General features: G+C 51.9%; 2 protein-coding genes and 1 long non-coding RNA gene across 16 annotated transcripts; 1 reads left to right on the forward strand and 2 right to left on the reverse strand.

Moving 5' to 3' along the window:
* Positions 1–883: 883 nt before the first annotated feature.
* CANT1 (calcium activated nucleotidase 1) lies at positions 884–19,170 on the reverse strand. Of its 11 annotated transcripts, XR_010153386.1 has the most exons (9): positions 18,981–19,099; positions 14,721–14,830; positions 9,281–9,449; positions 7,320–7,458; positions 7,012–7,135; positions 6,164–6,816; positions 4,190–4,393; positions 1,578–3,092; positions 884–1,308 (listed from the first exon to the last, which is right to left on the reverse strand). XR_010153386.1 is itself a non-coding variant. In XM_063799965.1 (8 exons), exons 6-8 carry the CDS (start codon positions 6,792–6,794, stop codon positions 2,722–2,724), a joined length of 1,206 nt encoding a protein of 401 aa, XP_063656035.1. In that variant the 5' UTR covers positions 6,795–6,816; positions 7,012–7,135; positions 7,320–7,458; positions 9,281–9,449; positions 14,721–14,830; positions 18,981–19,157; the 3' UTR covers positions 884–2,721. The 11 variants fall into 11 exon arrangements, 5 of the variants coding, with proteins under 5 accessions (XP_063656035.1, XP_054526185.1, XP_063656034.1 ...); XR_010153385.1 differs by lacking the exon at positions 7,320–7,458 and having other exon boundaries at positions 18,981–19,125; XR_008540190.1 differs by lacking the exon at positions 9,281–9,449 and having other exon boundaries at positions 18,981–19,106.
* Positions 19,171–26,052: 6,882 nt separating this feature from the next.
* On the reverse strand, positions 26,053–37,373 carry LOC104003022 (uncharacterized). The gene is made up of 3 exons (XR_675535.4): positions 36,678–37,373; positions 29,319–29,549; positions 26,053–28,929 (listed from the first exon to the last, which is right to left on the reverse strand). It is a non-coding gene; the product is annotated as an uncharacterized LOC104003022 (long non-coding RNA).
* C1QTNF1 (C1q and TNF related 1) lies at positions 32,104–58,978 on the forward strand. 4 transcript variants are annotated; one of them, XM_016933046.4, is made up of 6 exons: positions 32,199–32,403; positions 33,544–33,802; positions 35,128–35,239; positions 53,129–53,297; positions 55,734–55,873; positions 56,725–58,978. In XM_016933046.4, the coding sequence occupies exons 3-6, from the start codon at positions 35,224–35,226 to the stop codon at positions 57,273–57,275; spliced, it is 876 nt and encodes a 291-aa protein (XP_016788535.2). In that variant the 5' UTR covers positions 32,199–32,403; positions 33,544–33,802; positions 35,128–35,223; the 3' UTR covers positions 57,276–58,978. The 4 variants fall into 4 exon arrangements, with proteins under 4 accessions (XP_016788537.2, XP_016788535.2, XP_016788536.2 ...); XM_016933048.4 differs by lacking the exons at positions 33,544–33,802; positions 35,128–35,239 and having other exon boundaries at positions 32,104–32,403; XM_016933047.4 differs by lacking the exons at positions 32,199–32,403; positions 35,128–35,239 and having other exon boundaries at positions 33,023–33,802.
* Positions 58,979–69,327: the final 10,349 nt, after the last annotated feature.

A 69,327-nucleotide genomic window follows, 5' to 3' on the forward strand; every position in this document is an offset into this window, starting at 1 on the left:
GGCCAGAAGAGACCAGGGGAGGGGACTCAGCCCAGACACTGGGAGTGGCACCAGGGGGCTGCCTTGAGAGGCGAGTGCCAGAGAGAGTCAGGGACTCCCCAGGGGCCATCCCAGAGGGCACTGAGGAGGTTCACTGGGTCTGGGACCCGGAGGAGGCGGGGAAGGAGAGTGGGTCTGAAGGGTAAGGGGTTGATGTGGGTGCAATTGCCCTTTCTGATTCCGCTCTCCCGGTTTTCTGTCCCTCTCTGGCCGCCCCTGTCCTGTCTCTAGTTGAGGTCTTTCTTGGCCAGTGCCTGCCTCCCTGGCGCCTGTGGTTTCAGTGATGGGGATTCTTCCATGCGTCACTTGGAGCGACCTCGTCTGTTCCTGTGGACTCACTGACACACTAAAGTCACCAGCTCAGCCCTGACCTCTCACCTGAGCGCCTCCTTACCAAGTCATCCAGATGGCTCCCCAGGGATGAGCAGCAACAAAACGGGCACGTGGGTGCCCAGCACACGTCAGGTGATGTTCTAAGCCCCTTGCGCGTACCCAGTCACTTACCGTTCACTGCAGCCCCGGGATGAGCTCTGCGATGAGCGTCCTTTTGCAGACGAGGACACTGAAGCACAGGAAAGTTAGGTCATTTGCCTAAGGACATGCAGCTGGATGGGGACAGAGCCAGGACTGGGCTTGCAGTGGCTTCAGACCCCACCTTTCTGACCACAGCGCTCGTGCTCTTGGAGCGCCTTGAGACAGTGGGACAAGGCGGACTGGAGGACGCAGTTTCCAGATGGGATGCCCTGGCGGGTGACTCCCGTGCGCATGCCCAGTATCCTGCGCAGGCGCTCTCGTGGCCAGGCCGCAGCAAACAGTCAGCACAGACCGGGAGACAGAAGACAACTACACTTCCTCAGACGCTTTATTGTTTACAAAACAGATGGATCCCATAGGGAAGGAACACAATCATTATGCTGACAGCAGCGAACAGAGAGGGGAAGAAAAAAGGTGAGCTTTAAAGTAATCGCAAATCACTGCCTATGTGAAGAGGCTGCTTCCGGGCACCTGGGCTGTGACTCAGGTGCTGACATGAATACATCAGCAAGGTCTCAATTCAGCCACAGTCCCAAGTCCCCCAACCTTCCTGATTGCATCTCTATTTTAAATGACCCAGCCTGGACATCAAGGACAATGATCTAGGAGGCGGGTCAAGGAGACAGCCAGGCAAAGTCAGAACAGACTTGGGGCTTCCAGGCTATGCCCGGTGACAGCTGAGCTCTTCAGAAATGCGTCACATTCAGCGTTCACTTCCTTCGCTTCCTCCACTACCTATGACATAGCGGGGGAAAGAGACAACCATGAGAGAGGGGTCACTCCTGGCTGCCCTCCTCGCAGCTGTGCTTGAGTTTCAAAGGGGGAGACGTTTGTGAGGGACCGGCACAGGGACAGCCAGAGCCGGCACCCTCCAGCCCACCGTGGCACCCCTGACGATCGCGGGGTGGGGTAGGAGTGAGGGTGGGGGTCGGGGTGAGGTAGTGCTGTGGGGAGGGCACTGTGAATGATGGAAACGTCCCTTCTCAGCCTGGGTCGTGCCTAACCTGGGTCTCAAATCCCACTCTGCCTTCACCCTGGAGTACACTCCAGCGAAGCCGAGGCCCAGCCAACGCTCGTGAAGTTTCCACGGAGAAGAGCCTGCAAAACTCCCACTGGAAGAGGAGAAATAAAGGCCATGGAAAGAAACCCCAGGGAAGAGACAGGCCTCAGACCTAGGTTCACAGACCCTAGGCAGGGAATAAAAAATTCAAGTCATTCATAGAAGTCTTGAAAGGCATGAGGATTTCTGACAGTTCCTAGAAAAAGGCAACATTTTATCTTTGTATCCATTGGCCAAGAACGCCGAAATGTGACACTTGCTTCACCAACTGCCACTGCTTCCTTACAATCTCCCCCACTGCTGGAGCGGGCTGGGTAACTACAGGACTTTGCTCTGTGTGATAAGATTTGGTGATTCCACTTTATAAGAAAGGAAACTGCTTTAATTAAAGCAGGTTAATAATTAAAACTTCAAAGTGCTGCACGGCCACAGAATTTTCCTGAAGGGAGAAAGCGGTCACTGGCCATACGATGCGGAGATGGTTTTATCTGAGGCCTCAGAACCAACAGATGTGCCTGCGCCCTGGCCTGTGCAGCTGTGGGCAGATGTGTCCCCAGGGGCCTGCCCTCACTCGTGACCATGCAATACCCTGCAACATAAACATTTTCTTTTCCAAGGATCTGCAGGGGTGGACATGATGCTCCAGGCACAGAGTAGGAAGAAAAGGGGGTGACCTGGGATTCCCAGCAAACAGGTCCACCTCATGCTCACTGCGTTCTCAGGGTGAGGCATAGGGCCTGACATATGGTAGGAGCTCTAGGGATATTCACTGAACAGAAGAACATAGGAAAGAAAAGAAACGAGGTCGGATGGAAGAAACGACCCAGCCAGTTCGGCAGGCCTTGAGTCAATGCCTGAAGTGACCGATCTCACCACCAGATGGCAGCATGGAAAGCAGTTCAGACCGCGGCCTCCGTGGGGCCCGGGGGTCCAGTGCCCGCACCCCTATGGGGCCCGGGACTGGGCTCCCTGTCCAGACCTCCAACCCAGGCACAGTTCCAAAAAGAACAAAACAAAACAAAAGTGCACTCCTCTTGTTTTTATAAAAGCTGAGTCCTGATGGCCTTGCTCAGTGTTTCCGTTTTGAGTTAAATGAACTCGATGCCTTCGTATTTCACGCTTCCGATCTTGGTCTCCGGCAACAGGAAGCGCCCGTCCAGCGTGAAGGCCATGATGTAGGAGGCGACTCTGCCGCTGTCCTCCTCGGACTTGAGGGCCACAATGATCTGGTCGTCGGTGTTGGGGATGAACTTGAAGGACGAGAAGCCGTGAGTGGGGACCACCGCCCCGACGTGGCTCACAGCGATGTCGCCGAAGTCAGGGGAGGCGCTCAGCAGCAGGTTGGCGCCCTTGCGCTCGTCGACCTTCTCGCTGTAGCGCTCCTGGCTGGCGCGGCGCGGCAGGAAGAACCAGCGCTGCAGCGTGTCACTCCAGCAGGCAGACTCATGGATGAGGTAGCCTGGGAACCGGGTGACCGCGGGTCAGACACGCATGCGGCCTGGTGTGCCCAGCCCCACACCATCAGGCCGTGCGCAGTAGCAGGCACGGGGCTGCGACCACCAGGGCCCACCAGCTCACAGCAACCCGCCCCTCCCTGCTCTCCAGGCTTCTGGAAGGTTCTGTGTTCTCGGTTATCCCATGCAGGGAACCTGCAGCACCCCCTCCCTTGAAGCCTCCTCCCGTTCCACCGAGAGCTGCCTGTGAGCTGCATCAGGGATTTGGGCTCATCGGAGCCTCCTCAGGGCTGATCCAGAGGAACCCAAGGAAAGGGAACAAACCCCCATTGGACGTGGGGAGGCATCGGCGGGGAGGCTGCCTTGAGGCTGCAAGGAAGAGGAGACAGCGTCTGGGGCCCCAGGTACAGACTCAGTCACTTCCTCCTGAACCTCAGGCACCTAAGGCCTACTCCATCCTGACTAGGGGGAGGCCAAAGTGCTGCCGGCCCTATGTTGGTGTGGAACACCACGGCCCAGCGCCAGGGGTAGGGACAGGGCCTGACCCACCAGTGCAGACAACCGGGCCACAGGCTGGGATGCTAGGAGGCCAGCTGCCAGGGCGAGTGGGGCAGGAAAGAGAAAACAGCTCATTTGCCGCCAGAATCCACTGGCCTGAGGGAAGCCACCATCAGAGGCAACCAAAATCACTAAAATCAAGCAAGAAACGGCCTTGGAGGCTGGGTGTGGTGGCTCGCGCCCGTAATGCCAGCACTTTGGGAGGCCGAGGCAGGTGGATCACCAGATCACCCGAAGTCAGGAGTTCGAGACCATCCTGGGCAACATGGTGAAACCCTGTCTCCACTAAAAATACAATTAGCTGGGCGTGGTGGTGCACACCTGTAGTCCCAGCTACTGGGGAGGCTGAGGCAGAAGAATCGTTTGAACCCAGGAGGTGGAGGTTGCAGTGAGCTGAGATCGTGCCACTGCACTCTAGCCGGGGTGACAGAGCAAGACTATGTCTAAAATAAAAAACGGTTTTGGAGGCAAATGCAGGAGGAAGCAGGTTCCCAGCGACTGGGCTGTGGAAGCCACACTGTGGGCTGGGGCAGGCGTCTCTTACCTGGCGGCCGGATGCCGGCAGCAGCCCGCAGGGCGTTGTAGTTGGACACCCAGTTCTCGTGGTCCACGCTGCCCTTGTAGCCCACCACCTTCACCCACTCCGGGTTCTCGTTCACCACGTCACCCGTAGTGGTCGTCCACTCCTTGCCCAGGCCGCCCACATACAGACGCTCGTCCTTCACTGCCAGCCATTCGGCCTTGAAGCCTGGCCAAGCAGAGTGTCCTTAGGCCCCGCACCCAGCTCCCGCCGCACCCCTGCACCTGGCTCCCACCCGGCCCTGCACCTGTCCTTAGACCCCGCACCTGACTCCCGCCCGGCCCCGCACCTGCCTCCCCTCCGGCCCGCACCTGGCTCCCGCCCAGGGCCGGCCGGCTGCCCTCCCCTCAGCTCCTGAAGGTTCAGTGACCACTCTCAAGTCTCCTCTGATCCCCAACTCCCCGCTCCTCAAGCTGTAACCCCAACCTTAGGATTATCCTTAAAGACTAGAAAAGCTGAAAAGTGACAGCACTCTGAAGGGGCATGTGTGTCCCAGGGGAGTGCGGGTGCTGCCCTCGGCCACACCTGAGGTCTCACCGAGCATCACTCTAACTCCAGTGGCCGGAGAGGGCCTTGGTGCTGGGGCTCCCAGTCTTCCTTTCAGTGGATTTGTTCAGAAGCTGTTTTTGCTTTTTTTAAACTGATTTATTTAAAATAAGCCTAACTTTGAAGGCTGCCACAGTTCAGCCTGTGTGGGAGCCTGTGTTCTACTGTGTATTCTTATCATCCCTACACCCTGGTGTTCTAACTTCTGTTTGCTTTCCCCAAATTTTGCCAGCTTCTTGCCCCTGAGAGCTGGAGCTGTGCCCTCTGAACTGCCCGAGACTGTAGTAGTTTCTCTGCAGGGCCCTGGAGGGACCTGCGGTCTCCTGGGCTGCTTGTGCGATGAGACATTCTCCACGCCAGGGTCTTCCATCCCTCCCGGATGACCTGAGTACAGCCCAACCCCAGAGCTCCCTGTACCCCGCTTTCCTCCCTATCCAAGGGAAGGACAGAACTACACTAGGGTTGCCTAAAACCCTGACAAGTGCGAGGCAGGAAGTAGGCGACCAACGCCTCAGTTGATACCTCAGGTGAGGTCCGTCCCCTGCCCAGCCCTGGGCGAACACTGAAGATTTTATCACCGGGTGTGGGGAGGGCCTGGCCGGCCATGAACTGTGTGGGCCGTTGTTTAGTGCAGTTCCTCCTTGACCTCAGAAAGCCTGCGGTGGCATTTAGCTTTCTAGAAGGTGGGGATCCACCGCCAGCTCAGACAAACGCAGCTCAGAGGAGCTGGCAGCTCCTCTGCCAGCGTCCTTGGCGCCTCCCCAGCTCCTCTCTGGAGGAAGACACTGGCCACCGTGCCTCCCCAAAGCCTGTCCCTGCCCTGTGGAAGCAGCACCTCCTTTCTGGTGAACAAAAAGGCTGGCATCAGGCTCCACTCCAGGGGGGTTGGCACAGCTCACACACGCCCTCCCCCTGCTGGGGTTCAGGGAGAGGAGGGCTGGGCAGCAGTTTACCCTTCAGTAACATGAAACCAAAGTCTGGGTTTTGAGTGAGAACCATCTGTCCCCATGGCTTTCAGGGCAAGGCTCCTGGTAGGCACGTCCTAGCGTGGTCTTGAGAACCTTTGAAGGTGTAAAAAGGGCGTGTTCCCAGAGGCTCTGAGAGCAGCAGCGGATACAGCCGAAAACATCTTGGAGAGATTCCCCACGTCTCCCGCAGGCCTCTAGCAATAAGCTCTTCCTCCTAGAAACTGCGCAGTGTGAATTGACAGTAGGCTATGCTCCTGGCTAAGGGTAAGGGGGCCGCAGGTCAGAGCAAGAGGGAGACGTGCTCCCTCACCACATCCCTGGCTTCTAGGCGTGTGAATTCTTTACCATGTGCCTGTGTTTGCCAGCCAGGCCCTGAGCTCCCACTCCCCACCCACACCTCCATAAAACCTCAGGGTCCAGTTACCTTTCTCCACGGTGCCGTCGCCGTCGGACAGAATCACCCAGGGCACGGCTTTGCTGCCTTCGATCTGGTAGACGACCCCCGTCCGGTCATCCACGGAGTAGAGTTTCCCATTGAAAACAATCAGGTCAGACAGCTCCATGCCTCTCCCCTTCTCCGCCAGGTGGGACTCCAGGACCCCATGGTCTTTGTCCCATTCCACGGCCACCTTGTCCCCACTGTCTGACAGGGTCAGGTAGCCCTTTTTCAGGTAACTGAACCAGGTGTTTTCCTCTTGGGCCCTTGACTCTGTGTCCAGGTCTGCGATAACTGCGATTCGGTACCGAATCCCAGCCGGTGTCCTTTGTGGGGGAGACAGGGGGTAGGTGTCATTGTACCAGTTGGCGGGCGCCTGGCTGAGCCTCCAGTTGTGTGCATTGTGGGTGGGGGGCCTGCCGGGGGCCGGGCGGTGGGAGCAGAGCAGCCAGAGGATGGCGGCACCCACAAAGAACGTCAGGATCACCTTCCAGCGGGGGCGGAAGCGGGGGTCCGCGGCCTTGGTCATGGACGCCAGCACAGGAAGGCCCCCCACACTGATCCGGAGGGAGTGCATAGACTCATTCCATTCCGGGTGCTCAGACAGCTGCACGGGCATCAGCGTGACAGACAGGCGGGACCTGCACAGCCAGGGAGGGAGGAGAGGAGTCAGCGCCTCCGCAAGCCCAGTCACATCTTAGTTCCGAAAGCTGCAGGCGCTGCAGGCTGACTTTTCCAGAAGAAACAGTATTTCACTACTCTGTGGCCATTCTTACTCCCTTGGCTTAATGAATTCCCGACTCTAGATTCCCGACTCTAGCAGTATCTTTGCTTACTTTCATTCGGCAAGACGTGAAGTCTTTCCACAGCAAAATTACTCCATCTCTCCTGTCCCAGCTGGCAACGTGGGAAGCTGAGTGAGGAAGGAAGTTCCATGCAGGCTGGTGCTCTGTGGTCCCTCTAAAGAGAGAAGCGCAGGAGAGTCAGGTGGGAGGGGAAGGCTGACGGGGTGAAGTGGGATAGGATCATAGACAGGGTACAGGTCTGTATTTTACTCAAATGCCACCTCATCCAGGAAGCCCTCCCTGACTGCCCTGCTGCAGACATCACCCTCCGTCCCTGGGTCCTTGGCCCTTGTCCCCACCTGACGTTAGAGTATTGTATACAGTTATCGGTTTGTTTGTTTCTGTCTCCACCTCTGTATCCTGGCTCCTAGAACAGTGCCTGGCCTGGAGCAGACAGATGTGCAGTAAAGGAGTCTCCACTTCCTCTGGGTTAGGCTCCTGCAGCATTGGAATACCAAACACATCCAAACCAAATAAAAACACTCCTTCTTTTTCGTATCTGTTGTTGTTTTTGGCAGTGTCTGTCCCCTGGCGCCTTTCTATTAATGCAAATGACTGCAGGGACCAGAGTCTGGGCCGCCCCGACTGCCTGGAGGCCAGCGTGTCTGTGCCTTGGCGCCAAAGAACTGCTCGGCTCACTGCGGGGCCTGGCTCGGCCGCAGGCCTCTCCCAGCTCACCCTCCACCCCAGGCGTGGCTCTGTGGCAGAGCCCCAGGGTCAGGGTGCTGGTGGCGGCCAGGAACTGCAGCCCTTCACTGCTGCCGCCAAGCCCACTTCCCGGGCATACAGCATGATGGCTCAGTGCAGCCATGGGGCACCAGGCCCACGTCTGCACCGCCTTGGTGAGAGCTGCCTGTCTCTGGACAGCCGCCAAGTGCCACAGTGGGGCGTGGGGATACGGCTCCCGGTGCTCCGATCGAGAACACTGGCCCTGGGCAGAGGTTCCATATCTCTGCCCTCCAACTATAACTCAGTGAATCCTGGCCTGAGAAGCTTCCCTGGCTGGGTCCTCCTTGAGAAAACAACAAAGCAGCAAACATGTGCCTTTACGGGCAGACACTGTCCTCCCTGCCAGGGCGCCTGGGAAGGGCTTGGGGACTCCAGTGGCTCCGTGCAATTCTGGACCCCAAATATGTGGACCATGAGGCCCTGGTGCACGGCAGCCAGCAACAGACACCCCCACAAGAGACACCCCCTTCTCCACGCTGCAGCCTGCTGGGCTGAGAAGATACAAAAACAGGGTGACAATTCCACATGGAACTTTCGGACAGTCTTAGGTTTTAGCCCCAGGGTGAGGTTCAAGGAGTGAACAAGGCGCATACGTGGAACCTGCTGCTCAGAGTGATCCTCCTAACAGCACAGGGGGGCTGCCAGCAGTTCCTCCAGGCCCGCAGGGAAGACTCCATGCTCCCTTTAAGGGGGAGGCCTCTCAGGACCCCCTGAGGTGGTCACAGGGCTGATCACCGGGGCCTTCCCGGCAGCAGGGCTGGAGTTCCCAGTGCTGGACATCCTCCTCTGACTGCACCCAGGCCCTGCCCCTCCCTGCCCCTTTTCTAGCCCCAAGGCTTCAAAACCCCAGCCAGGCCCAAGAAGTCTCCACTGAGCTCGAATTACTCTATCTTACCTGCTATGCCAATCCCGCCTACATTTCTTTTTTTGTTTTTCTGAGATAGGGCCTCGCTCTGTTGCCCAGGCAACAGTGATCACGCTCACTGCAGCCTCAACCTCTGAGGCTCAAGCGATCCTCCCACCTCAGCCTCCCAAGTAGCTGGGACTACAGGCGTGTGCCACCACGCACAGCAAATTTTTTTTTTTTTTTTTTTTTTTTTTGGAGACAGAGTTTTCCTCTTATTGCCTAGGCTGGAGTGCAATGGCACGATCTCGGCTCACTGCAACCTCCGCCTCCCGGGTTCAAGTGATTCTCCTGCCTCAGATTCCCTAGTAGCTGGGATTACAGGCATGCACCACCACGCCCATCTAATTTTGTATTTTTAGTAGAGATGCGTTTTCTCCATGTTGGTCAGGCTGGTCTTGAACTCCTGACCTCAGGTGATCCACCTGCCTTGGCCTCCCAAAGTGCCAGGATTACAGGCGTGAGCCAACACACCTGGGGCACAGCTAATTTTTAATTTTTTTTATAGAGATGAGGCCTCATTATATTGTCCAGGCTGGTCTTGAACTCCTGGGCTCAAGTGATCCTCCTGCCTCAGCCTCCCAAAGTGCTGGGATCACAGGTGCGAGCACCCGCACCCCCCCTTACCTGCATTTCTGACATGCGTCTTAGACATTTCAAGACACGAGTCCTGTGCAGCTTTTCCCTCAAGCCTACTTGCTCCTCGTCTCCCCTTGGGAAGGGTAGTGGTGACCGGTGGCCACCGTGTCCACAGTGGTCTGGTTCAAGCTCTCAGGATCCTGGGAGATGTGCTTTTCTGTGTGAATATACACTTCGATAAAAACATAAGGCACTGCCACCACGAAAAACCTGACTGGCCTCATCCTCCGTTTTCCTTCCTCAGCATTGACTCCGTGGACAGGTTCTGTCCTCTTCCACGGCCCTTCCTCACCATGCCATGCCGGCTGCCTCCCTCCACCCCTCCTGCCTCTCCGCCCCTGACACTCCCATACCCCCCGCCATGAAGTTGCCCTGCCAGCTGCCCCCCACCAACATCCCCTGACACTCCCTCGCCACCTGCCATGAAGTAGCATCCATCAGATGGCACACTCCCAGCTTCAGCGGCTTCCTCAGGTCCTGGGGTGAACCCACTCTGCTCCCGCTCAGCCCTCACACTGTACCATCTCCTCTGCCTGCTGGCTGGCTACGTAGGCCTCCTTCTGTCCCCTGACCACACTGGCCCTAGCAGAGCCTGCAGTTCCCCCTGCCTGGAACAGTCGGGCCTGCTCTTCGCACCAGTAGCTCGCTCTCTCCTACGGGGCATCAGCTCCCTGGGAAGACTTGCCCACTCGCCCTCCCTCCCATGCCGCTCCGGCTCTCCCACCGTCCCTGCCTGGCTAGGTGATTATTTCTGCTCCTGGGGCAGGGATCTGGCCACTGTCACAGCCCCAGCACCTGACGCACTGCCAGGCAGGGAGCAGACAGTCTGCACGCATTGGCTGAAGGGAAAGAGATGCCAGGTGAGCCATTAGCCACTTCTTCAACAGCCCCTCTGCACTCTACCGGGGGCCCCACCTTAGGCATATTATGAACCCACAACCTGGATCAAGCACCCCAAAGATCGAGCTGCTCAGCTGCCACATCTGAGCTGCAGGCCCGGGAAGACGGTGCTTGCCAGCATAGAACAACGGTGCCTGCATAGACTGCTGTCAGACATCGTGAGATGTCGTCGTCACCAGCCCCTGGAACCCCCATGTTCTTCCCTGTTCAACTCCCTCAGCACTCCGGAGAGCCACTGTCCTCACCTTCACCATTCCTGTCAAATCTCCGGCCCACTTCTCCCAGGAGACCACTCTGTGGCCAACTTCAGCAGCCGAGGCCCCTGGGTGGGGCCCACACCTGCCACTCAGGTCAGTCCCCCCAGCCGCCGGGCACCTGCTCTTCTGGTTCCTCCCTTCCATCCACAGGCTGCCCCAAGTCGCCCACCTTGTCACCATTTTACCTCCAGACCCCACACTCCCACAGACACTCAATTGCTGCTGAATAAATGGCGAATCTGTTAATGAAGGAAAACCCTTCCCTGAGTCCCCGGCACCTCTGTCCCTTCCCACCCCTGCCCAGGCCCCCTCGCCCACCATGGTACAAGAGCACCCACACCTACACCCTCTCCTTCCCTCTGGCTAATCCTCAGAAGCAGCCACCTGAAGCCTTCACCAGTGGCAAACCCAGTGAGCACATTGTCTGTGTCCCTCCTCGAGGCAGGGGGGCACTCTCTGTGGGCCTCCGCCCAGGCAGGTCTTCTCGGCCCCCAGTGCTGGCAGCCCACTGACCTCTCCCAGGGCCTGCCCTCTAAGGTGAAGACCCCCACGCCTTTCTAGCCTGACCCAGTCTCTGAGCCTCCTCATCCGATACCCACAGGCACCGCAAACCAGGTCCTCCTCAGGAACTCCCTGTCCTGGCAGTGCCGGCCCTCAGGAGCCATCCCAGGAAGCAATTCGTCCTAACCCTCCTCCCTCCCCAGCCCCACGTGTCCCACCCAGCTTGAGACTCGCCTCCCTTCTCCCCATCCACACAGCCTCGGCTCCAGTTCCATCTCACCCTGATGACTCTCAGAGTCTTGGTCTAATGATCTAGACCAAGCTTGTCCAACATGTGGTCCAACACAAATTCATAAACTTTCTTAAAACATGATGAGATGAGATTTTTTGTTAAGCTCATCAGCTATCAATGGATTTTATGTGTGGCCCAAGACAATTCTTCTTCCAATGTGGCCCAGGGAAGCCAAAAGATTGGACACCCCTGATATAGACCATCTGGGCTCAGCCAAGGGACTTCCCTTGGCCTCAGTTTACTTCCCGGAGCCATGCTGACGGGGTTAGAGAACTGTGCACAGGGGCTGACTGCTACTGCTTCTCACTCACTCTACAAGTACCCTCTCGCCTGCTGGGAGGGTTGCAAACTACCACCCGTGGGCCAAATGCAGTCTCCCGCCTAGTGTGTAGATGCGGCCTGTGTGGCCTGGTATGTGGTTGCAGCTTGGTGTGTAGACTCTGCCTGGTGTGTAGACGCGGCCTGCGTAGACGCGGCCTGCTGTGTAGTCGCGTCCTGGTGTGTAGATGTGGCTGATTAAAGCCAGCTAGGACTCCTCCCTGGCATGCTGAGTCTGGCTGCACCACTGAGTGGTCGCAACAGACTGTGGAGGCTGAAAATACCGACTCCTGTCCGTCGACAGATCCCTGGTCAAGACCATTTCAAATCACCCTCCACAAAACTGACAGAATAATTTTTCCAAAAAGCAAGTCTGGATTCCAAGTCTAGTAGATCCCAATGGCTTCCATCTGAAGGACAAACGTCTCAGCCTGCAGAGAAAGCCTCAGTGGGTTTTTCCCCCTGCACTCCCGGGAGCAGGACCTCTCCCAGGTCGCTGTGCAACACTGCACGCCTTCCTATTCCAGACTCCTGGCGTCTACACCGTGGCACACGCTCCCTACCCGGGAGGCTCATGTCCTCTGACCACATGGAACCAGAGGTGTCTGAGTCCCGGCGTCTCTGCCCCTCTGGGGAATCAGTGTGACGGAGGCAGGGGCCTTTCCTCCAGGAGCTCAGCACAGTTGGGGAGACAGACTTTGAACAGTCCCGTGTGGTCAGTGTTACCTCGAGGTCATGCTGATTCCCCAGAGCTAACAGAGGGGCAGAGACGCCAGGGACTCAGCCACCTTTGGTTAAACAAGGGACTGCTTCTAGTGACAAGAGAACTCTGTGTACCTTCTAGAAAATTCCTTTAACTTCAGCACCAGAACACCCTCCCTTGGGCTTCATCTCTCCTTCAGGACCCCAAGGAATTATTTTATTTTGCAAAAAAATTTCAAATCAGATGCCTTTGCCACAGCCCATGCTGGTGTGTGAGCTACCACTGGCTGCCGGGGTGCCTGGCTGCCGGCGCCTGCTGCAGGCAAGAGTTTGCACGTTCTTTAAAAAGTTGGGTTCTTTTTCGGGGGTGGGGGGTGGGGGGGCTCTTTTGTTTGTTGCCAGCCAGAAACAACAGAAATGAACCGGCGAGGGTAAGACACAAGATGGACAAAGTCCTTTCCAGAAGGGGCTCGTGTGAGGCTTCTCCCTACACCCCTCAAAGCTTAAGCAGTTTAAATGCTCGCTTTATTGTGAAAAGATTTACAAACCCAGTGCCTGCAGAGTAATGGTTTGATTTTAGATAATCAGCAACAAGAGGACTCAGGAACTACAGCAAAGTCATGGGTTCTGTGGCCAGCCAGGCTCTCCTGTTCAGTGGGGCTGCAAACCAGCTATCTCCCAGGCTCAGGGGCCTACAGGGACAGGACCCCTGCTGCTGCCTGGAGAGCACTCACAGGAGCACTCACAGGAGGAATAACCACCTGCAAGGCTCGCAAGGCACCATGGAGGCATCTGTCCATCCCACAGGACACTCCCAGAGCGCAGGGGAGCCACCAGTGAGGGAGCTGGGAGTTAGGGAGCGGGGAGTTAGGGAGTAGGGAGTTGGGGGGGAGTTAGGGAGGGGGGAATTGGGGAGGGGAGTTAGGAAGAGGGGAGTTAGTGAGGGGGGAGTTAGTGAGGGGGGAGTTAGGGGAGAGGGGGCTTAGGGAGGGGGGAGTTAGGGAGGGGAGTCAGGGAGAGGGGAGTTAGGGAGAGGGGAGTTAGGGAGAGGGGAGTTAGTGAGTGGGGAGTTAGGGAGGGGGGAGTTAGGGAGAGGGGGCTTAGGGAGGGGGGAGTTAGGGAGGGGAGTTAGGGAGGGGAGTTAGGGAGGGGAGTTAGGGAGAGGGGAGTTAGGGAGAGGAGTTGGGGGGGGAGTTAGGGAGGGGAGTTAGGGAGAGGGGGGTTAGGGAGAGGGGAGTTAGGGAGAGGGAGGTTAGGGAGGGGAGTTAGGGAGAGGAGAGTTAGGGAGAGGGGAGCTAGGGAGAGGACAGTTAGGGAGAGGAGTTAGGGAGGGGGGAGTTAGGGAGGGGAGTTAGGGAGAGGGGAGTTAGGGAGAGGGGAGTTAGGGAGAGGAGGTTAGGGAGAGGGGAGTTAGGGAGAGGGAGGTTAGGGAGGGGAGTTAGGGAGGGGGGTTAGGGAGAGGAGGTTAGGGAGGGGAGATAGGGAGAGGGGAGTTAGGGAGAGGGGAGTTAGGGAGAGGAGTTAGGGAGAGGGGAGTTAGGGAGACGAGTTAGGGAGAGGGGGGGTTAGGGAGAGGGGGGTTAGGGAGAGGGGAGTTAGGCAGAGGGGGGTTAGGGAGAGGGGGGTTAGGGAGAGGGGGGTTAGGGAGAGGGGGGTTAGGGAGAAGGGAGTTAGGCAGAGGGGAGCTAGGGAGAGGGGGGTTAGGGAGAGGGGAGTTAGGGAAGGGGGAGTTAGGGAAGGGGGAGTTAGGGAGGGGAGTTAGGGAGAGGGGAGTTAGGGAGGGGAGTTAGGGAGAGGGGAGTTAGGGAGGGGGGAGTTAGGGAGAGGAGTTAAGGAGAGGGGAGTTAGGGAGGGGAGTTAGGGAGAGGGGAGTTAGGGAGAGGGGAGCTGGGGGGGAGTTATGGAGCAAGGAGTTAGGGAGGGGGGAGTTAGGGAGATGGGAGTTAGGAAGAGGGGGGTTAGGGAGAGGGGAGTTAGGGAGAGGGGAGCTAGGGAGGGGAGTTAGGGAGGGGAGTTAGGGAGGGGAGTTAGGGAGGGGAGTTAGGGAGACGAGTTAGGGAGAGGGGGGTTAGGGAGAGGGGGGTTAGGGAGAAGGGAGTTAGGGAGAGGGGAGCTAGGGAGAGGGGGGTTAGGGAGGGGGGAGTTAGGGAAGGGGGAGTTAGGGAGGGGAGTTAGGGAGGGGAGTTAGGGAGGGGAGCTAGGGAGAGGGGATTTAGGGAGGGGGGAGTTAGGGAGAGGAGTTAAGGAGAGGAGTTAAGGAGAGGGGAGTTAGGGAAGGGAGTTAGGGAGAGGGGAGTTAGGGAGAAGGGAGTTGGGGGGGGAGTTAGGGAGGTGGGAGTTAAAGAGCGAGGAGTTAGGGAGCGGGGAGTTAGGGAAACTGTGCTTTTCTCTGTGCACACCCAGGAGGCGTCTCCCTGCTGCTGCCCTTTCCCAGGAGAAGGGCTCAGGGGCCACCTACCTCCCGAGGCCATCCCCAGGCCTGCCGCTACACTCTGCGCAAGGCTGTAATGAAGGGAGTGGCGACTCCTTGGACAGCAGACAGCCAAGAGGGTTTGTTTCTCCAGCTTCCTGCAGGAGTGGAATAGGACAGGTGGCAGAACCAGCAGGTTTACTGAGGGCTGCCAGGCTCCTCCCTTTCAGGATCCAGGCAGGGCAGGAAGCCACATCATCCTGTTAAGAGGCCGCCACATCCTAGCCCCCACCTCCTTGGAAGGGACGGGTAGGCAGGTGGCAGGTGCGCCAACCCCTTATCTCTGGAGAAGAGCTACCTTCCTTTCCCTTCCCACACCCAGAGAGCAGGCAGGCAGGCCTCAGAGTGCCCACTGTGTTCACTGCCACAGTAAAGAGCAAACCCCACTGACCTACAGACTCTTCAGCACGGCCAAGGCAGAAGCCAAGGCCTTCACACACTCGTGCTAACAGCGCCTGAGAGAACACGGGTGGCGCATCTCAAAGAAACACTTATTAATGCCTGCTATGGGCCAGACTCCTTGAAAACGTTACCTGATTCCTGCTTCGGCACTTGCAAGGCTAACTATTGTACCTGCAAATTCCACGGCAAATCTCCTCGGGGGTGGGCAGTACAAGGAAACCAGGAAGGAGGAAGGTCACAGGGAGTCTGGTTAGGCCATCCCTCCTCCACAGACAGCACGCTCCTTAAAGGTCAAGCTCAGGATCTGACTGACTTCTGCACCTGTCCCCGCCCCTAGTATCCAGCACACGGCAGGCAGCAGGCACCGTCCTGTGGGATAGAAGCCTCACACGGGCCATGGCTCCATTCTCATGCCTCTTCCAGCTTCTGGAGGCACCCACATTCCCTGCCTGGTGGCCCCTCCTCCCCCTCCAAAGCCCGCCCACTGCACTTCCCCAAGCCTCTTGGCCATCATCTCCCTCTGGCTCTTCTGCTTCCCTCTTCTGTTCTTAAGGACCCTGTGATTACACTGGGCTCCCTGGGAAAATCCAGGATCATCTCACTACTTTAAGGCCGGCTGATCAGCAACCTTAATTCCCCTTTGCCATGTAATGTAACATATTCACAGGCTCAGAAGGTAGGACATGGACACCTCGGGGAGCTGTTCCTCCACCAATCACAGGAGGAAGAGGGGAAAGAGCCTCCAGGTTTTTCCAAGGGCCAGGACCAGTCACTGTCTATGGGGTGGGCGCACAGCTTCAGAACCCTCTACGGTTTGCAGTTACTGCATTGTAAAGAGGCTGTGTCTGCTTAATTTGTATCATCGATGTTACACCTGGAGGAATTTTAGCCAAAAAGCGACCTTCTCAGTTGAAAGGCACATTCCAAATGGCACCACACATCTGGGAAGGTGTCCTTTTCCAGAGTGTGTGAAAATAACGGGATGGGATCATCACCCCATGGACCTGGATCAGGGCTGCCTTCCACACCGCAGCGGCACCCCCATGAGCCCACCTGCTTACTGCCACCTTCTCTCCTCACGCTTTCCTCCGGGCTCGGCTCCTGGGACACAAAGGCCGCATCGCCAGGACTTTCACTCAACCCGGCAACACCCTCAGAGCCATTCTGGGGGGTCCCAGTCTCACCTCTGCCCCACTCCCACATGGTGGCATCACGCACTGTCTTAAGTCTTAAGCAAGACTTCAACACCTTCTTCACTTCCCATAAAACCATCCCAGAGGAACGCGGGGAGCAGCATCCTGCCTGGGAACCAGGCGCTCCACATGACCACTGCACGCATGACAGAGACGAGCAGGATCCAAAAGAAAAAACAGAACGTCTCCCCAAACAGACTTCTCTACTGCCAGGATGATTTTTTCCTAATTAACCATCTTGATTAAAGTAAAAGGAAAATCAACATGAACATTCTTAAGAATTAATATAAAAGTTTTTAATTCCCTTGATATTGGCATTTCATAAGAGCTTTCCAGGAAATCTCGATAGTTCAGAGTGCACTGAGTGAAAAGAATGAATGCTGTGTGTCCTTGGCATCCCTGGTACCATTCAACAAACAATAGAAAAATGACCTCCTTGTGATAGTACTGACCCATTTCAGGACCTGGACAATAGTTCCAAGTCTCAGATCTTCTGTTTTTGAAAGAGAAAACACTACAGCATTTATACATCTACCTATCTACCTATACGGTTGCCAGAAAGTACCGAGACTCCGAGGACGGGCCATGTGTACTTGGGGGAGCCTGCACAGGCACACACACCTCGAAAGCCACATCCAGGTGGCAGGGTAAAAACACCCACAGGGCCAGGACAACTGCTGCTACCACACCCTGGGTCTCCTCACGTACTCTGCAGCTCAGGAGGGTCCTGCAGACCAGGTGCACAGTGACGGGTGAGTGAAAACGTTCTGGAGTACCAAGAGCTTTTACACCAACACATTTACTAAGCTGCCATGGGCTAGGAAAATATGGTTATAGCCTAAGGGGAAGAAAGGAGACCTCTGGCAATCAGAAGCGTCAAACCTCAGATGTGCCCCTCCAGCGAGGTGTCCCAGGGTCCAGGGGTCCTATCCCGCTGCGAGTGGATGGTTTCCTCTACCACCTTGTGACATGTCATTCTCTTTTGTGATCACGTTAATTTGGACATGAAAAAGTGACACTAGAAGTTGGTCCCCACACTGCTGCGGTGGCCTCATGACAGTGCCTGGACAAATCCATGCTTCACCTGAGTCCTGGCTCAGATGCCGGGGGCTGCCCCGACAGGAAACCCTTGCCACGTCCAGAGGGGAGAGGGTTGGCTCCTTCAGTGTGCCTTTCAGCAGGGGCGTGTGCTAGGATAGAGGGCTCATTGAGGCCAGCAGGGAGGAGCACCTGGGAGGAGCCCCACTGCCGTTCCACAGGCTCCAGCCAGGCTGTCCTGCTGAGAGGCCTGGGGTGGGGCTGCAGGGAGGGTCTGTGGTCCAGGCCTGGAGGGACCTTTCTCAGCAAAGCTCCTCAGAGGGAGAGGGAGGAAGAGCTGGGAGACAGCGGATCCTGAAGGGCTGCGGCACCCGCTTCCTTTTAGGAGCCTTCTACGACCTGACACTTGTTTCAAGTTTGGGCCCTTACACTGGAGAGCTAGCCAGATTCACTTGACACCAAGAGCCTCACATTTCCAAACCTCTGCTTTGTTGAAAATGTGGTAGGAAAGGACATAGGGCATACAACCTCAAGAAGAAAATGAGAAATGGAGCTGGGACACTAAGAGACGGCTTTTCCAGGGGTCACTAAGGGGGAAAGGTGTTTGGGAGAGAGATGTGTCTGCTGATGGAAGAGTGGTCACAGGTGCTCTGTGCCAAGCCTAGGGTACACAGAGGGCAAGGGAAAGACCATTCGGAGGGAGAAGCAAAGGCACCAGGCAACATGGACTGGCAAGGAGGTACCAGTCTCCAAGGATGAGAGAATCCAGACCGGATGGCAGTAGGGGTGTGAGACAGGTATGGTGGGGAGGGCGAATCATTTGCATGCAGGAAGATAAGAGTGAGCTGTGTGCCTGGAGGAAGGCTCCAAATTGGATGAGGGCAGGGAGAGCAAGGACTGGGATGGGGTGGGGAAGGTTGGCCTGTTACAGGTTTGACCAAGTGCCAGTCAGAGGGAGAAAATTCCCTTATCAGTCCAAGGAGACCCTGCATAGACCAGAGGAGGGGTATTTGAAGTCAGAAGGTGGTGGGAGGGGGTCAGAGCAGGGAGGCGTCCCACACTAATCAGAGGGGGATGGTCCCCACACTAACCAGAGGGGGAGGTGCCCCACATGAATCAGAGGGGGGTGGTCCCCACACTAATCAGAGCGGGGAGGTGCCCCACAGTAATCAGAGGGGGATGGTCCCCAAATTAATTAGAAGGGGGGTGTCCCACACTAATCAGAGCGGGGAGGAGTCACATAATCAGAGGGGGGAGGTGCCCACACTAATCAGAGGGGAATGGTCCCCACACTAATTAGAGAGGAGGGGTGCCCACACTAACCAGAGGGTAATGGTCCCCACGCTAGTCCCAGGGATGAGGTGTCCCAAAAGTCAGAGGGGGTGGTGTCCACCGCCTGTCGGAAGAAGGGGACTTTCCCACAGGTCAGAGGGCAGAGTCCCAGCCCAGTCTGCGAGTCAGGGGGCAGAGATCCCGCACGGGTGGGACGGGAAGGGGGCCTGACGGGTCAGGGGGCGGGACGCGGCAGGGTCGGAGGGCGGCGGCAGGCTCCGGGACGGGGGCCCGGGCCCGTGGCTGGGGCAGGGCGCCGGCGGCCGCGGGCGCAGTCACTCACCCGCTGCGGGGCTGGCTCCGGTGCCCGCGATCGGCGGGGCTTGGCTGGGCTTGGCTGGGCTAAGGGCCGGGACGGAGGAAGGCGGCCGACTTCCGCCCCGCGCGCGCTCGCCCCGCCTCTGGGCCCGCGTTCCCGGCAGCCTCTGCTCTGCGGCTGCGCGCGGACGGCGCGAGGGCTGCTGGGAGCTGTGGTTTGTGTTTTTTTGTTTTTTGTTTTTTGTTTTTTGTTTTTTGTTTTTTTGTTTTTTGCGTCCTGCGCCTGCGCGCTGGAGGAGCGGCCGGCTGGCTGCAGGCTGGAGGGGCGCGAGGGGTCCGCACTGGCACATGAGGGCCGTCTTCCACCGCGTTGCGCTGGAACGTGGGCCAAGCAGATCTTTTGGGGTGGGAGGCATTGCGGGGGTGAAGGCTACTGGGGAGGGAAGTTCTCATTCTCCAAGCGAGGGCCCCCTTACATGGGCCTCCCGACCCTCGTAGTCTTGGGAGGCGGAAAAGCGTGGGCCCCTTTCTGCCATCCTCATTCTCAGACAGCCCCTCTCCTTGGCCCTTCAAAACAGCCGCCTCCAGAGTGCTGCTGACCAGTTTCCAAAGCCAGGATCAGGGAGGTCTAAGGCTGTAGTGTCCTGGGGTGGGGACGGTGGGGTGTTTCCCTGCAAAAAATCTGCAATTGACAAACCTGCCAAACAAGGGTCTCTGATTTCTCCTTTCTCCTCCGTAGCCCTAGCCCCCGAGATATTTTAGGGCACTCTGTTAAAAGGCTTCCCCGGCCCCGCCCTCCTCCATCCCAAAGTTCTGAGAAAGGCCTGGTGGCCGTGGAGCCTCTGGCAGGAGAGCTTGGCAGAAGGGTGCACCAGCCCCCTGCCCATCTGCACCTTCAGCTTTCCTGCTTGATACCAGCTACTTCCCCCAGCTCTCTCAAAACCTTCCGTTCAGTAACAGATACACAAGAGGAGGAATTCAAATTATATAAATGGTGCGCAATGAAAAATAAGCCTCCCATTGCCGTTCTGTATTCCCTGCCCAGAGGCGATCACTAGATGTTACATGGTATTCAAACAAGTCATAAACACGTATCTTAAATTACCTTTAACTAAATAGAAATGTGCTAAACACTGTTATGCACTTTTGGTTTTTGATTTTGGAGAGGAGACAAACCTTTCTTGAATTCATTAATGTTTCTTGTCATGCTAAACTGAGTCCCAACCATGTCTCACATAATACTCATTATTGTCAGGCCTCTGAGCCCAAGCTAAGCCATCATATCCCCTGTGACCTGCACATATACATCCAGATGGCCTGAAGCAACTGAAGAACCACAAAAGATGACATTCCACCATTGTGATCTGTTCCTGCCCCACCCTCACTGATCAATTGACCTTATGACAATACACCCTCCCCACCCTTAGGATAATGTACTTGGTGATATTCCCTCACCCTTAAGAAGGTACTTTGTAATATTTTTCCCACCCTTGAGAATGTACTTTGTGAGATCCACCCCCTGCCCACAAAAAATTGCTCCTAACTCCACCACCTATCCCAAACCTATAAGAACTAATGATAATCCCACTACTCTTTGCTGACTCCTTTCTCGGACTCCGCCCACTTGCACCCAGGTGAAATAAACAGTCTTGTTGCTCACACAAAGCCCGTTGGTGGAATCTCTTCACATGGATGCATGTGACAATTATATTTGAATCTTTTATTTTCTAAAAGATCCACATATGCCTTCCAGCTTAAGAAATAACACATTATTCCTGCATCTTTAAAACTCTCCAGGTTCTTCTTCCTGTTCTGTACTCCCTTCTACCCGCAAGAGGTGATAGCCACAATACTGAATGTTGTGTTAATCATTCTGTTGCCTTACTTTATAATTTTAGCACATAGGTATGTATCCCTAAACAATATATTGTTTAATTCTGTCTATTTTAACCTTTATAAAATGAAATAAAACTGTATGCAATGAATGAGAGATCCAGTGGCTCTCTCAGAGGCCTTCGAACCAGAGCAACACCATCTTGAATAAGGGCTGGGTAAATGAGACCTGCTGGGCTGCATTCCCAGGAAATTAGGCATTCTTAGTCACAGGATGAGATAGGAGGTTACAAGATACGGGTCACAGAGACCCTGCTGATGAAACAGGATGCAGTAAAGAAGCTGGTCAAAACCCTCCAAATCCAAGATGGCAATGAAAGTGACCTCTGGCTGTCCTTGCTGCTAATTATACCCTAATTATAATGTATTAGCATGCTGAAAGACACTCCCACCAGCACCATGATGGTTTACAAATGCCATGGCAACGTCAGGAAGTTACCCTAGATGGTCTAACGGGGAAGAACCCTCAGTTCCAAGGAAATCCCCTCCCCTTTCCCAGAAAACTCACGAATAACCCACCCCTTGTTTATCATATAAGCAAGAAATAACCATAAAAATAGCCAACCAGCAGCCCTTGTGGCTGCTGTGCCCATGGAGTAGCCATTCTTTTATTGCTTTACTTTCTTCATAAACTTGCTTTCACTTTACTCTGCGGACTTGCCCCAGATTCTTTCTTGTGGAAAATCCAAGAACCCTCTCTTGGGGCCTGGACTGGAACCCCTTTCTGATAACATCTGGCTGAGAAACCATGAAGGGACAACACTGGAGAGACCTCTGACCCAAGGGAAATAGACTTCAGCACCAGTTGACCAACTTTGGGTACAGGGTGGGGTATTTTATCCAGGGTAATGGATGGAATTGGGTTAGAGGCCCAAATTAGGAGAGTTAGAGTCCCTCCTAAGACACAGGGAGTTAGAGGCCCCTCTTTGTAAAGAACAAGAATGCTTGTTCAAACTTGGGTTGAAGGCTCAACTTCAGAAGGTTAGAGGCCACCCTTAGTAAGAGCCCTCTTGGTTAAAAATGGATTCAGCACTGCAGGATGTTAACCGCCATTCTATTTGGATTAATTTGCCATGCCCTCTTTGCTGATGGCTGTGGGTGACAGGATTAGGCATGTGCAGGATCATGGGACCTGGGGAGCTTTTTTTCCTCCCCCAAAGGGGAAAACTTGGGAGCTGATGGGACTGCTGGAAAAGATCCCTTTTTGACAAGCAGCTGTCTGAACTTATGATTCAGTGTCACTGTGATGGATGGGTCTTTCTCTGGCTTCTGTGAGCTCCTCACCTCTGCAACCCACCACAGGCAACACTCTTCTCCCTTCCCTTTCCTCTCTCTCGTTCTCGCCTTTCCCTTGTCTGTCTTCTCTGTCACTCTGGGTGATGATCTACTCTTCCATCTTGCCCAAAAACCACCTGTTGAAACTCCTGGTTGGCAGTCATTCCGCCCCCACTTTGAATGGATTAAACACTACAGGGGCCAATGGGGGAAGTTTTGAGCCTTGCCAGGTCGATATTGGGTGCTGAGGGGGGTGGCTAGTGTCTGTGTTTTGTCAAGTGCACTTTGTTCTGGCCAGAGTGGAAAATGTTGATTCGATTCCTCCATGCAACTTGTTGTGTATCATCTTGCAAAATTGAGAGGCTTTTCCTATGGTTCCAGGAAATGGAAAAGGGTGATTTTTCCTTTGCGATGTGGCTTGGCCCCCACAGTTATGGTGCTGTGAGCAGGGTCACGAGGGCTGCTTAGGGAAAGGGATCCCAGAAACCTGGCATGCTGGCAAAAGGGTAAGAATTTCTTACCAGTCAGGCCTTTGGTCTCTCTCTCTCTATGCAAACCAGTTGAGTGAATGGTAAAAATCACTGTCTCCTCTGCAAGGTTTTGATGAATGGGAAAAAGGATTTGTGAGGCTAGTCTTAGGCTGTGATGAATCTGGTGTACTTTGTGCTATGAATTTGGCTTTCTGTGTCATTCTGTCATAAAAGGGGTATCATAGGATAGAACGTGGCCCTAGGACCCCTGTAAGCCCACTATTCAAGCTGGCCCAGCAAACTGGTCAGTTGACAACTTTGCTTCAGGTCACTGAAACAAAAACTGGATGAGGATTCCCCCTTGTCTTGTTTTATGTCCTTGGGAGCTTGACTTGTGACCATGTAGGGGTATTTTCTCTTGGTCTGTACCATCCCTGTGAGTCATGTTTTACAACCAAAATATATAAAAGAGCTCTATTTAATTGGCTTAAATAAAAATAAGCACTTAAATAAAATATTTTGCCAGAAAAATTAAAATGCTAATGCCTTTTTGTTCACATGACTTTAGTCATCTTTGGAAAAGCAAGGCAGTTTTAAAGATTATTGGTAAAATAAAAGTGTCTTTGAAATTTAGACATTTGGTCTAAATTAGGCAGGTCAGATACTAGGTTTACTAAACTACTTCTCTGACTTTTGATAATTGTTCAATTTACCTTCTTTGGAGCCATTAGCGTCTATGTAAGGCCTGGGAACATATGAAGTTAGCCATGCACCTAGCTATGCTGGAAGGGGTCAGACCTTATCTGCACTTTTGTCTGGTGCCCCAAGCTCTACACCTGGTACACAAATAAAATCACTTACCAAATTTTTCGCCAAAAATAAAAGTTGCTAAGAGTTAACATTGTACCATATGTAACTGAGGTTACTGGAGGAACACTTTTACATGCACCGTGTGTAAGGAAAGTATAATGTGTGTTTGGTAAAAGATTATAAGAAGGCATGGGAAGGCAGGCTGTTTTTGCCTGGTTTGGAAGTTTAAAGAGTTGTTCTTAGATAGGAGAAAGCAGAAGGTCTAAGCAAGTCGTGGAAGGTTTGTGAAAGTCTAATCTTGTAAAAGCAATTCTCTGTGTTAACATATTGGCTAAAGTTAAAGGAGTATTATTTGGTTTTTCCATAAATTGAACATTGGAATAAAAGCACAACAGGGTTTTCTTAGAGCATTGGTCTACTCTTTAACAAAAAAAATTGTAAAGGGTTATAAAAGCTTTATGAAAATCTTACATTATGGTCAAACTGATTGAAGTTAGGAAAATTTGTCTGTAAAGTTTTACTAGGAATTGAATTTGACATCAATAGTACACTCATGCAAAAATGAAATTTGGCTTTCTCTCTTGAACAAGATTTTCATGTAATATTAAAAGATAATGAAAGATTTTTGTTTACCTTTTAAATAAACTACAGGAGAAAGAAGGGAAAGAAAAGAGACAGATTGTTTGAAGAGCTAAATCTTCCCTCTATCAATGAGTACAGCCTTTTGCCTTTTTTAAATTGTTGAGTTAACATTTTGGCTAAATAAATGACTTACAGTGACCTGGAATTTTATTTTATAATATCAAGTGTTTTAAACTTTTGATATTTGACGAACTTTCCAAAATCAGATTCTACATATGTCTTTTTCTGACCTGATTAATCATTTTAGATGGTAAAAACCCTAAAGTCCAAGAGAGACTTATTTGGCTTATTTGGTATATTAAAATCATACAGGAAGCATTATCAAGTATGAAATGGTGTTTGGCTTTCTTTAGACCATATTTGTATAAATATATTATTGGTATGCATTCTAAAATTATGGGAAATTCCTATAATGACCTAGTGTATGTTATTGGTGACTTAGTGTATGTTATCAGTAATAATTATAATTGTTATGTAAAATTGTATGCTACAGAAGTAACGAAATTTCCTTGTCAATTGCATCTTTGACTGTGGCTATCCTAAGACTTTTTTGTCATTCAGAGACAATTATTGTCTTGTTTTAATCCTCTTCAAAAGAAGGTTTATAACCAGCTATAGGATGCTGACAATTACTCTTAAATGCGAGTGTCTGATAACTTTGGAAAGTGTGCCATTAAAATAGAGAGGAAAAAAAAGCTTCCAAGACTCTTTTGGAAAGCTAATGTGTTCTTAAATATTGAGCAAAACAGAAATTAATTGTATAGACTAATGAAAGACCGAAATAATCTTTTTACGACTTTTTGCATAAAATATTGCTGTTCCTTTCTGTTTTGTTTTCCAAGTCGAGCAAACTTTTTTATTTTTTATTTTTTTTATTTTGAGATGGAGTCTCGCTCTGTCGCCCAGGCTGGAGTGCAGTGGCGCGATCTCGGCTCACTGCAAGCTCCGCCTCCCGGGTTCATGCCATTCTCCTGCCTCAGCCTCCCAAGTAGCTGGGACTACAGGAGCCCGCCACCACACCTGGCTAATTTTTTGTATTTTTAGTAGAGACAGGGTTTCACCGTGTTAGTGAGGATGGTCTTGATCTCCTTACCTCTTGATCTGCCCGCCTCGGCCTCCCAAAGTGCTGGGATTACAGGCGTGAGCCACCGTGCCCGGCCAAACTTTTCTTTTGAACTCTTTACAGCTTTTAACAGTTGAGTAAAATACACTCCTGTAAACAAAATTTGGAACATATTTCTTTCTCTCTACCTGATTTCTCCAAAAATTGAAAACTATTTGTGAGTATTCTTAACTTATGGCTATATATTAATAGTTATTTGCATAAGTGCAGTAAGGATCTGTTTTCTTTTGTAACAGGACACAATTGGAGAAATTGGTTTTTACTAAGGCTTTGAATGGAATGGCGTGCTTTCAAATATAAAAAAAACTGCCTTAAGGAATCAAAGTTGACTTATAGAGCTAATAAAAGGACCTTGGAAAAACTGGCTTTATACCTTGTCTATGCAGTCCCTGTACAGGGTTCCTGCCATGTGGCAAGTAAAGAATGTCACTTTGTGACAGGTTCAGGAGCCCTAAGTTATATTGGGACTTTGAGAGGAGAGAAATTTACCTAACTCATACAGGTATTTGAAGGCATAAACCCATGGCTGGGCAAGGCTTTAAAAAGTCAAGTATAAGATTCCTTATGGAACAAGATTCCATCAAAGCCAATTTTTTGTAAAAAGAGCCTATATGGTGAATAATTATTCTTGCTGCACTTCATGCAAATGATCATGCCAAGTATAATAAGACTAAGGCTTATTTTTCAAACAAATAAGTCCTACCATTATTTGTTTTTAATAAAAATGAGGACTGGAGAGAGAAAAATTATGTTTCAAAAACTATGGTACACCTGTTATTAGATTCTAGTCTCATTCATTTTTTTTTTTTTTCTGCAGTCTAGACTGACCCTGCTTATTTCTGTGAACCAACCAGTGATCTCTGGCCATGGCTCAGAACAAATAATAGGGATGGGTAACATAAGAAATATCTGGATCAGTATTCTAATTCAGGGCACATATTGGAATCTGTTAGCAACCCCATATCAGCTTAGTTCCGACAGTTGCCCAGTTGATGGAATGCCTTATTTAATTTATTTGGGATAAAGTATTAATCCATTCTCACACTGCTATAGAGAAATACCCAAGACTGGGTAATTTATAAAGCAACAAGATTTAATGGCTCACGGTTCTGCAGGCTGTACAGGAAGCATGGCAGCATCTGCTTCTGGGGAGGCCTCAGGGAGCTTTTAGTCATGGCCTAAGGCAAAGGGGGAGAGGCCTCTTACATGACAGGAGCAGGAGAAGGAGAGAGAGCGAGGAGGTACCATACACTTTTAAACAACCAGATCTCACGAGAACTCACCCACTATCATGACCGAGGGTGATGGGGCCAAACCATTCATGAGAAACTGCCCCCGTGATCCAGTCACCTCCCATCAGGCGGTACCTCCAACTTTGGGGACTATAATCGGACATGAGATTTGGTGGGGACATAGATGCAAACCATATCAGATAATTTTACTTATTTTGCTTTACTATTGTGGAATATATTCCTGTTGTACTCGTTGTGTAGGAATGCAGAATAAGCTTACTCACCGTTTTCTTAAATTGAACATTTGCCAGTCTTCCAGATATCACCTTTTGTTGGAACTCAGAGTTATGAATGGCCGTCACTATGCTGATGCTTTCTGACTGAGTTCCTCTCTACCCTGAATACAAAAGACCTTAATAGTTAGATGAGAATATCATTACCCCTATTTAGCCTGAAGAAGCTGCAGAAGGGGAATCTTCCTACCTCTACAACCGTTAGGATTAATAGTCCTCTTGTAAAAAGGAGGGGGGAAATACGTCAGAGGCATTGGAAGCAGAGCAACTTTAACTTTAATAGGGGCTGGGTAAAATGATGCTGAGACCTGCTGGGCCACATTCCTGGGAGGTTAAGGCATTTTAACCTCCTGGGATCTGAGATGAGATAGGAGGTCACAAGATACAGGCCACAATGACCCTGCTCATATAACGGGATGCAGTATAAAGGCTGACCAAAACCTGCCAAAACCAAGATGGCGACAAAAGTGACCTCTAGTTGTCCCAACTGCTCATTATATGCTAATTATAATACATTAGCATGCTAAAAAAAAATCTCCCACCAGCACCGTGGCAGTTTACAAAGGCCATGGGAACGTCTGGAAGTTACCCTGTATGGCCTATGACGGGGAGAAACCCTCAATTACAAGAAATTCTTGCCCCTTTCCCAGAAAGCTCATGAATAATCCACCCCTTGTTTAGCATATGATCAAGACATAACCATAAAAATAGCCAACCAGCAGCCTTTGGGGGTGCTCTGCCTATGGAATAGCCATTTTTCTTTTCTTTTCTTTCTTTCTTTTTTTTTTGGCACAGTGTTGTTCTATTGCCCAGGTTGGAGTGCAATGGCGCAATCTTGGCTCTCTGCAACCTCCATCTCCCACGTTCAAGTGATTCTCATGCCACAGCCTTCTGAGTAGCTGGGATTACAGGCATGCTACTTGAATAGGGGCTGGGTAAAATAAGGCTGAGACCTGCTGGGCTGTATTCCTGGGAGGTTAGGCAGGAATAGGGGTAAATAGGGGTAATTATATTTTTAGTAGAGATGGGGGTTCACCATGTTGGCCAGGGTGGTCTTGAACTGATCTCAGGTGGTCCGCCTGTCTCAGCCTCCCGAAGTGTTGGCATTACAGGCGTGAGCCACTGAGTCCGGCCTCCTTTACTCTCTTGATAAACTTGCTTGTATTTTACTCTGTGGACTTATCCCAAATTCTTTCTTGCTCAAGATCTAAGAACCCTCTCTTGGGGTCTGGTTCGGGACCCTTTCCAGTAACAGCTCCACAGACATCATCAGATGGCTTAATTTTGCCAATCTGATGGTAATCAGTGTCTTCTCCTTGCCTGATTACTGTGAGGTTGTATATCTTTTCTTAACACTTTTTGGCCATTTACGTTTCTTTTTCTGTGGATTCCCCATCATCTTTGTGTGTTTTTAGGAATTGATCCATCCCATCCCCATTGATACACGTGCAATGCCAATTTTGTCATAGATCAAGTTTTCATACACACATGGGTCTTTGTTGGGTGGGCCTTCTATCATGTTGAACTAATATACTTGATCACATCTGTTCCAATACCAGTATCTTCATTATTATGTCTTTATAATAAGCCTTCCTATGATGTAGGACAAGTCCCCTCCTACCTCACCCACCTTCAACCTTCTGGGATTTTGAATGGAATTGCTTGGAATCTATAGCTTAATTGAGCGAGAACTGAGTTTTTTTTTTTTTTTAATGATATTGAGTCTTCTATCTAAGACCACGCTTTGCTTTTCCATTTCTTTGGATTTTCTTTAATGCTTTTCAGTAAGGGTTTGTAATTTTCACTTCACAATATAGCTTGGAGATTGTTCCAGATCACATATAGAGAGCTGTTTATTCTCTAAAGAGCTACACGGTGTTCCACTGTGTGGAATTTATTTTACCAGGCCCCTAATGATGTCCTTTGAGGATATCTGTGCTTTTTTTATACTACAGCAATGCTTCAGAGGATATCCTTGAACTTACTTATTTGAGCACCCTTCTAAGTTTATCTGTAGGAGAAACTCCTAGAAGAAAGATTACGGGGTCAAAGGGTATTTGCATTCTGTGAGCGAACACACCCTCCCTTCCAGAGAGGCTGTACTATAAAATCACTTTCCTTAAGGTCAACAAATACAATCAGGCTTTCATTGGATTTTCATTCTCCTTGTCTTCTTTGCATCCTCAGAGACTTCACCATAGACTCCTTTTGGAAATTCTCTTTAGTTTCTGTGGCTCTGCATAAAGGACAAGACATTCTTTATTGAATCATTCATTCATATGTTGACATGCATTTACTCACTCATTTCATAGTTAAGTGCTTGGAACTGGAGAGTCCACCAGGGGGCCCTCCCATCTTATTTATCAAGTAAAATATTGCCTAGTCGATCAGTATATGCCTGTCTCCATGTAACTGAAAGCATTCATTGCCAAAACAGGAGAGTAAATATTCAGAGGTGAGGAAACTGAGGCACAGGGAAATTAAATGGCTTGATAGAGTTGCAAGGCACACGTGTACATGGCCTCAGGGGAGACTTCTGTGGAAAGGCATGGCTTCCTGGAAGAGGGAACGCCCTTACCCTCCTGGTTTTCTGCAGGTGTGAGGACCATAAAGAAACCTATTCACCTGGTGTGTCCTTGCAGCTGCCAGTCCTGATCTCCACCTGTCCCAAGCTGCTCAGAACGTGGCAGCGCCATCCAGGAGCCACGAGCATGGGCCAGTGGCCAGGGAGGCTGGATCTGTCTGCCAAGTTTCCACTTTTCCATCTTAGCAGCTTCTCCGAAGCTCTGTGGAGACTCTCCCCACTCCCACCCCTTGGCAGTGGGACGTCACCATCGGAGCCGGCCGGTCGCTACCCTTGGGAACAGAATTCAAAGTTTGCAATACCAGTCTCTGCCCTTGTGGGATGACTGGGCAGCCCGACCCAAAATAGCTGGGAAAGGCGGGATGTTAGGGCCGCGGTGGGAAAAATCACAGTGCTGCTAATGACATGCTGTGCTTATCTGGAACCGAGTGTCTTGCAGACTTTAACTGAGGTCACATTGCTTTTTCCAGCAATAAGTAAACAGACCCAGCGAGTGGTGGTGACAGGCCCAGGGAGAGAGAAAGAATTACCAAATCGGGGAGGGCACAGAACGTGCTGCCTTCCCTGCCAGGGGTTCCAGGAAATATTTCTTCCCATTCTAGGATCTACCCTTGACTAAGAATATGGGATGATTTGGGAATATTCAGGAAGCCTTTAGGGGTTTTGACCCAGACACCTTGTGTAGATGTGAGCTCCTAGGGAGTTTTAGGATGGGTTTGTGGGGGCTAAGAGAGAGACCTTGGGGAGGGGACTCAGTCTTTCTGGAAGTTGGCTTTGACTTCTGACCCATAATCTCAGGGCTGATGAAATCCCCCAGGCACAGTGGCTGATTTTTATTTTTGATTTCTGTTGTTGTTGCCCAACAGGAAAGGATTTTGCCAAAGGGAAAACACTCTGCCTCTTGTTGCTTGGGGGCACCTAAGGCTGAGAAGGAAGAAAATCAGCCACTCTACAAGGACATCCCTTGCTTGCCAAAGTTTCCATCTTTCCTACTTAAAATTACAAAGCAGAAGTGAAGTTGATGACAAAGAGCATTAGGAACCTGGCATGCTCTCTATTTTGGATTTTTTTTTTTTCATTTTATTGAGGACTAGCTTGTATTCTCTGGGAGCTGGCCTTGTGAGTCTTTGCCCATTGCCTGCTGCCTTGAGTTGTGAGCCATGATGGTGGCACCTAAGACATGTGCTCAGACCTCAACTCCTATTCTTTGGAAGTTCCCATGCCTCCGAGCCTTGAGTCTCACACAAGATCTTGGGAAACCCCAGGCTCTCTTTGTTACCGTTTGATACCACTCCTCCCTATCCCCAGTTTCTGCTTCAAGGAAAATGAGTAATCCCTTTTCTAATCTCCTCCTTCCCTCCTCTTCCCAAGAGGATGGAAGGAAGATTATACTTGTAATAATGGTAGTTGCAATGAACACTGTGTCTGTTCCACCAACCTTTTTATTAATAATGTGAGAAACTACAGGTTCACAATCACTTCTCCAAAATCCCTGAAATGCAAAAAATCTGAAAACTTAGTTTTTCCCTAAAGTTGGCACACACAAATTTGACAGAACAATGTGGCTTGAACTATCCTGAGACTATGGATGCCTTCATCCCACTGCCGAATATTCATGTGTTTAATGAAGGGGCGCTGCCCAAAGCCCACTGGGTAAGATGCTTTGTGGGATATTTGCGTCTGACTCTGAACATATCTGACCTCCTTGGCTCCAGATAAGAGACCCTGGACCTATCTCTGCTTTGTAGATAAGGAAGCTAAGGCCCACTGAAGTTTGGTAGCATCCCCAGGCTGCCTCAAGGTAGGCCAGAGCCGGGAAAAGACCTCCTAGTAGGATGAGCCAGGTGCAGCTGGAAGAGATGACCAGCCTTCAGCTGTCTTTCTAGAACTTTGCACTATATTGGGCCTCTGAGTTCTGTCTCGGAATTGTGTTAAAGATAACTGTTTTCCAGTTCTTCAACACCAAAGCCATCTTGGATGGGGTAAAGAGAAAGAATAAATATTCCATCATCCACAACTTTTTTTTTTTTTTTTGAGATGGGGGTCTTGCTCTGTTGCCCAGGCTGGAATGCAATGCCATGATTAGGGCTCACTGCAGCCTTGACCTCCTGGGCTCAAGGGATCCTCTCACCTCAGCCTCCTGAGTAGCTGGTATTACAGGTGTGTGCTGCCAAGCCCAGCTAATTGTTTTATATTTTGTAGAGACAAGGTCTCACTATGTTGCCCAGGCTGGTTTTAAACTCCTGGGCTCAAGTGATCCTCCCGCCTCAGCCTCCCAAAGTGCTGGGATTACAGGTGTGAGCCACCACACCCAGCCCATCATCTGCATCTCTTTCTCTTTCGAGCTGTGTGTCCCGCTTTGTGAATTCTGGTATCTGCCCAGGACTTTCCTGAGTCTGAGGCTCCCAGGCAGGGCAACAAGAAGCCTTCTCATTGCACTGAGGGATTTCCTAGCTCGTAAGAGTTCTAGAAAGTCCCAGATTCTCTGAAGTATGGACGAAGGTCTCATAAGGGCAGCAAAAAATGCTGTTGTTTTCTCTGGTATCCCTGCACCAAGGGCTATTTGAGGACAGAGTAACTAAGGAAAGGTCAGTCCGTGTGCTAAGCCTTGCTCCTGGTGACTGGGAAACTTCCTCATGTCACTTACAGGAATGGAGACAAGCTTATCTCTGGCTTTTCCTGTATCAATAAGCAACCAGGGATGTAGGTTTTGCCAAGCCTCAGACACGTATGCCAAGAACACAAGCAACCCCTGATCTTCTAAGCCTAGCGGAGGCTGCATCTCTAGTTAGTTAAGTAGTGTTGACTTCATATCCCCATTGTGTCCTCTGAGTTCCCCCTGGGTGCTGGAGGCCTGGCAGCCTTTCTCCCTGTACTCACAGGAGGGGTTGACGCATGCAGTCAGGGCCTCTGTGGAGTGGCTTTTGGGCGCCTCGCCTGCCCGGAAGCCTCCCCTTCTGTTCTCATCTCCATTTGTCCTCAGCTCTACCTGAGTGCTGGCCTCACCCAGCCTGAGGCAAGGCAGTGGGCATTGTGCTTGCACCCTCTTCTTCCTCTCCTTTTTGATTCTTTTCATCTGTCCAGTTGTTGGTGCAGCGGATGGGAGGACACTCCAGGCAGGGAAAGGTGAGGCCTCTTAGTTTTGCTCTGAATGTCCCAACCAGCATCCCCATTTTCGCATCTCCTGTTTGTCCAGGGACAGACCCTCACAGGAGGGATAACAAAACAAAAAAATCCAGCTGCAACATCGAGGTGAGGGGCAGCTCGGAGAGAACAGGGCGGGGCGGGGTGGGGGGAGAAGCAAAAAAGGGGGAATGCTGTTATCATCAGAGCTGGCTTCTTCTCTGGCCAAATCCTTCCCCTACTAGTGATATGGTAAGTTTCCAGAGCAAGCTGGGCTGACGCAGAGTCTAGGGATGGAGACTGGGTCCCAACCAGGGCCGGCTCTGGAGCAGCCTGGATCAGGGATCAGGATGGGAGGGCAGCCTACGGGGCTTGTTCAGAAAAAATATTTGTGTATGACTGAGAAAATGTCAGGTTTTCATATCAAGGAATGAGAGGCCTGATAGAGACTGAGGAGTGCTTCCAGCCATCCTGGGCTCACCACTGTACTCGTGCTGTTCTCTAGAAAATGGAAACCTTCCCGGCAGGGGCTCCTTCCTAACCTTTAGATCACAGCGCTCTCAAGACTCTGAACAAAACAGTGGACCATCACCTTCCAAGGTGATGCGCGCGCGCACACACACACACACACACACACACACATACAGTTTGGCATTTTGTTATAGGGGGTTCACAGATTCCCCCAAACCTGTCTGAGACCCCGATAATGCACAGGGTGTCTCAGGTCTGCCACTGTTTGGAGACCTGACCCCTCGGGGTTGGCCACAGCGGATCTCGGAGACCTTGGGGCTCATCCCTCTGCTACCAAGTGACTAGGAGCGCTCAGCCTTGCTGGGCACCCCCATCCTGCGGGGGGCATTCTCGTCCGGGGCTCGCAGCCCCTCCGCCTCTGGACGGACCTCCAGACTCACGGAATCTGCCCCAGCCCCACTCTCAGCCTGGCGGGCTCCCCAGGGGGCCGGGAGGAGGCGGCCGCTGGATTTCCCTGAGGCGCGGCGCGGGGCACACACGGTTAATCCTCCGCGGCTGCTGTTTGGACGAAAAGCGCCGGGGGTGTTGGAGGCTCCTCGCTGCTCACATCTGGCTGGGCTTCGCTCCTTGCGCGTCTGTCCCACTTTCTTCCCCTCTTCCTTTACTTTCGAGAAACCGCGCTTCCGCTTCTGGTCGCAGAGACCTCGGAGACCGCGCCGGGGAGACAGAGGAGCTGTGGGTGGGGGGGACCTGTGGCTGCTCGTACCGCCCCCCACCCTCCTCTTCTGCACTGTCGTCCTCCGGAAGACCTTTTCCCCTGCTCTGTTTCCTTCACCGAGTCTGTGCATCGCCCCGGACCTGGCCGGGAGGAGGCTTGGCCGGCGGGAGATGCTCTAAGGGCGGCGCGGGAGGAGCGGCCGGCGGGACGGAGGTAGGTGGCCGGGCCGGGGGACCCAGCGCTGCCCCGCCCCATCCTCGTGGCTTCAGCCTGGTGGCCAGGGCGGGGATGGCAGACACCTGGGCCGGGACGGACGGAGAGCGCCGTGGGAGGGGCCGGGTTGGCGGTGGCGGCGCAGGGGCGGAAAGACCCGGGTTTTCGGGGGCAGCCCTGGCGTCTGGCTCTGGCTCAGCCCCCGCCATAGGCGCCTTTGCGCGGGGGTCATGATGGTCCCGGGTCTCCCTGACTGTGGAGGAGCCGGGCTTTTCTGCACGTGGATACTAACGGGAGGAATTGCACCTTCCCCCTAGTTTTTTGTGGGGTGTTTATCTTGTTTCACTGTTCTCTGGTGCCTTTCTGAGGGTGTGGAAGGAAGAGGAATGGTACTAATGCCCGCGGCTGCACCTGGCGGGGATGCCCTCACCCCACTCCTTATCACTGGGACCACCTGACCGCCGGGTCTGTCCAGTCCTGTCTGTGGCCAACCTGGACCTTCACGGAATAGGAAGCGCTGACTTTGGCCCCCCGCATCTGACAGCCTTGGTGTCCTGGAGGGGGTCCAGCTTGGGCAGGAAAAAACGATGTTGCTTCCCCGGGGCCCTCCTGGGAAGCGAAGCTGCCTGTGCCGCTGGGAGTGGCCCCCCGGCCTGGGGCTGGAGCCTCTGAGCCGCCCTGGGGCTTCTGGACCTCGCAGGTGGACCCACCGCCCACCACCCAGCCCTCCAGGGCTTCTCCACCGGTGCAGGTGTGGTCCCCACTGTTAGCCCGGGCCTCGCGGGGCCAATACCCGGGCCACACTCTTCCAGCCCCAGAAAACCAGATTATCTTCTCTGGACCCTCCGCGTGCTTCAGGCACCCTTGGGCCGACTCATCCCTGCTTGGGAGGGAGGGAGGAAGCCGCCCCCCTCTGTGAGGTGTTCCTGACTCTTCTACCCCACCTAGTTTCTAGGAAAGGAGGCAACATGACGTGCTGGGAGCTTTCTGGTCCTGAGCTTTGAACATGAGAAATGCCGTGAGAAACTGTTTTCTCCACCGCTGGCCACTTCACGGCCCCAGGGGAGCATGTGATGTCCTTACAGGCTGCCCGGCCCCTGCTTTTTATAGTGCAGGAAAGTACACACTCCCTGGCAGGCCGTGCAGCCATGAACAGCCACAGATAGACGCACTTGGCTGTGGTGTGTGCTGCAGGGAGCGGGAGGACATAGGAGGACATGCCCCAGCCTCTCCAGCACCTGCCAACCGGGGAGGAGGGAACCAAGACAGGGAGATGGGAGCCGAGGGCTGAGGACAAGCAGAAGCTTCCCCACCCTCCCTCTTAGACCTGCAGAGCTGGAGAGGCCCCTAGAGTCCACCCAACAACAACAGTGGCAATCATCATCACCATCATCATCATCATCACCATCGTCATCATCATCATGATGTCAGCCACAGGTTTGTGTGTCTGCTTCTCACATGGCAGGCGCTCAACATTATATTAATAATTATAATAATTATTATAATAGTTAATTCTCAACACTTCTATCAAGGGAACTCTCACTTGTGGAAAGAGCAGAGCCGCAAAGCTCAAGAGGCTCACGGCTTGCCTGAGGTCTCAGAGACAGGGATGGAGGACTCAAGACTCCAATCTGTGTCTTTATCCCAAGTGCATCATATGCTTCTCTTTTTTTTTGAGACAGAGTTTCGCTTTTGTCATCCAGGCTGGAGTGCAAGGCCAAATCTCGGCTCACTGCAACCTCCGCCTCCCAGATTCAAGTGATTCTCCTGCCTCAGCCTCCCAAGTAGCTGGATTAGAGGTGTGTACCACCACGCCTGGCTAATTTTGTATTTTTAGTAGAGACTGGGTTTCACCCTGTTGGTCAGGCTGGTCTCAAACTCTTGACCTCAAGTGATCCACCCGCTTCAACCTTCCAAAGTGCTGGGATTACAGGGGTGAGCCACCGCGCCTGGCCTCCGGGGCGTATACTTTTAACCTTCCTATCTGGTGTTGGGAACATGGCACTCAGCTCGCCAAGCTGATGCTGGGAACTTCTCTCTCCCAGCTGCTAACAGAGAATGCCCAGGGGCAGGAAGGACACAGGTCTGCTACCCAGGGACTCTCTACTTCTCCTCCCGCCTCCCTCTCCTCCTCTTGTGTTGCCAAGGGTGGTGTCCCCAGTGAGCTCATTCAGGGAGGCAGGAAGCATGGTGCAGGAAGCCCTAGGTGGGCGCTGTGCGGCTACAGGACACCACTGCCCCTCCCAGGCAGGTGCAGCCAGCTGGCGAGGGACGCCCTCCCAAGTAGGAGCAGAGAAAGACCAAGCTGTCCCAGGAAGGCCATGGGTTCCCTCCTTGTTCCTAGGAAGTGACCCCCCTTTTCAGGGCAACCAGGACAACAGAGTGTTTTTGGAACATGCTCCTTTCTGTTCTTCTTCCTGGTGCCTCCCCCCAGCTGTAATTAGCATGACTCATAAACCAACTATTCTGGCATTGAACTTTGCTCATCAAAACAAAGATGAAAAGAATTTCGTAGATACAGTTGTGCGCAGGGACTGGAGCTTCCCATTTGGGTCTTGTCCTCAGGGGTCCCTGTTCCTGGGGTGGGGGGCTGTGGCTGAGGCTCCAGAACCTTAGGGAAGGGGTGGGGGTGACGGACACCAGGAAGGGCAGGAAGAAGGAGCAGGTTACACCATCCCCTGGACGATCCCACCTCTGCCTGACAATCAGTAGCCTCTAGAGATGTTCAAGTGGGGGCACTCCCTCGTGGGCCACAGGTTGCCATTTCCCCTGTTAACCTGCTGAAATTGGCCTGCTGGTGTCAAATGGCACAAGGCAGCTCTCTGGACAGGACCCTGCCATCTCCCTGACCCCTTCATACAGGGCAAGAACTCACCTGCCCACTTTAGAGAGCAGTCTGGAAGAAACAGCGACGTCAGCTCAGCTCAACAATGTGTTTCCTTCAGGCTCTCTTGGGGCAGCCCAGCAAACCGCTCTCATGAGCCAGGGATCCTTGGGGCCCTGTCCTGGGGTCTATGCTGGGGTCCTTGGCCTGGAAGGGCCAGTCCTGAGCTTAAGCAGGGACGTGCAGGAGCAGGACATGCTCACTCCTTTCCTCCTTCCCGAGCCCCGCAGTGAGATGCTCCAACTGCTGCCGCTGCAGCCTCTAGTTCTCCGGGAGAGGCATGCGGTGTGAGCAGGAAGGGAGGGGCTTCGGAGCCATGTGGGAAGGATCTTTATCTCTGGGTCCTTGTCAAGGTCACGGCTGTGTGACACTTGTGCTGGGGTGATATGAGTGGCTCTTGGCAAATCAGCACCCCTCCAGCTGCCTGTTCTTGCCTACACTTGATTTCCAGAGCTGGGCTTGGCATCTGAATGTGGTTCAAAGGGGGATGGTCTCCAGCAGGGGCACGGGGACCCCCACAGTCCCCACTGTACACCAGGGCACTGCTATCTTGCCTCTGAGGCCCCCTGGATCTAAGCCGTTCTCCAGCTTCAGATGGGGCTGGCACAGACTGCAGGCCCCTCCCCGGGCCCCCATCCTGTCCAGGACGGCCGTCGGGACGGCTGTGGCCGGGCTGGTGTCTGCCCATCTCCCTGGCTCCTGTAGGAATTTTCCTTGACACGAGACAGAGTAGAGCAGGAGACGGCAGGCAGGGAGGCAGGAGTCGAGGGGAGGAGGAGAAGAGGCAGACGGGCAGGCGGGGCATGGGGAAGTCAAGTTCTTGGTGCCCTGTGCTGGGTCAAATGTTGTTCTTGGCCACGGCTAAAGCCACACTTGGTGGAATGCCCCAAACCCTATGCTTTGGGTTGTACCCATCCCCCTCAGCAAGACATCTGGATAACAGCCACCCTCTGCCCCGGGGAGCAGGGAAGCTGCTGGGAAAGCTGCCAGCCCTGGGTGGGTTCGAGGCAGATGTAGGTCAGAAGGCGGGCAGGGCCCCCCGACTCTGCCCACAGGTTCCTGGGGCCAGTCTTCAGAGCTGGGGACAGAGGTGTGTTCAGAAAACGCTTAGACCCATTCTCCTTGTAAAGAATCTAAAGTGAGAGATGGAAGTATCTGGGTGGGTTAGGGGGTGACCACAGGTCTCTTGCGTCTTCTGGCATTCAGGGGAGCCCCCTCCTCCATGAAAGGATATCAATGAGGGCAAGGCCCACGGTCCTGTGGGTCCCCCCCGTGTGGTGCGTGAACTTAGGTTCCTTTGCAACCCAGAGCTCAGGCCTGCTTCTGCCCATTAGAGGGCACTGGTCGGGAGAGAAAAATCATCTGTACCCCAGCACATGGGTCTTTTCCTCCCTTCTTCAGAGCTTGCCAGCATGCTGGTGTCTCTTCACCCTACAAAAGCAGTGCCCTAAAAATGCACATCCGATGGGCCACACTGCCCAAGCCCCTCACATTTTAAGGTGTGTGTGTGTGTGTGTGTGTGTGTGTGTGTGTGCGTGCACGCGCGGATATTCCTGGCGATCCTGTGCCTAAATCCAAAGGAATTAAACTCCGGTGGTGTATTTTAAGATGCTAGCAGGCTGGCACCAGGGATATCTTAGCACATTGCATCAAGGAAGATGGTTACAGGTTTCCCTGTACCCCATACCATACCTGGCATGTAGTGGGCACTCGGTAATCCTCTGTTGAACGATGAATGCAAGGGCTCAGCTGCTGGATACAGTCCTCGAAGCCAAAGGCTGCTGCAGCAGTTCCACCTATAAACAAGTAAGCAAATTGGTGGGCACCGTAACCCTGAGCCCAGCGGGCGGGAACGGTTGCTGCACCATGGCTTGGGAGGAGGAGGAGCCTATGCTCTCTGGCATCTTTCTGGCCACCCCTCGGGGTGAAGTGTAATGTGCTTTGCTGTCGGACACACCTAGGTCTAATCTGAGCTCCAGCACCTCCCCACTGTGGAACCTGGGGCAAGCGGCTCCATCGCTCTGAGGCTGTTTGCGCATTCTAAGGATCAGGTATTCTAAGGGTTAGGCATTCTAAGGATCGAGCTTTCTAAGGATCAAGCTCAGTGGTGTAGGGAAGGCACCATGGCCAGAGCCTGGCTCTCAGTGGTGGCTTTTCAGGGGTAGCGGGGCTTTGTCAGAAGGAATCTCTGATAAACATTGGGCTACTCCTGGGTCCAGAAACATGCTGGCCATTGCACATCACGCACAGGATGGGCTGCAGGACGGGGCTCTGTTTCCTTCTGTTTCACGGCTGCAGGCCACCGGCCCTACTCAGGCAGCCTCCTTCAACAGCAAGGGCCAAAGACGAACAAAGCCCCTCACTGCTAGGAAACGGGTTCTCTCTGGCTCGCCTAATTCCAGCCTGGATGAAATGCCACCCTGCTGGGCTCCCTACCACCTGTGCCGTTCCTGGTCCTAACACATCCCATACCATAGCTGCCAGGGACTCTACTGCCCAAGGGAAGGGGCATCTTGTTCCATTCGTCCCAAGAATCCAGCTCCCTGCCGGGTACGTAGTAGACACTCAATAAACACCTGTTGAACAAATGAGCAAAAGAGCGTGAGACTTCAGCACTAGGTCAACTTGTATTCCCCGTGGTTCCGCTTGAGCCTTAAATGATGCAATATAACAAGCTCTCTTTTCTCCCCATCCTACTCTTCTATGCATCTAGTCGAGTTTCCTGGAATAAACAAAATGCTCCCTTAGTCCCCAGGGTGGGGCTTATTTGTCATTTTTCTAGTGGAAAATAATGTGTACTTACTGTGAAAAAGGACGTGACTGTTACAGGGGAAAGAAACAGAGAGGCCAAAATAAGAAAATCGTAAGCATCTGTATTTTCATCACTGCAGATAATTGCTGTTGGCAGCCCGGTGGGTGGCCTTTGGGTCTTTGTGGTTTTGTGTGTGTGTGTGTGTGTGTGTGTGTATGTGTATGTGTGTGCCTGTATGTGCGTGTGTTTGGGTCTGCATGTTTTCAATCTGCATTTTCAAAACTCATTACTGCTTTACAAACTTTCTCTCTCTTTCTTTTCTTTCTTTCTTTCTTTCTTTCTCTTTTTCTTTCTTTCCTCTCTTTCTCTCTCTCTTTTCCTTCCTTCCTTCCTTTCTTTTTCTTTTCTTTTCTTTTTCTTTTTTGAGACAGAGTCTTGCTATGTTGTCCGGGCTGGAGGGCAGTGGCGTGATCTCAGCTCACTGCAATCTCCATCTCCTGGGTTCAAGCAATTCTCCTGCCTCAGCCTTCCGAGTAGCTGGGATTATAGGCACGCGCCACCACACCCAGCTAATTTTTGTACTTTTTAGTAGAGACGGGGTTTTACCATGTTGGCCAGGATGATATTGAACTCCTGACCTCAAGTGATCCGCCTGCCTCGGCCTCCCAAAGTGCTGGGATTACAGGCGTGAGCTACTGTGCCCGGCCCAAACATCTTTCCATGTCAGTAAATATTCACCTATTTACAGAGACGCCTAACTGGTGCTGCTGGCTGCTCCCCAGTCCCTCCATATTATTTCTTTTCTTTTTTTTTTTTTGAGATGGAGTCTTGCACTGTCGCTCAGGCTGGAGTGCAGTGGCATGATCTTGGCTCACTGGAAGCTCCACCTCCCAGGTTCATGCCATTCTCCTGCCTCAGCCTCCCAAGTAGCTGGGACTACAGGCGTCTGCCACCACGCCTGGCTAATTTTTTGTATTTTTAGTAGAGACAGGGTTTCACCATGTTAGCCAGGATGGTCTCCATCTCCTGACCTTGTGATCTGCCCGCCTCGGCCTCCCAAAGTGATGAGATTACAGGCGTGAGCCACCGTGCCCAGCCCATATTATTTCTTTAAATGTCTTTAGAAAGAACGCGTTTACTGGTCTACCACAATCCCCATCCCTCCCTATTGCTGATTTCACCACTCTCATCAACCACCTTGTTTTTCTAGTTTCCATCATATGGATGGATGCACTGTAAATTTTTTGTTTTTTTTTTTTGAGATGGAGTTTCACTCTGTCACCCAGGCTGGAGTGCAGTGGTGCTATTTTACCTCACTGCATCCTCGCCTCCCAGGTTCAAGCAATTCTCCTGCCTCAGCCTCCCGAGTAGCTGGGATTACAGGCATGTGCCATGCCTGGCTAAATTTTGTATTTTTAGTAGAGACAAAGTTTCACCATGTCGGCCAGGCTGGTCTTGAACTCCTGACCTCAGGTGATCTGCCTGCCTCAGTCTCCCAAAGTGCTGGGATTACAGGCGTGAGCCACTGCACCCAGCCATGTATTTCATTAGACTGTGTTCCCGGACATGTAGGTGGTTTGTAACCTTGGTGAATGGAGGCAGTGGTTTCATCTCTTTGAAGCAATAGACTTTCTGAGTGCAGATAAGAGGAGCGTTTCTAGGGAAGATGGCTACATGGCCACACCAGGAGTCAGCATTCTGGTGACAGTGATGTACCTTGGATCTCTGTGTCCCCAGCTGGAGTTAGAGAGAGATTTGGACAGGCTTGTGGCTGAGGCATGTCATCTTTGGACGATGGCTCTGTACTTGGGATTGATTGAAGGTGAGGAGAGCATTGGAGCCCTGTTGAGAGTTAGACACCGGATGCTGGTGATGCCTGAGAAATGAGATGGGGCTCCCATTTCCCAGGGGCTTGGAGTCTTGGGGACAGGACGAGGAAACCAAGGACTGTAGAACGGTTCGTCCGGATGCTGGGGGAGGGGCACCTACAGCACACCCGGGTCTGGGCAACTTCCTGGAGGAGGTGGCCTCAGGCTGAGCTCTGGAGAATACACGGATGGAGAAGGTGGAGGAGAAACAGGCATCCAGACAGAGGAAAGAGCGGGTGCCAGAGGACGAGACCTCAAGTGTGATCTGTTAGGGACTGAGTAGCTCCAGGGAGCTGGACTGAAAGGGACTCATGCGGGGTGGGGAAGGGCCAGATGGAAACGCTCAGGGCTTACTCCCTCCTTTACTGGCATAGGAAGCCCTTGGAGCCAGGGGTGGCATTCAGATTTGCGTTTTTCAGAGCTGCCTCTGGAAGCAGTGTGGGAGACAGATGGGAGGCAGAAAACCAGCCAGGGCTGGGGAAGAAGTGATGGAGAGGAGAGGAGACCTGCAGGGGGCTGGCGATGGATGAGATGTGGCGGGTGCAAGGAAGGTGGCATCCAAGTGGCTTGCAGGCTTCTGGCCCGGGACCCCGCGTGATGGCATGCATAGCTTTCACCAAGCTGCAAGCCACAGGAGGAGAAGCTAATGTGGTAAGGACAGGGGAGAAGGATATGAGTTAATTGGGGGCTTAAAAGCCTTAGGGCAGAGCAGCCTGGTGCGGTGGCTCACATCTGTAATCCCAGCACTTTAGGAGGCCGAGGCGGGTGGATGGCTTTGAGGTTAGGAGTTCGAGACCAGCCTGACAAACATGGCGAAACCCCGTCTCTACTAAAAATACAAAAATTAGCTGGGCGTGGTGGCAGGCACCTGTAATCCCAGCTACTTCGGAGGCTGAGGCAGGAGAATTGCTTGAACCCGGGAGGCGGAGGTTGCAGTGAGCCAAGATTGTGCCATTGTACTCCTGCCTGGGTGACAAGAGCAAAACTCCGTCTCAAAAAAAAAAAAAAGTCTTAGCGCAGAGCAAAGAGGAGGTGTTCAGCAGATGATTGCATATGTGGGTCTAGACCAGCGCTGCCCAGCAGAACCTTCAGCTGTGGTGCAAGGTGCTAAGAGCTGTGCTGTCTAGTATGGCAGCTGCTAGTCACGTGAGCACTTAAAATGTGGCTCCTTGGCCGAGAACTGGATGTTTCATTTTGTTTAACTGACATAGCTCCATGTGGCTCGTAGCCACTGTACTGACTTAAACATTTGCAAGCCCAGGTCTCAGCAGCCAGGTCAGTGGTGGGGACATGGAATGGGGCATTGTCAGCTGAAGATGTGGTGTGGACCAGGACAGGCAGAAAGAGGTCAGGCACGGTGGCTTCACGCTGATAATCCTACCCGCTTTGGGAGGCCAAGGCTGGAGGATTGCTTGAGACCAGCCTGGGAAACATAGTGAGACCCTGTCTCTAAAAAAAAATTGTTTTTTTTAATTAGCTGGGTGTGGTGGCATGTGCTTGTAGTTCCAGCTACCCAGGAGGCTGAGATGGGAGGATCACTTGGGTCCAAGGGTTTGAAGCTGCAGTGAGCCATGACTGTACCACTGCACTCCAGCCTGGGTGACAGAAGGAGACCCTGTCTCCTAAATAAATAAATAAATAAATAAATGTAGAATTAGGAGCAAGAGGAGCTGAGAGCTGAGGAACAGCCTGGGAGAGCACCTGTCTTTGGGGGTTGATCAGGAAGGCTAAACACTGGGATTCAGTGTGGGCCAAACCCCATGGCTGAAGAAGAGGGCAGTCGACATTGGCAGATGCTTACAGTGCGCACGAAAGAGGAATGCAGAAGGGTGTTGGGTGCCACGAGGGTCGTGGGTGATCGTAGCCAAGCAGTCGGGGCGGGGCCAGCAGGAGGAGGGCCAGTGGGATGCTGTGCTGATTATATTCCTGACCTAGAAGCCCCAGGCTGGGGATAAAGCCCTGTCTTATGCCAGGCTTCCTCAGGAGCTGCCTGGAAAATGCTGGGGCTTGTCCAGGCCCCAGACAACCAAATACGTTTGTGCTGCTTGTAAAGGGCTGGGTGCGAAGGGGCACCAGGCCATAGAATTCCCAGGTTCTTTCCTCCCTCTGTTTTGGGAGCGGTCAGTCCCCGAGGGCGTCCCCGCTGCTGGTGCTAGGGAAGTGGGCGGCGGGCCAGGCCACCTGCAGAGTGGGCTCAGGACAGCTGTTGGTGCCTCTTCTCTCTCACACGGTTCTCAAAGCAGGGGCAAGCCTGCCGCCCGAGGCCTTCCAGCTGGGAGGTGAGCTGAGGACAGCTGCTCTACTCAAGGAAATCTTTGTTTCCACTGGGACGGAATCGGAGCTCTGGAGGCTGGGCTGGCCAAGCGCCCCGAAGGCCCGATGCCTGACGGCTCATGCGGCCTCCTTGTTTGCAGGGCCTGGGCAAAAATTTACACTGAGTCCCACTCTTCGCTCCAGGTGAGTCCTTCCTGGTGAAGGTGCAGTTGCTCCAAGATGGGAAAGTAGATGCTTTAGGATGGGAGAATTCTTGGCCTATCTTCGCTTCACTTTTTTGTCCCAAGCCAGACCTCATTCCCCTCCAGGGAAGAGGAAACCATTGCTAATTAACTAGCAAGGAGCCCTGGAAGAGTCTGTATTCATCCCTGGACTTGGGCTTTGGAAGTAACCAAATAAACACCTAAGCCTTAAAAACAAACCCTCCTTCTGCAAGACAGAGGGCAGCTTTTTGGAAACAGGAGAGAGGGAGATTGAGAGAGGAGATAGGCTCCAGGACCCCAGCATCTCTCAGGAAAAGGGGCGGCTCGGCTCCATCTGGCGAGAATTCCTTCCATAAGGGACCCCATCCACCACGAGGTTGAGGGAAAGAGGGAGAGTCTGAGACCAGTGGGGGCAGTGCAGTTAGAGCAGGGAATATTAGCTAGTAAATGGGCTTCTAGAAGAGGTAAACACACATCACTCATCAAATGGGAGCCACTCTGCCCGCCTTCTGCCCATCACTGGAGGAGTTTGGTCATTGGGCAATTAATGTGACGAATGAATGGCTTCTGGCGGGGAGGAAAGGGCTATGAGCAGATGTCACCTGTCAGAAGGACACCCCAACGTGGCACCTTCCTCTTTCTTGGCACCCCAGTACCTGAATCCTCTTGCAGCAACAGGAGAGCTCTAAGCTTCTCAACAGGAGAATTCTACCAGACGTCAGAGCCGAAGGGGAGTGGACTCAGGGCTTCTCTTCTGGTTGGGAGGATTCTGGGGATGTTCCAAAGGTGGCTGGAGGGGGTGGCACGAAGGGGTGGTGATGGCTAAGGGGCCGTTGAGGCTGTGTAGAAACCAGGAGTGTTTGGGTTCTGGGCTGAATCGTATTTTTTTTTTTTTTTGAGACAGTCTCACTTTGTTGCCCAGGTTGGAGTGCAGTGATGCGATCTCAGCTCACTGCAACCTCTGCCTCCTGGGTTCAAGCGATTCTCCTGTCTTAGCCTCCTGAGTAGCTGGGATTACAGACACACACCACTGCACCCAGCTAATTTTTGTATTTTTAGTAGAGACAGGGTTTTACCATGTTGGCCAGGCTGGCCTCGAGCTCTTGGCCTCAAGTGATCTGCCCACCTCAGCCTCCCAAAGTGCTGGGATTATAGGCGTGAGCCACCATACCTGGCCTGAATCCAATTCTTGAACTGGACACCACTAGATGTGAGATAAAGTCCTATCTTACGCCAAGTTTCCTTGGGAGATGAATGTAAACTGGGGGCGGGGGCAATGTCTAGACCCTGGAAAAGGCAGACGAAGATGCTTGTCTTGGGTGGACTGAGGTCTGGGGGACAGCGGAGCCCCTGGAGGGCATCTGATACAGGCACAGGGCAGGAGGGAGAGTTGACCTTTAGGATCTATTCAAGCAGGCTGGGGACGGATGAGATGCGGGTGCATGACAGGAAAGGGTCTAAACGCCTCTCGGATTTCTGGCCTGCTGTTTGTTCACAGTTACTGCTTCCTCCCTGATGACTTCATTTTAATCTAGAACAGAGCTGTCCAACAGAACTTTCTGCAATGATTGAAATGTTCTATTCTATACTTTCCACATGGTAACCACTAGCTACATGTGGCTTTTTATTTTTATGTTTTGAGAGAGGGTCTTGCCCTGTTGCCCAGGCTAGGGCACAGTGGCGCAGTCGTGGCTCACTGCAGCCTCAACCCCCTGAGATCAACCAGTCCTCTTGCCTCAGCCTCCAGAGTAGCTGGGACTACAGGTGCACACCACCATGCCTGGCTAATCTTTGCATTTTTTGTAGAGATGGGGTCTCGATATATTGCCTGGGCTGGTCTTGAACTCCTGGGCTCAGGCAATCCTCCCACCTTGGCCTCCCAAGGTGCTGAGATTACAGACATGAACCACTGTGCCCAGCCTACATGTATTAATAGTTATTGAATGCTTGAAATGTGGCTAGTGTAGCTGAAGAACTGAATTTTGAATTTTCTTTCGTTTTAATTAATTTAAATTTAAATAGCCACACATAGCAGCCACTGTACCGGACAGCACAGTTCTAGAATGTTACCCACTTAGCATTTTAATTCAACATGTGTTGTTCTGTCTTGAGCTATAATTGGGTACGTGTCTGTTTCCTTCACTAGCCTGTTATATTCTTGAGGTCAGGGAATAGATTTAATTCCTGGTTGAATCACTTCCTCCCAAGCTCTTGCACAATGCCATGCAAATCATGGGCATTCAGTAAACCCAGCCTGTGTTAGATGGTCAGCTGAGAGGGCAGCTTGGACATGTCTGCCAAAGCTCCTTCCAATTCAAGGAGATTATAGGCTTCTTGCCTCTCAGAACAGCTGCTCACCTGATGAGGATTAAAGAAAAAGGAAAACAGTGTTTACAGAATGCTTTTGTCAAAAGGCCCTGCGCTGGGTGGAGCATCAGGACAAAACCCAGGCACACAGTCCCAGAGCTTCAGGGGTCCGCTGTCAGCACACAAGCATGAGAGCACGGAGGTGAGACAAAAATATAACAGGACCCACTTATTTGTTTATTTATTCACCAAGCCCAGCTAATTTTTGTATTTTTTTTTTTTTTTTTTTTTGAGATGGAGTCTTGCTCTGTCGCCAGGCTGGAGTGCAGTGGCATGATCTCGGCTTAGCACAACCTCCGACTCCCTGGTTCAAGCGATTCTCCTGCCTCAGCCTCCCAAGTAGCTGGGACTACAGGCACGTGCCACCACGCCCAGCTAATTTTTGTATTTTTAGTAGAGCCAGGGTTTCACCATGTTGGCTAGGATGGTCTCCGATCTCCCGACCTCGTGATCCACCCGCCTCGGCCTCCCAAAGTGCTGGGATTACAGGTGTGAGCCACTGTGCCCGGCCAATTTTGGTATTTTTACTAGAGACAGGGTTTTGCCATGTTGGCCAGGCTGGTCTCAAACCCCTGACTTCAAGTGATCCACCCTCCTCGGCCTCCTAAAGTGCTGGGATTACAGGCGTGAGCCACTGCGCCCAGCCAAAAGGCCCAATTTGAAACAAATATAAGGAATGGTGAACTTGCATGTGACTACTGTCTCCTTAAAGGACCTACCACAGAGCTAAGAGGCCTGTGGAGGGATAAAAATTATTATTATTATTATTTTATTATTATTATTACCACAGGGTCTCACTCTGTCACCCAGGCTAGAGTGCAGTGATGCGATCATGGCTTACTGCAGCCTTGACCTCCTGGACTCACGTGATCCTCCTACCTCAGTCTCTTGAGCAGCTGCTGGGACTACAGGCGAACACCACCATGCCTGGCTAATTTTTGTGTTTTTGGTAGAGATGGGGCTTCACCATGTTGTCCAGGCTGGTCTTGAATTCCTAGGCTCAAGCAATCTACCCACCTTGGCCTCCCAAAGTGCTGGGATGATGGGTGTGAGCCACCACAAGCAAACAAGGGATACAATTTTTTTCTTTTTCTTTTTTTTTTTGAGACGGAGTCTCACTCTGTTGCTCAGGCTGGAGTGCAGTGGCGCGATCTTGGCTCACCACAACCTCCGCCTCCTGAGTTCAAGCAATTCTCCTGCCTCAGCCTCCCAAGTAGCTGGGACTACAGGTTCACCCCACCACGCCCAGCTAATTTTTGTATTTTTAGTAGAGACGGGGTTTCACCATGTTGGCCAGGCTGGTCTTGAACTCCTGACCTCAGGTGATCCACCTGCCTTGGCCTCCCAAAGTGTTGGGATTACAGGCGTGAGCCACCGCGCCCGGCCGGGATACAAATTATTCACAAGGATGTGTCCTCAGGCTTCCTGTCCTCCTCTACGTCCTGCGTGTAGCCTGGTTTCTCTTTTCCGGCCTCCCTCCTCCTGTAAAGGGGGATGTGTTCTTGTTGGGGAGAAGGTCAGGTGTAGGTGGATGATGTGGGGTTGAGGAAGGGACGCCGAAGAGTGGCTAGTCCTCAGGGACATGGAGGGAAGGAAAATGGTCGCCGAATTACCATGGAAATTGGCTCATATTTGCAGGATTTGGGAAAGGCAAGTAAAGAGCTTGAGTCATGCTGGAACTGTCTTCAGTTGCCTTGCCTGCGATGAGGCCTGGAGACTGGGCCACGTGGATCTGGATTCACGCAGGTTTCACGCCACTGGCCAAGATGTGCTCAGGGCACTTCCCTGGAACTGCCTAACACGTTCTTCCAGATAACCTTGCTGGGACACAGCCTCCCCACTGTAGGGGGATTTTTGCTGGAAATCACTAACAGTGATCTGGAGCCAAGTTTGGTTAGATGTTGGGCAATGCTGTTTTTGCCCAAAAGTGACTAAAATGATCATAATGTTATGACGCTGGCTTTGCTGTGGGATTTGGTAAAATGCTTCTTAAGATCTTTTCAGGAAGGAAAGATTTCAACCTGGGTTTGCTCTGACTCCGAACAGCAGGCTTTTGAGGAGAGCCACCACCGCCAAAGTGGCCTTGTCCCTACCAGCCTGAGCCTGGGGCTCTCTGCTGGGGTTTCCCAGCCCCACCCCACCCCAGTGACAGCATCATTCCTAACCCAGCTGCATCCTGGACCCCGTCTCTTCTGACCAAGGTGTGGAAAATCCCTTTGCTAGACTAGAAAGAGATAGACCAACATAAAAACAAATGCCGGTGCTTAGCTAGGGGCAATTTTGCCCCTGAGGAACAGGCATATTACCATGTTTGGAGACATTTTTTGTTGTCATAACTAGAGGTAGTGGTGCTAATGGCATCTGGTGGGGACAGTCCAGGGTTACTGCTAAGCATCCTACAGCACACAGGCTAGCCCCCCACCACAGGGGATTATCTAGGCCCAAACCTCAATGGTGCCAGGGTTGGCTGGGCGCGGTGGCAAACGCCCGTAATCCCAGCACTTTGGGAGGCCGAGGCAGATGGATCACCTGAGGTCAGGAGTAGTTCAAGACCAGCCTGGCCAACATGGCGAAACCCTGTCTCTACTAAAAATACAAAAATTAGCCAGGTGTGGAGGCACACGCATATAATCTCAGTTACTAGGGAGACTGAGGCAGGAGAATAACTTGAACCTGGGAGGCGGAGGTTGCAGTGAGCCGAGATCGCGCCACTTCACTCCAGCCTGGGTGACAGAGCGAGACTCTGTCTCAAAATAAAACAAAACAAAAAAACCCAGCAATCCCTCAATGGTGCCAGGGTTGAGAAACCACAGAGTAGAATAATCCAAGGTAGCTTTTTAATGCCTTTTGTAGTTACATTCCAACCTCTCTTAAATAAATATGTGTGTGTGTATATATATATGTCAATATGTATATATGTATATATATGTAAACATGTGTATGTGTATATATAAAATTTGGGATTCAGGAAAAAATAAAGAAAGGAAAATCTCTTTTCCTTTTAACTGGTACAAGTTTGCCACTTAAAAGGAAAAAACAGAATAATTATTAAGGCGCCAAGGAGAAACAGAGGAAATACAGAAATAGAGAAATAAACAAATTTAGAGAATTCAGTCTGACAAATATTTGCTGAGCACCAGTGATTCAGGGTGCTGCAGGACGCTTGGCTAGGGGACGTCCTAGCCCTGGAGGAGGTCACCCACGGTCTGCTGAGTAGACTGTCATAGGCTAGACAAACTCTCTGCAGTAGGAGACAATAGGAAAAACAAAATTATGGCGCCCGCCCATAATCCCAGCACTTTGGGAGGCCAAGGCAGGTGAATCGCTTGAGCTCAGGAGTTTGAGACCAGCCGGGGAAACACGGTGAATCCGTGTCTTTACGAAAAAACAACAAAAAAAATTAGCTGGGCGTGGTGGCGCATACCTGTAGTCCCAGCTGCTTGAGAGGTTGAGGTGGACAGATGGCCTGAGCCGGGAGGGTTGAGGCTGCAGGGAGGCAGAGTGAGACCCTGTATCAAAAAAGAAAACTAAGACCGAGGATGGAGAAATTTTCCCAGTTGAGGGGCCTGGGAAGGCTTCAGGAAGACTATGAGACCTTGAGTTGGGTGTTGAAGACAAGGCGGGCAGGATTTTATTGTCATCTGTTGTCAGCCTGTCTGAGTCCAAATGCAGCCACCCTGTCTGAGTTCAAATGCAGCCACCCTGCTCAAAAATCAGTCTTGGCCCGGCGTGGAGGATCACGCCTGTAATCCCAGCACTTTGGGAGGCTGAGGTGGGCAGATCACTTGAGCCCAGGAGTTTGAGACCAGCCTGGGCAACATGGGGAAAATTTGTCTCTACAAAAAAAAAAAAAAAAAAAAAAAAAAAAATTAGCTGGGTGTGGTAGTGCATACCTGCAGTCCCTTCTACTTGTGAGGCTGAGGTGGGAGGATGGCTCAAGTCCAGGAGGCAGAGGCTGCAGTGAGCCGAGATTGCACCACTGCACTCACTCACAGAGTGAGATCCTGTCAAAAAAAAAAAAATCAGAATTTTAGGCTAATTAGCTTCTCCAAGTCTCTGTTTCCTCATTTACAAATTTGGTACAGTCATGAATGTATATTGTCTCCCTAGAGGATTAATTGTGGGGCCATCCGTGATGGGATAAAAATTATTAATGAGGAAGTGTTCTCAAACCTAACCAGATGGATGGCTGGAGAGAGAACTTAGATGTGTATTTTATAAATTACCATGTGCACATACACCCTTTTTTTGGCAAGTGGTGGGAGGTATCAGAGATTCTGGGTGGGGGCTGTGGCCTAAGCAGCTCCTTGGTCATTGGGACGGTCTCTGGGCCCTGACGCATGGGAGGGACAGCTGGCTGGTAGGACACTTGGAGGTGGGGGCTCCAGCTAAGCCACTGCAGAGATGGGGCGTGGGCCATGCAGGGCGGTGAAGACTGGGTGTAGGTATGTGTGACAGGGGAGGAGAGAGGTTCGGGGGGGCCAGCCTTGCTCTCCTCACTGTCACCTCGGAGGCTCTATCAGGAGAGCCCTGGACTCCAGATCTTCCCCTGCAATGTTGACTTGGCGTGAGGGCTCTGCGGGGAGCCCTTCAGACTTCACTCAAGAGCCCACTAAAGTCCTGGGCCGTGGCTCATGCCTGGAATCCCAGCACCTCGGGAGGCCGAGGTGGGTGGATCACTTGAGGTCAGAAGTTCCAGACCAGCCTGGCCAACGTGGTGAAACCCCGTCTCTACTAAAAATACAAAAATTAGCTGGGCGTGGTGGCGCATGCTTGTAATCCCAGCTGCTTGGGAGGCTGAGGCAGGAGAATCACTTGAACCCAGGAGGCGGAGTGAGCCGAGATCACACTGCTGCACTCCAGCCTGGGTGACAGAGCAAGACTCCATCTCAAAAAAAAAAAAAAAAAAGCCCGCTACAGACATCCCCCCCAGAGGCTCCAAAGCCCCCGAGCGATGGCGTGTGTGGAAGAAATTCCCGGCTTCCCAAGATGAGTAAGACGTCGCGGTCATCTTGGTGTGTAATATGGGCAGAGAAAGAAATCTGTCTCAGGATTTTAACTTTCCTTAGACATAAGAGGAGTTAGAGGAGAAAGAGTCTGGCCCAGGGCCTTTGGAGATGAGCCCTTGCTTTCACTGTTTGCCTCTCAAGAAAGAGCTGGAGTCCACGCCGGCCTGGCAGCCGGGAGTGAGGGACGCTTCTCACCCACCTTCTCACTGGGCGGCTGTGTGTTGAATGAGGTGTTCCCACGGGGCCTGCGACATTTCGAGTTTTACATTTTGGTGAACAAAGAGGGGTTAGAGTTGACCACAGTCGCTGTGCCCCTCGGTGGGGAGGTTTTTGGCCCACCTGAAACGGCTGGGCCTGCGACTCGTGATGCCAGATTCCTGGGCGAGGGGAGCGAGCCGCTCACAGGGTGGCAGGTGGGCGTTCACCTAATGTGGGCCCAAGTGCTGCCCCTCGCGGGCTCCCTGGACTCCCCACCTCCGTGAGCACCCCTTTCTAGAAGGACTCTCCCAATACTGGATGGAGGGGGTCCTGCCCCAAGCTTTTGCCAAAAGCTCCGGGAGTGAGACGTGGGGTTGGCTTCCTGGAAGGATGACTGCTCTGTGGGGCTGGGCTTGGCACATCCCTAAAGTAGATGCCAAGGACACTTGCTGATGCGCTGCCTGGTGGCCAGAAAGCAGCTTGCAGCCACCTTCCTACCCACCTGCCCACCGGTGAAGGACCTGGTCATTGAGCCAGCTTTGCTTTGAGTTAAGGGATGATGATCATTCAAAGCTTGCTTGGGATTTTTCTTACTGTCCTAAGAGGGGTGGTATACAATTGTCTGTGGGGCCAGCGGCTGATGGACTCTCCTTCCCGAGAGGCTGGGTGGGCAGAGACAGCACCTTGCTCAGCAACCCCTCAACACCAGCCTGACTGGCTGAGGCTCTGGAGGCAGAGTGTGTGTGCACATGTGAAGGTGTGTGTACATGTGAGCGCATGTGTGCATGAGTGGATGTGCATGCATGTGAATGTGTTGAGAGTATGCAGGCGTGCACGTGAGTGTGCATGTGATGTGGGTATATGTGTGCATGTGAATGTGTGCACGTGTGTTGAAAGAGTGCATGTGTGGATTGCATGTATGTGAATGTGTGTGCATGTGTGGATTGCACGTGAGTGCATGTGATGGTATATGTGTGAGTGCATGTAAGAGTGTGCATGTGTGTGGATTGCATGTGTGTGTGAATCTGTGTGCATGTGATATGGGTATATGTGTGCATGTGTGTGCATGTGTGTTGAGAGTGTGCATGTGATTTGGGTATGTGTGCGAGTTGTGCATGTGTGTTGAGTGCATGTGAGCATGTGGATTGCATGTGTTGAGTGCATGTGTGTGGACTGTATGTGTGTGTGCATGTGAGTGTGAGTGTATGTGTGTTGACTGTGTGCATGTGAGCGTGTGGATTCCATGTGTGTTAAGAATGTGCATATGAGTGTGTGGATTGCATGTGAGTGTGCATGTGATGTGGGTATATGTGTGTATGTGAATGTGCATGTGTGTGCATGTGTGTAGGTTTCATTGTTGAGACTGTGCATGTGTGTTGTGTGTACATGTGTGTGGATTACATGTGTGTGGATTGCATGTGTGTTGGGTGCATGTGAATATGTGGGTTGCATGTGAGTGTATGTGACTGTGTGTGCATGTGTGGATTGCATGTGTGTTGAGTGTGTGCATGTGTGGGGGTTGCATGTATGTGAATGTGTGTGCATGTGCGTGTGTGTGCACGTGAGTGCGTTGTGAGTGCGTGTATGCATGCATGGGTGTGTGAGAGTGATTGTCCTCCCAGAAGCTGTGTAACTGCAGCATTTCCCAGTGGCGTGAGGCTGGGGAAGCACCTCCGATTTCCAGGCTGTTTCTCTCCCCAATTTTCAGGCTGTTTCTCTGTGCAGCTCCTTCCTAACTCGGTGCCTTCCCCGTGTGTTTCTTTCCCACTAGGGCCCGGCAGGAAGATGGGCTCCCATGGACAGGGACTCTTGCTGGTGTACTGCCTGCTCCTTGCCTTTGCCTCTGGCCTGGTCCTGAGTCGTGTGCCCCATGTCCAGGGGGAACAGCAGGAGTGGGAGGGGACTGAGGAGCTGCCGTCCCCTCCGGACCATGCCGAGAGGTGAGGGGCCACGAGGGTGTAAGAGCAGGAGCTCTGGCTCTGGCCAGGCTGAGCCTGGGCCTTGGGGCCCCTGGGGGTGCTGGTTCACTGTGAGATGTGAAGGCAAGAAAGCCGAAGCTGAGCCGTGGCCCTGCTGGAGGCTGGTCCTGCAGGACGGACGAGCTATTCCTCCTTTCCGTGGCTTGGGCACCTCACCTGAAACTGCGGACAGTGATCCAGCCTCACCACGAGCCTAAAGGAGTGGGGTCTGCAAGTGGCTTTGCAGCTGCCTCCTTAAGAAAAGAGCAGACCAAGCTCCCAACCCGCCCTCCAGTTTGTCTTTCCATTCTCACTTTGTCCGCTGAGAATATCTGCTGGGGACCTAGGCACCACTTGGAGGCAGGGAGAGGTGGAGCGTGGCCTTAGGAGAGATGCTGGACCAAGAGCTGGTGTCCACGGCCCACGCGTATCATCACACTGCAGGACAGGAGAGGACAGCGGAGACTGGGTGGGCCAAGTGTCGGCTTCCCTTGAAAGGTTGTGAAGGACTCTGGATGGCCTTCGTGTCTACGACCTGCAATGACAGAGAGACTCCAGCCGACCTGGGACGTTTCCTAGGGAAGCCGAGTGCTTCATCCAACTGCCATGTATCCAGAGTGAGGTCCTGGAGACCCGGCGACAGCTCAAGCCTGGCTCGGAGTCTCTTCATTATTTTGAGCGTTGGGCTGACTTGATACTTGAGGCTTCAGACTAACTTCACTGTACAATGGGATTGGACAGGATTTGAGGCTGAGTCACACCATTCCGTTCTTTCTTCCTCTCCCTCCTCTTTCTTTGATTGAGCCCCTCCTATCAGTCAGGCCATCCCCCAGGCACGGGGGGACACATGAGTGGCACAGTCCTGGCCTCCAGGAGCTCTGAGGCCGAGAGGGAGATAGACACATGAGAGACAGGGCAGCGTGGTGGGCTTTGTAGTAGGGGTATACCCATGACGCTGGAGGCAGGGCCAGGAGAGGGAGGAGCGGGACCCAGGAAGAATGAGAGGAGTGAACTAGGTCTTGAAGGACACCTGCGGGCCTCGCAGGTGCAGAAGGAGGGGAAAGCTACCTGGTAGCCAGAATGGGGTGTGCAAAGGCATGGCTGGCAGTGTTTGTTGGGCTGGTGGGTGGTTTGGGATGGTGAGACCCAGTGCTGGAGGCTGGAGGCTGGAGGATAGTAGGGCAGTTGAGCCTGGAGGCAGCTGGGTCTAGTTGGGGAGGGTCTCACCTGAACTCAATCCTACAAAGAACAAGAGGAATCATGGGAAAGCTTGAATTGGACGGTGTTCTCGGAAGAATGCCAGAGGGAGGCAGCAGAGAGGATGAGCTGGTGCGGGGAGGGGCAGATTCCAAGTGAGAGTCGAAATGGCAGGGGTGCATCAGAGATGATGAGGGCCCTGGGCTCAGTTCTGGAGGTGCCTTTTGGCTGGGAGCCCAGGACTCTGCTGAAGGTTGTGCCACGGGGTTGGCGGAGGGAGTCGGAGGTGATGCCGAAGGCTCCACCCTGGGCACCCGCTGTTGATGCCAGGAACAGAGCTCAGAAAGAGAAGATTCCAGGGGCGAAGGGATGGGGACAGGGGTTTCGGTTTTGCATACATGACATCTGTGGGGCCTGTTGCATCTCCAGATGGAGACTTCTGGTGAGAAGTTTGAAGTCGAGGTCTGGGGCTTAGGAGAGAGGTAGGGGTGAGATGTCCGTCTGGGAGTCCTGGGCTTATGGGTAGCTGAACTTAGGGCACAGAGATCCGTTTCCTGGATAGTCTGGGGGTGCAGAAGTGGGAGCAGCATTAGATGAGGAGCTGGCCCATCCAGGGGGACTTTGCTGCCCCCATGGGTCTGCGCAGCTCTACAGCCTGGGCAAGAAGAGCCACAAGCCAGAGACATGTGATGCCATGAGGGGCCGCAAGGTGGCAGCCAGGAGCCGCCGCCGTCCATCCTGCCTGTGGGCTTGTCCTTCCAATCAGGTTGGAAACATAAGAGTCTCTCCAGCGGCTACAGCTGAGGGGCATCCTAAAGATCCAGTTGAACCTTCTTATTTGCAGACGAGTCAGCTTCATATGTTATTTTCTAGCATCACGGATATACGATAGGGAGTCCTGGCATTGTCTTGTGTCACCCAAAGACCCTCTCCTAGAAGTGTGGATTTCTCCCGAGCAGCCCCCATCTTGCGTGGCACTCAATTGATCGCTGCGTGTGTTTCCAGGGCTGTCATTGCCTTTAACAGAGGGCAGGGGCATCGTTCGGTAGTGAGGATCCCAAAGTGGGCCGTGAGCCCACCAGTGTGAACACAGAGCCTTGTGGGTCCAGGTGAGAGAGTGAGAAGGCAGGTCAGGCACGCCAGAACCACTGGCAGCAGGAGAGAGCAGCGTTTCCAGGCCTGAGAGTGGCTGACTTTCACTGTGATTCTTTATTCCCTCAGGGCTGAAGAACAACATGAAAAATACAGGCCCAGTCAGGACCAGGGGCTCCCTGCTTCCCGGTGCTTGCGCTGCTGTGACCCCGGTACCTCCATGTACCCGGCGACCGCCGTGCCCCAGATCAACATCACTATCTTGAAAGGTCAGATGGCTGCAAAGACAAGCACGGGGTGGCCGGGCTGCTCTGTGCTGATCCGGAGGAAGGGATGGAGTCGTTAGGGTGGGGCTGGGCGAGAGCAGAATGGCTCCCTCGGGACAGGGAGCAGAGGCAGGCAGGCTGTCATCTAGAGGGGAAGGCACAGGAAATTCTGATTTTGAGGCTCTGGCCCCTCTCCAAGAGGAGGGCTTGGAAAGGGGCCCACAGGACCAAGAGCAGGAGAGGGAGCCCAGAGGCTGCTTGGGGTCTCGTCCCTCCAGTTGTATGTGGACGCCAGGCTTCTAGGCCCTTTGCTTTGGGGCTTGGTCCCCCAGCCTGCTTTCTGAAATGCCACCTGCTCGCTCCGGTCCTGCACACGACAGATAACCCTGCACAGCCCGCCCCGTGAAATCAAACTGGAAACACTTGCAGCCTAGATCCCGAGCTGGCCCCGACATCTGGAGTTCATTTGCTCAGAGCGAGCCGTCGGTCTGGCCGCAGAGCCCGTTGCTTTTGGACGAACCCGTATGTTCCATTTTCTTTTTTTTCTTTTCTTTCTTTTTTTTTTTTTTACCAGGGCTTTCCAGAAGGAAAAAAAAAATTATTGCTTCTGGGCAAAAATAGAACCGTCCTTGAGGTTGAGTCTGTTTGCTTGGCCATTTTGGGAATCACGATACCTCTGTGCCAGGCTGGGACGCCGCCCGTGGCAGGGGGCTGGGGGCAGGAGTGAAGCTTCTGCCAGGTCAGGGCTGTGAGGACGAATCAGGACAGCGCCAGGGACCGGAGAGCGAGCAGCCAAGGCTCAGGACACCACCGGATTGCTCCATTAACAGCACGCGTTTTCCCATCCCTTTTAGGGGAGAAGGGTGACCGCGGAGATCGAGGCCTCCAAGGGAAATACGGCAAAACAGGCTCAGCAGGGGCCAGGGGCCACACTGGACCCAAAGGGCAGAAGGGCTCCATGGGGGCCCCTGGGGAGCGGTGCAAGAGCCACTACGCCGCCTTCTCGGTGGGCCGGAAGAAGCCCATGCACAGCAACCACTACTACCAGACGGTGATCTTCGACACGGAGTTCGTGAACCTCTACGGCCACTTCAACATGTTCACCGGCAAGTTCTACTGCTACGTGCCCGGCATCTACTTCTTCAGCCTCAACGTGCACACCTGGAACCAGAAGGAGACCTACCTGCACATCATGAAGAACGAGGAGGAGGTGGTGATCTTGTTCGCGCAGGTGGGCGACCGCAGCATCATGCAAAGCCAGAGCCTGATGCTGGAGCTGCGGGAGCAGGACCAGGTGTGGGTGCGCCTCTACAAGGGCGAACGCGAGAACGCCATCTTCAGCGAGGAGCTGGACACCTACATCACCTTCAGCGGCTACCTGGTCAAGCACGCCACCGAGCCCTAGCTGGCCGGCCACCTCCTTTCCTCTCGCCACCTTCCACCCCTGCGCTGTGCTGACCCCACCGCCTCTTCCCCCATCCCTGGACTCCGCCTCCCTGGCTTTGGCATTCAGTGAGACGCCCTGCACACACGGAAAGCCAAAGCGGTCGGTGCTCCCAGATCCCGCAGCCTCTGGAGAGAGCTGACGGCAGATGAAATCACCAGGGCGGGGCACCCGCGAGAACCCTCGGGGACCTTCCGCGGCCCTCTCTGCACACATCCTCAAGTGACCCCGCACGGCGGCGAGACGCGGGTGGCGGCAGGGCGTCCCAGGGTGCGGCACCGCGGCTCCAGTCCTTGGAAATAATTAGGCAAATTCTAAAGGTCTCAAAAGGAGCAAAGTAAACCGTGGAGGACAAAGAAAAGGGTTGTTATTTTTGTCTTTCCAGCCAGCCTGCTGGCTCCCAAGAGAGAGGCCTTTTCAGTTGAGACTCTGCTTAAGAGAAGATCCAAAGTTAAAGCTCTGGGGTCAGGGGAGGGGCCGGGGGCAGGAAACTACCTCTGGCTTAATTCTTTCAAGCCACGTAGGAACTTTCTTGAGGGATAGGTGGACCCTGACATCCCTGTGGCCTTGCCCAAGGGCTCTGCTGGTCTTTCTGAGTCACAGCTGCGAGGTGATGGGGGCTGGGGCCCCAGGCGTCAGCCTCCCAGAGGGACAGCTGAGCCCCCTGCCTTGGCTCCAGGTTGGTAGAAGCAGCCGAAGGGCTCCTGACAGTGGCCAGGGACCCCTGGGTCCCCCAGGCCTGCAGATGTTTCTATGAGGGGCAGAGCTCCTGGTACATCCATGTGTGGCTCTGCTCCACCCCTGTGCCACCCCAGAGCCCTGGGGGGTGGTCTCCATGCCTGCCACCTTGGCATTGGCTTTCTGTGCCGCCTCCCACACAAATCAGCCCCAGAAGGCCCCGGGGCCTTGGCTTCTGTTTTTTATAAAACACCTCAAGCAGCACTGCAGTCTCCCATCTCCTTGTGGGCTAAGCATCACCGCTTCCACATGTGTTGTGTTGGTTGGCAGCAAGGCTGATCCAGACCCCTTCTGCCCCCACTGCCCTCATCCAGGCCTCTGACCAGTAGCCTGAGAGGGGCTTTTTCTAGGCTTCAGAGCAGGGGAGAGCTGGAAGGGGCTAGAAAGCTCCCGCTTGTCTGTTTCTCAGGCTCCTGTGAGCCTCAGTCCTGAGACCAGAGTCAAGAGGAAGTACACGTCCCAATCACCCGTGTCAGGATTCACTCTCAGGAGCTGGGTGGCAGGAGAGGCAATAGCCCCTGTGGCAATTGCAGGACCAGCTGGAGCAGGGTTGCGGTGTCTCCACGGTGCTCTGGCCCTGCCCATGGCCACCCCAGTCTCTGATCTCCAGGAACCCCATAGCCCCTCTCCACCTCACCCCATGTTGATGCCCAGGGTCACTCTTGCTACCCGCTGGGCCCCCAAACCCCCGCTGCCTCTCTTCCTTCCCCCCATCCCCCACCTGGTTTTGACTAATCCTGCTTCCCTCTCTGGGCCTGGCTGCCGGGATCTGGGGTCCCTAAGTCCCTCTCTTTAAAGAACTTCTGCGGGTCAGACTCTGAAGCCGAGTTGCTGTGGGCGTGCCCGGAAGCAGAGCGCCACACTCGCTGCTTAAGCTCCCCCAGCTCTTTCCAGAAAACATTAAACTCAGAATTGTGTTTTCAGCATCCTGCCTCGTCAGTTTGCTCATTAAACCGAATCCTTGTCGTCTTCTCCTCTCCACCCAAGGCCCACTCCTGCCTGGGAGGCCCTCAGCTTCATACCTGGGGACATTGGTACCCAGCAGGTGCATGCTGGACCCTGAGTTGCCTCGCTCCTCCAGGGGGTGCAGCCTCCCATGGGTGGGGCAGCGACAGCGTGTCTCAGCTGCAGCTGAACGTGTGCCTGAGTCGGGCGCCTGGGGCCTGGGTGGGTCTGGGGACTCGTGAGAGGTGGGTGGGAGGCAGGGGCTTGATCTCCTGAGCAGGACCGCACTGTCCCCCGGGAGGGAGAGAAACTGTGGAGGTAGCAGCTTGGCCATGGCTCTGCAGCCTGGACACTATTCCTTTCCTAGGGCTGCCGTGGAAACTGGGGTTGGGGCGTGGGTGGCATAAGCCTCTAGCGGAGAGTCCTTCCTGCCCCTTCCAGCTATTGGTAGCCCCAGGCACTCCTTGGCTTGCGGCTGCATCTCCTCAGGCTCTGCTTCCGTCTTCATGTGGCCTTCCCCTCCGTGTGTCTCAAATCTTCCTCTCCCTTCCCTTACTATAACACCTGTTGCTGGATTTAGAGAATCAGGTAAATATTTAGGGCCCACTGTAAATCCAGGACGGTCTTCTCTCTAGATCCTAACTTAATTACGTCTGCAAAGACTATTTCCAAATAAGGTGACATTCACAGATAGCAGAGGTGAGGACTTGGACATATCTTTTTTTGGGGGGATACAGTTCAACCTCTACCATGGCTTGCAGCTTGAATACACCCATCAGCAGCCCCCTCTGTTCTCCAGTGGTGCAGAGCAGATGTTCCTTCTTCTCTCCATCGCTTGCCAACTGGGTTAACAGCCAGGCACTGATCCAGCTGCCAGCGGGGAGCTCAGAAGCTACCTTGCTCTCTCTGGTGCCAGCAGGCTGCAAACAGCTGATCTCCTTCCTCTGCCCATTCCTGGGGTGAGGCCACGTGTTCATGCTTGGCCTTGTGCTAGAGCCAGACTGGATCAAGGGGACCCTGCAATCCTGCTCTGTACGGGAGAAGGAGCAGGCCCCTACCTCCGCGGAGTTCAGGCCACTCAGCAGAGGATGTGCTTCCCAGGCAGTGGGGAGCAGGGGCTAAGTGCCCTTCCCAGAGGTGCCTGGGGGGAACCAGCCAGCTTCATACAGGTGCCCAATGACAACCCTCTCTGGAGACGGAGTCACGTGGACCATATAATACCTGTTTCTCTGCTGGCCAAATTCCCATGGGAAAAGAGGCAGGGTCTGCTCCAGGGTCTGCTCCATGCTCCTTTTAACATCCCTCTATCTTTGGGGTTTCCCCACCCCCAATATTTTCAGGCTGGCATTTATGCTCCACCCATTCTTCCTCCAAATCTTTCCCTTGCTCCTGCTTTGTGGCAGATCGTGTGCTAGGCACTGGAGGCATAAGGACAGATAAGATATGGTCCTTGCCTTCCTGAGGACTTTCCCAGGGTTTTGACTGCCGTCTGACAGAGGTCAGCCTTCTCAGAAGAGCTGCACGCTTGGTACCAAGTGATCTGCTCCACCTGATGCCTCCCCAAGCAGTTGATCTTGACGGGATCCTCTCCCGGTTTCCTGTCCCAAGCTGGTGAGAAATTGGCTAGCCATCTCACTAAAGGGTCTGGAAAACTCAGTTGCAATACAAATATCAGTGTTTTAGCAAAAGGACTTAGAAATGGCTGATGACTCAGCCCAACGAAATAACTGCCTATGTTAGGACTTTCAGGAGCTTTTGTAGCCAGGGATGGGGATGAGGAGGGCATGGCCCACACTAGTCCTCAATGATAATTTTCTGTAAGGTCCACTATGGGAACGCAGTGGCGTGATGGCAAGCTGATTTTATTGGGCCATAATGACTAGCATAAGATGAGACATTGTTGCCCAGATTATTAAAAAAAAATAGAATGTAACAGAAAATAATAAATAATGCAAGATGTCGATGTCCCAACATGCAAAAGAATGGAGTTGGGCCCCTACCTCACACCATATATGAAAATTAGGCCTTGGATCAAAGGCCTAAATATTAGAGCTAAAACTACAAAATTCTTAGAAGAAAGCCCAGGCGTACATCTTCATGACCTTGGATTAGGTGATGATTTCTTAGGTATCATATCAAAAGTACAAGCAACAAAAGAAAAAAATAGATCAATTGCACATCATCAAACTTGTAAATTTCTGTGTTTCATAGGACACCATCAAGTAAGTGAAAAGACAATTCACAGAATGGGAGAAAATATTTGCCATCACATATCTGATAAGGGACTTATATCTAGAATATATAAAGAACTCTTGCAACTCAATAATAAAAAGACAAATAATCTAATTAAAAATGGGCAAAGCAGCCCACACTTCTCCAGAGGAGATATACAAGTAACCAATACACACATGAACAGGTGTAATCATCAGAGAAATGCAAGTCAAAACCACAGTGAGACACACCTCTACAACCACCAATACACACATGAACAGGTGTAATCATCAGGGAAATGCAAATCAAAACCACAGTGAGACAACTCTACAACCAATGGGAAGGCTGTAGTCAAGAAGACAGATGATAACATGTGTTGCTGAGGATATGGAGCTGCTGGAACTGCTGTCAGGAATACAAAATGGTGAGTCCCCTTTAGAAGACAGCCTGGCAGTTCCTCAAAATGTTAAGCATAGAGCTACAGCTGACCCAGCCATAACACTTCTAGGTATATATCCAAAAGACATGAAAATATATGTCTATGAAAAGCTTATAGATAGATGTTCATAGCAGCATTATTAGTAATAACAAAGAAGCAGGTACAACCCAAGTGCCCATTCAGCTGATGAACAGGTAAACAAATGCAGTGTGTCTATACAAAGCAGGCAGATCACAAGGTCAGGAGTTCGAGAACAGCCTGGCCAACATGGTGAAGCCCTGTTTCTACTAAAAAAATACAAAAATTAGCCGGGCCTAGTGGTGTGTGCCTGTAATCCCAGCTACTTGGGAGGCTGAGGCAGGAGAATTGCTTGAACCTGGGAGGCGGAGGTTGCAGTGAGCGGAGATCGTGCCACTGCATTCCAGAGCCTGGGTGACAGAGCAAGACTTGCTCCATCTCAAAAAAAAAAAAAAAAAAAAAAAAAAAAAAAAAGGAATGAAGTGCTATTACCTACTACAACATTGGTAAACCTCAGAAACATTATCAAAAGGGAAAGAAGCCAGACAGAAAAGGCCATACGTTGCATGATTCCATTTATATGAAATGACCAGAATAAGCAAATCTAAACTAAAAATTACTGAATTCTACACTTTAAATGGATGATTCTATGGTATGTAAATAATATCTCAATAAACAGCAGTTATCAAAACAAATAACACAAAACCAAAAAATCAGGCTGCCGCAGCCTTCTCTATTCAAGGCTGGAAAGTCCTGGAGCTCCAGAGTCATGACCTTCAGTGTTGGTCCCATTGTTCTGGGCTTGGCTTACGATGGCACAGGGGCCAAGGGCCAGTGAGATGGGATGGGAGTGTCAGGGTTAGTTTTTCCAAGGACATTGTCGAACAAGCATTTTTGAATCAACTGGTGGGTGAGATCACAGAGTCAGCAGGAGGCTGATGCAGGTGCCAGGGGAAGCATTCCACAAGGAATGACTAACTGAGGACCATGTCTTCCTCTCTAAAGTCCTTCCACAGCTGGGGCAGGGATGGGAAACTATGGTGACCTCAAGTGCTCCCATATCCTGCCCTTCCTAGGGCAGAATGGAGTAAGCCCATTTCTCATTATGCAGATGGCCAGGCAAGGACAAGGAATTTCAACTTCAGACACTTTTACAGATAGGATTAGAAGTCCATATGCTCTGGAAAATTTGGAAACCTCCTTGCCTAAAGACAGGAAATGTTCCAACCGCTCAATTGACATAGCCACTAAGTTAGTTCTCCAAGCAACTTGAGATCCTGCTTACTGAGATATTCCACAAGAATGTATTAAATGCCTACCACATGAGGGAAAAAACTCTTACCATTTAGAGTTATCACAATCAAAATATAAAATAACTATGCTTGCTACATTCAGGGAGGTAAAAAAAAGGATTGATATTTGTGGCAGAAAACTTTAATGATGGTGATGATGGTGGTGATAATAAAGAAGCAAATGGAAACTCTAGAAGTGAAAAACAAAACAAATGAATTTAAGAGCCTGGGCAACATGGCAAAATGCCATCTTTACAAAAAAATACAAAAGCTAGCCGGGCATGGTGGCACATGCCTGTAGTCCCAGCTACTTGGGTGGCTGAGGCAGGAGGACCACTTGAAACTGGGAGGTGGAAGCTGCAGTGAGCCATGCTTGCCCCACTGCATTCCAGCCTGGGGTACAGAGTGGGACCCTGTCTCAGAAAAAAAAAAAAGAAAGAAAAAGAAAAAAAAAAGAAACAAAGAATTTGGTGGATAAATATACCATCATACTGTACACAGCTGAAAAGAAAAATCAGTGAATTAGAAGAGAAATCAGAAGAAAATATTTAGAAAGAAGTATGGAAAGACAAAAGGATGAAAACACAGAACAAAAGTACAGAAGTGACAATAAGAAGGCCCAATACACGTGCAACTGGAGTCCCAGGAGGCAACATGAGAGAGAAAAGGCAACAGAAATATTGGAAGATAAAATAGCTGAGAAAAATCACCCAATTGATCAGTCTCTAAGGTACAGATTCAAGAAACTCAGTGAATCCCAAGCAAGACAAATAAAACCAAGGTCACAGCCAGCATGGCATATCATGGTACAACTACTAAAAACCAAAGACCAAGAGAAAGTCTTAAAAGCAGAGGGGAAAATATTTTCTTTCACAGGAGCAATAATAAGTATCACAACTGACCTCTGCTGTGGTTTGGATTTGTGTCCTCACCCAAGCATGTCAAATTGTAATTCCCAATGTTGGAGATGGGGCCTGGTGGGAGGTGATTGGGGGTCATGGGGGTGGTTCCCCCTTGAGTCCCCCTGTTTTTGTGATAGAGTTCACATGAGATCTGGTTGTGTCAAAATGTCTTCCCCATCTCTCTCTTCCTCCTGCTCTGGCCATGCAAGACCAGCCTGCTTCCCCTTTGCCTTCTGCCATGATTGAAAGTTTCCTGAGGCCTCTCCAGAAGCCATCATGCTTCCTCTACAGCCTGAAGAACTGTGAGCCAATTAAACCTCTTTTCTTTGTAAATTGCCCAGTCTCAGGCAGTTCTTTATAGCAACAAGAGAATGAACAAATACAAGCAAAAGAGCAGAAGCCACAAGATAGCGGAATGGAATGTTTAAAGGGCTAGAAATAACTGTCCATCTCAGTTCTATTTCCAATTAAAATATTTTTAAAAAGATATTTTCAAACAAACAAAAATTGGGAGAATCTGTCACTGGAAAACCTGCGCTGAGAGAAAATGAATGCAGAGGAAAGGTGAGAGATGCAGGGAGGAATCCAGGCCTAGAATAATGGTGAATTTGGTGGCGATTCTCAACGGATGTCGCCAGTAAGAAAATAATAATCTTGGAAACCAGTCGGAAAATTCTCAGAATGTTAAACATAGAGTTTCCACATGACTCAGTACTTCCACTAAGTGTATACCCAAGAGAAATAAGGACAAGCTCCCACACAAAAGCTTGTACTCCAATGTTCCTAGTAGTATTCATAATAGCCAAAAAATGGAAGCAACCCAAATGTCCATCAGTGGGTAACGGAATAAATAAAATGTGGTGTGTCCATATGATGGGCTATTATTTGGCTATAAAAGGAATGAATTAGTGATGCATGCTACAGCATGGAATGAACCTCAAAACATTACACTGTGTGCGAGAAACCAGACATGAAGACCACACATTGTGGGATTCCATTTATATGAAATCTCCAGGGGAGGCACATCCATGGAGACAGAAAGCAGACGAGAAGTTTCCAAGGCTGCTTGTGTGTGGTGGGGGGATTAGAATACGACTGCTAGTTGGTTTCTTTTTGGGGAGACAAACTGTTTGTTTGTTTGTTTGTTTGAGATGGAGTCTTGCACTGTTGCCCAGGCTGGAGGGCAGTGGCATGATCTCGGCTCACTGCAACCTCTGCCTCCCAGGTTCAAGTGATTCTCCTGCCTCAGCCTCCCAAGTAGCTGGGATTACAGGTGCATGCCACCACGCCTGGCTAATTTTTTTGTATTTTTAGTAGAGACAGGGTTTCACTATGTTGGTCAGCCTGGTCTCAAACTCCTGACCTTGTGATCCACCAGCCCCGGCCTCCCAAAGTGCTGGGATTACAGGCGTGAGCCACCATGGCCGGCTGAGACAAACTGTTCTAAAACTAGATTGTGGTGATAGCTGCACAACTCTGTTAATTGTCTTGTTGTTGTTGTTGTTTGTTTGTTTTTGGAGACAGAGTCTCGCTCTGTCACCCAGGCTAGAGTGCAGTGGTACGATCTCAGCTCACTGCGACCTCCACCTCCTGGGCTCAAGTGATTCTCCTGCCTCAGCCTCCCGAGTAGCTGGGATTACAGGTGTGCGCCACCATGCCTGGCTAATTTTTGTATTTTTAGTGAGATGGGGTTTCACCATGTTTGTCAGGCTGGTCTTGAACTCCTGACCTCAGGTGATCCACCCACCTCGACCTCCCGAAGTGCTGGGATTACAGGTACGAGCCACCACGCCTGGCCGAACTGTTAAAGAAGACCTTATTTAGTGACTCTTGTTAAGGCATGGTAAGGCAGACCTTATCAGGACTGTTGAGACAGGTACAGGGACCATTGCAATGGGGTCTTGTGGTGGAGGAAAGGGATTGGGTGTAACCCAGAATACAGCTTGGGCAAGTGGGGATTTATAGCCGGGGAGCAGGGTGGGGGTCAGTGGGTGGAAAATTCCTAGGAGGAAACATCGGGGTGAGGGGGTTCTGGCTATAACCATTAGGTTTTTATTGTGGCAGCATCTGTAGGGAATGCTGGGCTTGTGAGTCAGCACTGCTTCCCAGTGCATGTATAAGTTATGTTTACGCTATACTATAGTCTATTAAGTGTGCAACAGCATTAATTCTTATCAAAAATGTACATACCTTAATTTAAAAAATACTTTATTGGCCCAGGCATAGTGGCTCATGCCTATCATCTCAGCACTTTGGGAGGCCGAGGCAGGTGGATTTCTTGAGCCCAGGAGTTCAAGACCAGCCTGGGCAATGTGGTGAAACCCCATCTCCACAAAAAGTTAGCTGGGCATGGTGGCACATGCCAGTACTCCTAGCTACTTGGGAGGCTGAGGTGGGAGGACCACTTGAGCCCAGGGAGGTCAAGGCTGCAGTGAGCTGAGATTGCACCACTGCACTCAACCCTGGATGACAGAGTGAGACTGTGTCTCAAAAAATAATAAGAATAATAAGAATACTTTATTGGCTAGGTACAGTGGCTCACACCTGTAATCTCAGCGCTTTAGGAAGTCAAGGTAGGAGGATTGCTTGAGCTTAGGAATTCGAGATCAACCTGGGCAGCAAAGTAAGGGCACCTATCACCTATCTCTACAAAAAATAGAAAAAATTTAGCCAGGCAGAGTGGCACACGGCTGTGGTCCCAGCTACTCGGGAGGCCGAGGCAGGTGGATTTCTTGAGCCCAGGAGTTCAAGACCAGCCTGGGTAACATGGTGAAAACCCATCTCTACAAAAAATGCTAAAAGTAGCTGGGCATGGTGTCATGCGCTTGTGGTCCCAGCTGCTCAGGAGGCTGAAGGGGGAGGTGTGGCAAACTTCATTCTTGTGTTTTTTTTTTTTTTTTTTTTTTTTGAGACAGTATCGAGCCCAGGAAGTTGAGGTCGCAGTGAGCTACGATCCTGCCAACTACGCTCCAGCCTGGGCGACAGAGCCAGACGTTGTCTCAGAAAAGCAAAATAAAACAAACAGAAACAAGTAAAACCAAACTAGCACAAAAAGCTATATGTCTTTATTATAGAAAAATATTCAAATAGAAGCTGGTTATTTTAGTTTAAAGTAAAGTATCGGGCCAGGCGCGGTGGCTCGTGCCTGTAATCCCAGCACTTTGGGAGGCTGAGGGGGGCCGAGGAGGGGCGGATCACCTGAGGTCAGGAGTTCGAGACCAGCCTGGCCAACATGGTGAAACCCCGTCTCTACTAAAAATACAAAAAAAAAAAAAAAAAAAAAAGCCCAGCGCGGCAGCACATGCCTGTAATCCCAGCTACTTGGGAGGCTGAGGCAGGAGAACCCTTTGAACCCGGGAGGCAGAGGTTGCAGTGAGCTGAGATAGCACCACTGGACTCCAGCCTGGGTGACAGAGCAAGACTATCTCAAAAAAAAAAAAATAAAGTATCTCTCAGATTAAGAAAACATATATCATATATATATTAATAGTAAAGCTTTAGTTGCCATAGCTAGAGATTCCTCTGATGGATCTGGGCAAGTCAACTGAAAACCTTCTGGAAGAGATTCCCCATTCTAGATGATATTAAGAACATTCATGATTCATGGGAGGCCAACATTCACAGGAGTTTGGAAGAGCTTGATGCCAACCCTCATGGATGGCTTGGAGGGTCCAAAATTCCAGTGGAGGAAGGAACTGTAGAGGTGGTGGAAATAGCAGAGAACTAGAACGAGAAGCGGAGCTTGGAGATGGGACTGAGTTGCCACAATCTCATGATCAAACTGAAATGGATGAGAGCTGCTTCTTAGGGATGAGCAAAGAAAGTGGCTTCTTGAGATGAAATCTACTCCTGGTGAAGATGCCGTGAACATTGTTAAAATGACAACACAGGATTTAGAATATTCCATAAATGTAACTGATAACAACAGTGGCAGGGTTTGAGAGGACTGATTCTAATTTTTTTTTTTTTAGATGGAGTTTTGCTCTGTCACCCAGGCTGGAGTACAACGGCATGATCTTGGCTCACTGCAACCTCTGCCTCCCGGGTTCAAGCGATGCTCATGCCTCAGCCTCCCGAGTGGCTGGGATTACAGGTACCCGCCACAGTGCCTGGCTAATTTTTGTATTTTTAGTAGAGGCGGGGTTTCACCATGTTGCCCAGGCTGGGCTCCAACTTCTGACCTTAACTGATCACTTTAAATCCCAAAGAGCTGGGATTACAGGCCACGCCACCATGCCTGGCCTGATTATAATTTTGAAAGAGGTTCTTCTGTGGGTAAAATGCTATCAAATATTATTGCATGCTGCGGAGAAATCTTTCCTGGATGGAAGAGTCCCTTGGTGTGGCAGATTTCATCATTGTCTTTTTTTTTTTTTTTTTTTTGAGACAGAGTCTCACTCTGTTGCCCAGGTTGTGCAGTAGCACAATCATGGCTCACTGCAGCCTCGACCTCCCCAAGCTCAGGTGATCCTCTCACCTCAGCCTCCCCAGTAGCTGGGACTACAGGCGTGTTTCAGCATGCCTAATTTTTTTTTTTTTTTTTTTTTGTAGAGAGGCGGTTTTGCCATGTTGCCTAGGCTGATCTTGAACTCCTGGGCTCAAGCAATCCTCCTGCCCTGACCTCCCAAAGTGCTGGGATTACAAGCGTGAGCCATGGTGCCCAGCCCTGTTGTCATATTTTAAGAAATTGCCACAGCCAGCTGGGCGTGGTGTCTCATGCCTGTAATCCCAGTATTTTGGGAGGCCAAGGTGGGTGGATCACGAGGTCAAGAGATCAAGACCATCCAAGCCAACATGGTGAAACCCCGTCTCTACTAAAAAATACAAAAATTAGCTGGGCGTGGTGGCGCACGCCTGTAGTCCCAGCTGCTCGGGAGGCTGAGGCAGGAGAATCGCTTGAATCCGGGAGGCAGGGGTTGCAGTGAGCCGAGATCGTGCCACTGCACTCCAGCCTGGCGACAGAGCTAGACGCCATCTCAAAAAAAAAAAAAAAAAAAAAAAAGAAATTGCCACAGCCACCCTAATCTTCAGTAACCACCACCCTGGACAGTCAGCAGTCACCAACATTGAGGCAAGATCCTCCACCAGCAAAATGATGACAACTAGACTTGCTGAAGGCTTAGATAATCACTAGTAATTTTTAGCTATATATATATATATATATTTTTTTTTTTTGAGATGGAGTTTTGCTCTTGTTGCCCAGGCTGGAATGCAGTGGCATGATCTCAGCTCACTGTAACTTCTGCCTCCTGGGTTCAAGTGATTCTCCTGCCTTAGCCTTCTATTACAGGCGTCTGCCACTATGCCCGGCTAATTTTGTATTTTTTTGTAGAGACAGGATTTCACCATGTTGGCCAGGCTGGTCTTGAAATCCTGACATCAGGCGATCCACCCACCTCGGCCTCCCAAAGTGCTGGGATTACAGGCATAGGCCACCGAGCCTGGCCACAATAATGTATTTTTAAATT

The sequence above is a fragment of the Pan troglodytes genome, chromosome 19 (assembly GCF_028858775.2).
Source record: "Pan troglodytes isolate AG18354 chromosome 19, NHGRI_mPanTro3-v2.0_pri, whole genome shotgun sequence".
NCBI lineage: Eukaryota > Metazoa > Chordata > Mammalia > Primates > Hominidae > Pan > Pan troglodytes.

Coding starts and splice junctions, on each gene's coding strand:
- C1QTNF1 (XM_016933046.4), top strand. Junction 53,298..55,733: donor CCTCCGGACCATGCCGAGAG/GTGAGGGGCCAC, acceptor TTATTCCCTCAG/GGCTGAAGAACAACATGAAA. Junction 55,874..56,724: donor CAACATCACTATCTTGAAAG/GTCAGATGGCTG, acceptor CATCCCTTTTAG/GGGAGAAGGGTGACCGCGGA.
- CANT1 (XM_001158629.8), bottom strand. CDS start 6,794: ATGCCCGTGCAGCTGTCTGAGCACCCGGAATGGAATGAGTCTATGCAC. Junction 4,394..6,163: donor CGACGGCACCGTGGAGAAAG/GTAACTGGACCC, acceptor CTGCTTGGCCAG/GCTTCAAGGCCGAATGGCTG. Junction 3,093..4,189: donor TGCCGGCATCCGGCCGCCAG/GTAAGAGACGCC, acceptor CCCGGTTCCCAG/GCTACCTCATCCATGAGTCT.